Source organism: Ochotona curzoniae, unplaced genomic scaffold, assembly GCF_017591425.1.
Source record: "Ochotona curzoniae isolate NIBS_2020 unplaced genomic scaffold, NIBS_Ocur_1.0 scaffold_1852, whole genome shotgun sequence".
Lineage (NCBI taxonomy): Eukaryota > Metazoa > Chordata > Mammalia > Lagomorpha > Ochotonidae > Ochotona > Ochotona curzoniae.
In genome coordinates, this window is record NW_024467087.1 from 52,447,044 (window position 1) to 52,519,132 (window position 72,089).

The following is a 72,089-nucleotide window of genomic DNA, read 5'->3' on the forward strand; positions in this document are numbered from 1 at the left end:
GCCCAGAAAATGGCTCAAATACGGGCCTCTACAACCCAGGTGGGAGGCCAGGGTGGAGTTTTGGGCTTCTGGCTTCAACCTGGAACAAGTAGATGGAAAATCTTGTTTTTTCTCTCTCTCTCTTTCTGTTTTTTTCTTCCTCTTTCTGGTGCTCTATTTTTAAAATATTTATTTTAAAAGAAACAGCAGACTTGTAACTAAACCCAGGGATAAGGATGCTCTAGTGGCATTTGAGCTGTAGTGCCTCACCTTTTAAATTTTTATATAAGTGACATGCTCATTGCAGAAAAATGTTGACATTAAGAAAACAATTTATGAAAATAAAGGTCAAATCTTTCTACTTAAAGATAACCATTTTGATGTATGGCATTTTCTTTCATGTATTTAATTGCCTTTATAGATTTTATACTACATTTCACCTCATATTAGGTCATAAATATTTTCCCTTGTTAGTAGTAATTATTCACTACTTGTTAGTAGTAATTATTAGTGGTAATTAGGACTCTGCCATTTGCCTTGGATACCTCATTTGCAACCTATTGCAAGATTTCCTCAGCCCCATCTAGCCCGTAAGTGAGGTTCTTTCTTCCATGACATAGGTGGGAAGAATTCAATGATGTGGACACAAGCTTTGTCTGCCCTGTACTGTATCCAGCATGACTACTTTGCTTTATTTTCCTTATATTTAGAGGAAAAAGCTCTGCTTTCTTATTATTCCTGCTAAGGTTTATTAATTTTACTTGAAGGTCAGAATTACAGAGGGCTAAACAAGAGCGAGAGAGGCAGAGACAGAGAGAAAGAAATCTCTGCACTTGATTCACTCTCCAAATCCCTGCAACAGCCAGGGCTGGGCTGGTTCAAAGCTGGGATCCAGGAACTTCTTTCAGGTCTCCTGCATGGATGCAGGGTCCCAAAAACTTGGGCCATTCTCAACTGCTCTCCCAGGCCATTAGTAGGGATCTGGATCAGAAGTGGAGCAACTGGAACATGATCCCATATGGGAAGCTGGTGCTACATGTGGAGTATTCACTGGATATGCCATCATGCTGGCCCAATTCTTCTCATTATTTGTAAAGATTTCTTTATTTTTTCTGAAATGAGAACTATATTGGGGGCTGTGCATCCACAGATACAATCCACTAATTGGTTGCTTCATAGATTTGTTTATTTTTTAACTTTGAAGAGAACAATGCAGTCAGTATATTAAGCCATTTTCCTGAATGTCTTAGAAACTTCACATTTATGTGGTGGATTTGTTGGTAGTATATTATTTGCTTTCTGAAGTGAATGCTTAATAAACATCTGTTATGTGTTCAAGTCTTTATTGGATGCTATGCGTCTAAGACAGAGGCAGCTTTCCCTCCAGGAGCTCTTTTAAAAAAATGACACAGGGACAAAAAATGAATTGAAAATTAAACTGTGAAGCAACTCAGAATAATAATATTAGTATCATAAGATACTTTATTATAGGAAGATATTCAGTTGAAAAGAATTGAATCTATTATTCATAATTTATGTGAGTTTATGAACCACTAATTTGTTTCCAGCGAGATTCTGAAGCCTGCAGTCTAAAGGTTGAGTTGGGTAGTGAAGAAAAGAGCTTCACGGGAGAGGGAATTTTCCTCAGTCCATCTTCAGTTTTAGCTGGTTTATTAGTTTTGTATTTGCTCCATGTTCTTCAGGTTAAGAAACACCAATATACCCTTAGCATCTATTAACAACCTTGAGGAGTAAATAGAAGAAATGCTATCATTTGCATTTTAAATACCTTTGATCTTCCCTATTTTTTCCTCCTTATTGCTATTCACAACTTTTTGTTTGGGATTACGTGTTGCCTGTGCTTCTGGGTTACTATGATCATTTCAGGAAACAGATTTAGGAAAACAAATCCAGAACACAGGTGAGAACTCACAGTAAGCAAGATGGAAATTCAGTGCTCACAGGTGGATGCCACTTACATGAGGCACTACAAAATGTCTGTAAAAAATATAATTAAAAATTTCATTTTCAAGCAAGAAATTTTGAAAATTTTGAATCTTTTAAAAACAAAACTCATCTATTTGTTGTGTAGAAGAAACACCTTTCACCAACAAAAATCAGTGGAAACCATATTGCATGGGTTTTGATGTTTTCTGTTAGTTTCGTCTCTTTAAAACACTTTCTTCTGGTTAAATTCTTCAGTGACTCATAGATCATACAGTAACATCATTTTCTTAAAAAAGGTTCTTGATTTTCATTTCTTCAGCTACACGTTAGTCATTTAATAGCATGTTATTTAACTTCTTGATGTTGTTAATTTCTATTTTCTTTCTGATGTTGATCTTGTTTTGTGGCTTTTCATTTAAGGGGATGTACAGTAGCTGTGAAATGGAGACTAACATATCCAGATGTGAGGATACAATGTAGTATGCATCTCTATTTCCAGACAAAGATGTACTCCCAATGAAACTGTTTACTATATCTTGACAATAGGATGCTGGACTGTACCATTGTTCATGCCTGCAATGATGGATATATGACTGTGTATGAAGAACTATACTTTAGTAATGATATAGAGGAACTAGGTGGGGTAGGGGAATTGGGGCTGGGATAAGGGAAATACCAGGAGCCTATGGAACTGTATCATAAAAAATAAATAAATAATTCCTGGCTAAAAAAAAAAAAGGAATTTGATCACTTATTGAAAGCTGGAATTCTTTCTAAGCTAACAGAATTTGTACTGAAACAGGACTATTTAGGCCAAGCAAACAGTAACTTCTAGTCAAGTATAGAGTAGATGACCCAGTCCTTGCTGTTGCAGCCATTTGATCAGTGAGTCCAGCTCCTAGCCTATGACCTTGGAAAAGCTGCAGAAGATGACCCACATATTTGGGCACTTGACATCAATATGAGAGATCTGGATGGAGTTCCTGATTCCAGATTTCATCTAGTAGATCAAAGTCTAGTAATGAAGGAGTTATGTTCCAACCCCAATGGGGGTGCAGATGACCACAGTTCAGTCAAGTAGAGAGTCTTTGTGAAAGTCACAGGCAAAGCTTAAGAAACAGTCAACAGCTATTTTTCCCCCATGTCTATTAGCCCGTTCTATGGCCTCTGTTTTGATATCTGTTGTCTCCTACTTTGAAGATTAAGTGAACTATCGAGTGCGCATTCATGTTTTAGTATCTGAAGGTGAGGTCTAAGGTTTGCAGAAGACTGGATTACAGATTCTGCCTGTTCTTGCTGTGAGGTTTTTTTTTTTTTTTCTTGACATGAATATAAAGAATGGCTGATATTTGTCTTACTCTGCCTGAAATGTCATCCTGAGTTGTGAGCTCAGTTGATAGCCATAAGTACTCACAGGCTTGATCTGTCAAACAGGAAAGTCACCTCAGCAGAGGACTTGAGGTTTAATGAGCTGTCATCATCATTCTGTCAATATTAGGACAATATAGCTCATCTTCCCACAAAAAGCAAGGAAGTGCAAAGACTGAATTTTAACATGACTCATGACCAATTAATGTGAACTACAAGCAATAATGGCAGCCTTAATCTCCAATTTAGGCCTGCCCTTCATGCAGGCAGAATCAGTTCAAAGCACAGGATCAATTGAAAGGCTGCTAAAAGTAACAATGTAGGGCAGGGGTAGATGAAGTTCAACATTATTCCCTCCATCCTGTGGTCTGGGTGGGGTGTTTGTTAACTATATCATTGTGTCAGAAAGTTTTGAACTGACACTGAGGGTATACAGCAGAAGTGTTGTCATTTGGGTTGGATAGAGACATAAGTGAGCCAATTGTGTGTGATCAGAAAAAAAAAAAAAAGCAGGTCTGTTTTGCTTGCTTTTACCTGTATCCAGGTTGTATATATGCAAAATGCTGAAGTCAGAGACTCAGGAACAGCAGGGTCCCACACTTCATGAGAATATCTTAATGAACTGTGATGTCTCTTCCACAATGTATTTCATTACATGTGCGTGGAGACAGGTGATTGCTAGAATCGCCAGAGTAAATCAAGTTGTGATTAGAAGTCTCTCTGGAATTTTACAACTTTTAAATTTTTTTGTATTATTTCAGCCATCCAATATCAACAATGGCAATGCACCCGGTTAAGATCAGGAGCTCTAAAGGAACATTAATAAACACAGAGCTTTTTAAATGATAGGTTTCTTTAAAAGGCTTTAATTTTCAAAATGTTCTTAACCAATACTAGAGCTACAAGTGTCAAATAGTACTAGATCACCAAGAAATTGGGGCTCAGGTCAGTCATTCTGTACCTCTGTGCTCTGACCTTGTCACTTTCTAATTCTGAATTTAAAGTCTGTTTGCCCTATAAATGTGTGGATAGTCATACTTCCTAATCGGCTAGGCATGGAAAATAAAGCCAAATAATAAGTACAACTTACTTCAAGTATAATAAACACTCAGTAAATGTTTTGCCCTCTCTAGTTCCTTTTCCTTGTTTGCCTGTTCTCAAAGAAAAGTCAGCATATTTCTTTTCATAAGCTTTGAGGTCAATGAACATCATTACACAGATAATCCTCAGTCTTCAATGAATGCTAGTGTTTTCATTTTATTCTGTGCAGCACATTATACTTTTCACCCAATTTTTCATGTATCAAGTAAAGGGTCAAGTAAAGCACTTGGGGAGAAAATTTTAAGGCTATGCTCATCTTTAGGAACAAGATGCCTTGCTTCACTCACACTAATCCTGGCCCTGATAGTCACTAAATTGTAAAATCAAATTAAATTAATCACTTTTCAATTTCGCTAGCTATGCTACATTGTCCAGTCCTCAGCAGATAATGAATTGACTTAAATGAGTGATTCAATAAATGAACAGATTCTCGTTGCAATCCTGTGGCCTTGGTAGGAAAGGAGCTTGTGAGAAATTGTAAGTATTCCTCTTTATTGCCAAGGCCTCGTAGTGGGCAGGGTGTGTTTCCCTACTGCTTTGATTTCCTGTTCACCCACAGGACCTGCTTTGCCAGTGAGGTTAGCAACACGATGCAAGCAAAGTTTATGTCGCATGGTTGTATTTGACTTCTACTACTGCCACAAAAATAATATCCCTGGCTTAACCCCTTGTTTTAGGGAGAATCAGAGTCACATGAAGTAGATCTAGACTTTGTCTAGTGCTTGAAGTTGAATTCAGCAAGCCCAACACCATCAATCAGGTAATCTGTATGCATGAATGACAAATAAATGACTGTTGCTTTATAAGCCACTGAATTTGGGGATGATTTGTAGGGCAACGTTACTGTGGAAAAAGCTGGCTGATACAGAAAAGTAACGAGATTAAAATGATATAACTGATGTTGTGGAACAGGCGGTAAGACTACCACCTGTGATCCTGGCATCATATATGGGCACTGGTTCGAGTCTAGTCTGCCTCATTCCGAGTGCAGCTCCTAGTCTATGACCTTGGAAAAGTTGCAGAAGATTACCCACGTATTTGGACACTTGACATCAATATGAGAGATCTGGACGGAGCTCCTGATTCCAGGTTTCATCTGACCCAGTCCTGGCTGTTGCAGCCATTTGATCAGTGAACCAGCAATTGGAAAACCTCTCTCTTCTCTCTCTTCTTTCTTTGTGTTTCTTTCTACCTCTACAAAGCTATTATTTACAAATGAATAAATAAGCTTTAACAATAAAGATTTTGGGGGAGAATCAAGATAGTGCAATAGGGTAAAGACATGTTTAAACATACAGAGAAACCTTAGCCAGTGTGAAGCAGAGAGGGAACATACCAGGAAATAGGAGAGGGCAGAACGACAGCAGAGGGGCACCTGGAGACTGAAAGACATGGGAAAGCAGCAGACACAAAGCTGTGGTGTTGCAGTGACCGATGCCCCAGCAGTATTCAGTGAGCGGTGATCTGAATTCAACAATCAGAACTCCACCAGCAAGCAGGTGGGGAATAGACTTTCACTGGGAGCTCAGAAGGTGAATCCAGACAAAGGACTGCCTGTCATTCTGGTCTGTTTGATTTGACCAGGAGCAGAGACAGAGCATCATATCCCAGACAGGCAGTAGGGGAACAGGGTGGATTTCACAACCCAGTTCACCCCCTAGAGCCATATCAGGTGCCATTTTGTTTAAGGAGGCAAAGGCTATGGGACAGGACTATGCACGCACTGCACTTGAGTGAATTCATTTCTGGCTCAGTCAACTGTGGCAACATGGCATCCTACAAGTTCCATTCAAAATAGGTCTGGATAGGACTCAAACCTTATGTCCAGCAGATCAAGAACTATAGTACTGGCATATCAGGTGCCAATCTGTTCAGTATGGCAAAGGCTTTAAAACTGCCGTGACCAATGAACCAACATTTGGAAACTCTCTTTTTCTCTCTCTCTCTCTCCTCTCTTTCTCTGTGCTTCTTTCTTCCTCCACAGGGCTATAGACCACAGGGAGATGCACATGTGCTAATCTGGGAGCAAACTCACTGAGTTCAGTGTATTGCACTGGTCCTACAGGAAAATAATACCAACTTTGGTATCGTATGAGTTAAAATAAGTCTGTGTGGTCCTCAGACCTGATGGTCAGCAGGTTCCAGGAAGATCAGCACCACCAACAATTTAGCTATATAGGACACCTGGTGTCTCCCTAATTCTGGGACCTATTCCAATCAAAAGTGGGAGAAAAGTTGTACAGACAACAGTGCAGACTCAGCAAATTATCCCAGGAGGTGGAGATTGGTGAGCCAGGAGTTGGGGGTAGAGAGACTGTTGTGGAAGTCCAACATAAGAACCCAGACCTGGAATTGCTGGAGGGAGTGGCACAAGTGACTTCAAACACAGAGCCATGTACCAACTGCAATAAGTAAAATCGCATTGTAGACCTGTGGGTGACAGAGCTTAGAAACCTGCCCCAAGGAGAAGAATCTGATAACCAGAAGTACAATGACCAAGAGTAAAAGAAACAAAGGCACAATGAATATTATTGAAGACTCCCCTGCAAAAGAGAGTTAACTGAGGCATATTCTGATAAATGTGGGATATAAAATTCAAAACACTTGTTATAAAGCTTTTTATCCACAAGAGAAACATGTAATACAGGAGTTCTAGGAATTTAAGGAATATGTCACACAGAAGATGAATCAAATGAGAGGTGATATATCAGAAATAAAGAATACAGTGGAGCAAATTAAAATTATAGTGGAGAGTCTCCAAAACAGAATGAAGGAGGAAGAAGAATAAATCTGAGAGTTGGAAGAAATTTCCTGTCACCAGGGAGAAACAAACAAAAAGCTGGAAGGAGAGCTGGACCAAGCTAAAAAAAGTATTCATGAATTGAAAGACACTATTAAAAGGCCAAATATAAGAGTTATGGGAGTTCCGGATGGTGCGGAAAGAGAAGCTGTGTTTAAAAATGTATTTAATAGGGGCCAGCGCAATAGCATAGCAGTTAAATCCTTGCGTTGAGTGTGCTGGGATCCCTTATGGGCACTGGTTCGTACTCCGGCAGCCCCACTTCCCATCCAGCTCCCTGCTTGTGGCCTGGCAATGCAGTTGAGGATGGCCCAAAGCTTTCAAACCTTGCATCCATGTGGGAGACCTGGAAGAGGCTCCTGGCTCCTGGCTTCGGATCGGCTCAGCTCCAGCCATTGTAATCACTTGGGGAGTGAACCATTGGACAGAAGATCTGCTCTGTCTCTGCTCCTCTCTGTATATCTGCCTTTCCAATAAAAATAAGTAAATCTTTAAAAATGTGTTTTCTGTGATGGACTATGTCAGTCAGTGGATTCTTCAATGACCTCATCGTGTTTGGAGTGGCAAGATTGACAGCAATTCATAACTGTTGAACTATCAAAACCACTTGAGCAAAACCTTCAGAGCATCCCCCACATCAGGGACCTGGGGTGGGGTGGGATACTGGGTGGGGCTTCTCCCTTAAATTTCCCTTTACCTCAGGTACATGAAGGAAACAATAGGGAAATAATAGTCTTACCCACTTTCCTGTAGCCCCTTGTACATTTTTACCCTAATTAACTATGTAAAGATTGTCAAAAATATAATTAAAAATGGAAAAAATGTATTTAATGAAAATAATAAGGGAAATTCCCCTAATCTAGAGAAAGAATTGGGAAACAAGTCCAGGAGCGGCACAGAACTCCCAACAGGGTTGATTAAAAATGATCTTCACCACAACACAGGATCATTAAGCTCTCTTCAATTGAACATAAGGAAAAGATCCTGAAATGTGCACAGGAAAAAAATCAATTGACATATAAAGGAATGCCAATTAAATTCACAGGAGATCTTCTCATAGAAAACTCTACAGTGAGAAGAGAATGGAGTGACATATTCCAGATTCCAAAAGAACAAAAAAATTGTTGGCCTAGAATAATGTACCTCGCAAAGCTTTCTTTCATCTTTGAAAAGGAAATAAAATTCTTCCACAGTAAAGAGAAGTTAAAAGAACTTGCCTCTTCCAAACCTGCCCTACAAATGATACTTCAAGATGTTCTCTTAGCAGAGAAGAAGAATAGCACCCAACAAAACCAAAGGCAAATGTGAAGAACATCCCAGTAAAATGACAACAGAAGACTAAATCAATGAACAACCCATCAGTAAGTAACAAGACCAAATTGTCACATATTTATATTAACCCTGAATGTAAATAGCTTAAACTCATCATCAAATGCCATAGATTAGTAGACTGGATTAAAAAAAACCCCAAACCATCTATTTGTTGCCTACAGGAGATGTATTTTACTAACAAATATCGGCATTCATGGATTTGTCATTTCTTTTTTCCTTCCTGTTGTTGATTTTGTTTCGTGGCTTTTCATTTAAGGGGGTGTACAGTAACTATGTAATGGAGACTAGCACATCCAGATGTGAGGATACAATGCAATATGCATCTCTATTTCCAGACAAAGATGTACTCCCAATGAAACTGTTTACTGTATCTTGACAATAGGATTCTGGATTCTCTGCCATTGTATATGCCTGCAATGATGGCCATATGACTATTCATGAAGAACTATACTATAGTAATGATATAGGGAAACTCAGTGAGGAGGGGTTTGGGGAGTGCATAAGGGAAATCCCAGGGCCTATGGAACTGTATCATAGAATGATAATAATAGCAAAAAAGAAGTTAAAACATTTTTTTTCAACTAATTCATTACAAAATTAAGAGTACAGTTTGAACTTGTGACATCTGACATAGTACTCTTCTACCACAGCACCATAAATAATACATTCTTTCACTTTTCTACCTCTCCTCCTGATCGATAGGAATTTGATTTCTGAATCCTTCCTTACCAGAGATACACTCTCTGAATCCCCTACATTATTTTATTTCTCATTGGAAAAGGTATAAGAATTCCCATGAGCATTCTTTTATTCTGTGATGTTCCGGTAGTCACATCCATTTTTATTACAGTTCTTTGTTCATGTACAACTATTGACTATTACATTTTTATATCTAAAATCATTTTCTTATGGAATAATCTTTTTCAATTTTATTTTTAATATTGTTTACACAGCTGAGAAGGATGTGCCCATGTGGGCCTCCAATTAGGGTGAGGAAGATGGAGGCATGGAGGAAGGTGGGTAGGACAAATGCTTCATTTTTTTTCCTCCTCTGTCTGTACAAGAGGAGGGTGAGAAGGCCACTCCTTACTGCAATGCGCTTCAGCTGACATGTCTTGCTTCCAGACCCATCACTTGCCATCTAGTGATGTGGCCTAGCCTGGCTGACACACCCATTCAGGCTGTCATGTGCTCCAGCATGTATTGGTAGTGTAGCACAGCCTAGTCCATCCCCAGACTGGCCCAATTCCTGTCCCATCTCTCATGCTCTTCTTTGAGAGCAGTGGCCAGGCAAGGGAGTCCCCAAAGTTCCCCTACTAGACTTGCTCCCAGCCCTGGCTCATGGGTATGCACGCAGACACTGCGGCTCAGTCTCAGATGGCCTGCTCCAAGTCTAGGCATTTGGCAGCAAGTGCTACAGCCTGGCTCATCTTAGCCCACCCTAGTCCCAGTTTTCACTGATGGGTCCAGCAGTCTAGACCAGACTGGTCCACCCCCAGCCCTCATGTGAACTGGTGGGTGTTGTGATCCAATCCGACCTGTTGTACACCTGTGCTGGCTCTCACTCATGCCAGTGTGTTGTGGACTGATCCTGCCAGACCTGCCCCCAAACCGATTCATGCATATGCCCACAGGTGTTACAGCTCAGCTTGGTCTATCCTGCTCCTAGACCCAGCAGGAGATGTGCCTAGCAGGGTAATTCCTCAAGTTCCCCTACCAGGCCTGCTCTTAGCCCTGAGTCCTATATGTGCTCTTGGGTGCTGCTGTTCAGACTGACATGGCTGGCACCCATTCCTGGCACTCACTGGCAAGTACTGCAGCCTATCCTGACTAGCTGGCATTCATTCTCATTTTCACCAATGGGTGCAACAGCCTAGCCAAGTCTGGCCCATGCCCAGATCCACACAATTTGGTAAGTGCTGGGGTCTTTCATAGCCTTTCCCACAATTATTCTGTTTTTTGTGATTGCCAGCTGGTGCTGAAGCCCAGCCCAGTTTAGCCCACTCCCAGACTCTAGGTGTGGGCTGCTGCATGCCACTAGGTCCTGCAGTCTTGCCCAGCCTGGTCTGCCCACATTCCAACCTCTTGCACTTGTAAGTGGGAGCTACAGCCCAGCAAGGGAGTGTCAAGAATTTTCCTACCAGACCCTATATCTTGTGCATGCTTGCAGGTGCTTTGGCCCAGCCTGGAATGGTCCACCTGCAGTCTCAGCTCTTGCTGGTGGGTGTTACAGTCTATTTCAGCTGGGCGCAACCCACACCCTGCCCTGGGTCTCATGCATGCTAGTGGATGTTAAGGGCTGGCTGAGCTTGGCCTGTCCCCAGACCCAGCACACACAATTGACCCAGCTACAGAATTGCTTGGCTTGGCCTGCTCTAAGCCCTGGTTCTTGTCCTCTCAGAGGGAGCTGTAGACTCAAGTTTCCCTACAAACTCTGCTTTCAGCCCCGGATCTCATGTGTGCAAGCAGGGACATTAGCCCCCTGCTTATCACAGTCTGCCTCAGTCACGGCCCTTCAATGTGCTCATGGGTGCTGCAGTTTGTCCCTTAAAGCTTTCTCACAAAACCCAGATTTTATTCCTATCAGTTGAGTTCCACAGTCCAGCCTGGCTCAGCCTGTCACCATCCTAGCTCTCTGAGTAAACCAGTGAGTGTTGCAGTTCCAGAGGTCAGCCGAAAATTACTCTACAGAATCTGCCCCCAGATATGTTTCTCCTGTGTTCTGATGGGTGTTGAAGCCCAGGTTTACATGGCCCAACTTCTGCTCTGACTCTTGTGTGTGGGTATTTTGGTGTAGTACAGCCAGGTACATGCCCCATAGCTCAAGGTTTTGCATGTGCCAGTGGGTGGCAGGTAATGCTACTTAACTAAGTCTAGGTCTCCTACATGTTCAGGCACCTTGGTTAAACCAAGACGTGCCCTCTGGTTTTTCCCCTCCAAACCACTGTGTCTCAGCTACCTTACCCACCTGAGAGTGCAATGGCCAGTTCTGTGGAAGACCCAAGAAATAATTCCTTCCTTGTCAAAATATGCACTCAGATGCTCCCACTTCAGCATGTCCCCAGACTCCCTCTCTGTTAATCTGCAGCCCCCTCCTCCACCTCTGGGCTGGAGTTCCCTGCCTTACATACTTGTCTTTAAAAAAAGAAAAAGAGGGCCCCGGGTGGTGGCCTAGTGGCTAAAGTCCTTGCCTTGAACGCCATATGGGCGCCAGTTCTAATCCCAGCAGCTCCACTTCCCATCCAGCTCCCTGCTTGTGGCCTGGGAAAGCAGTTGAGGACGGCCCAAAGCTTTAGGAGCCTGCACTATTGTGGGAGACCTGGAAGAGGTTCCTGGTCCCTGGCTTTGGATTGGCACAGCACCAGCTGTTGCGGTCACTTGGGGAGTGAATCATCGGTCGGAAGATCTTCCTCTCTGTCTCTCCTCCTCTCTGTATATCTGACTTTGAATAAAAATAAATAAATCTTTAAAAAAAAAGAATAAGAATAAGCAACTGTGCTGGCATGCTGGTATAGTTAACAATAATTTGGCACTAAATAGGCTCAAAATGTCCAACAAATTTTGGTTGCTTTTTCCTAATAGTGTAACACTTGTCTAGGTACAAAGCAACCCAGGAAATTGCTTGCTTACAGCTGGAGTGATTGATCTTTAAATAACATTCATTTTCTTTTATCTAAGTCTCAGAATCTCCCTTAATGATATAATTTTAATGCAGCAACTTGACCCAGTTTCTGAAGTGCAAGAAAATGCTACACACCCTAAGAAGGATAACTGCATATTACTTTCTCAGTGGAGAAAATGAATACAGTGCCTATCAACCCTGGCAACAGCAGGAAGCACTATGGAATCATGTGATGTTATCCTAATCTACATTGTCTAATATAGTTGCAGAATGATCTAAGTTAACCTCATCATATTACAGATGAGTAGAGTGACAATAAATTTTAGCGCCAAAATCAGGACACTCCTGAAAAGTGAAAGGAGGAAATATTAATAATTGCCCCACTATAATAGATGAAGAGCAGAAAATTTCCCGAACAAACTGCAATTTGAGTCACCTTATAGATGAGTGAACTGAAACAAAATGTGTGCTTATGTATGTATGAGAGAGAGAGAGAGAGAGAGAGAGAGAGAGAGAGAGAGAGAGAGACAGAGAGATTTTTTTTGAAATTCATGTCTTTTGATTCATAGTCTCCATGGTGTTTCCACTGAACTATCAGGAGAGATTCTTGTTATTCAGGAGAGATGAATGGACCACTGGAGCCATAGCATAGCAAGTCAATCCTCCACCTGTCTTGCTGGCATCTCATATGGGTGCTCCTCCACTTCCAATCCTGCTCCTTGCATGTGGCCTGGGAATTCAGCAGAGGATGGATCAAATCCTTGGAGGAAACTCCTTGCTTCTGGCTTTGGATTGGCCAAGCTCTATTCATTGTGGCCATTTAGGGAGTGAACCAGTGGATAGGAGACATATTTGTTTGTCTATTTCTCTTTCTCTGCCGCTCATTCTCTAACCTGCCTTTTAAATAGAAATGAACAAATATTTTCAAAAGAGAAAAGAAACCCAAACATCTTAGAAAAAAAATCAAGAGACTGTTTTCTCCTGTAGCTTCCTAGAGTACATGAAAACTATATTCTTGGTCGTAGAACAATCAAAATGTCACCTATGTTCTATTTTGGGTGAAGGGTGGCTTTTTAATCTCTTAATATCTTCTTTCCATCTTTCATAAGGAAGTTTTTTGTGTCTAGAAACACTCCAGGAGGTGATGGTGCTACAGTGAGCTCCATAAATAAAGTCTCCAGGCCAGCCTCTGGGAAAGCCCGAGAGCCAGCTGGCCTTTACTGACTCTGGTGCCAGCTCCATTCAAATGGTCCCAGGTAATTCCAAATCCCTATTTACCCCTTGGAGACTCAGGCTGAAGGAAAGTCTACCAAGTCAGCCCCCGTGGACCAAGATTTCAAGGAGCCTCTGTGGATAATTGCTTCAGAATTATCCTGCTGTATACAGGATCCAGATCAATCCCTGAAGATTCAGCTTGTAGTTCTACTGCATGGTATCCAGGTTTCAGGCAAAATCCTGCAGACCCAGGCAACAGGCCCAATTATTTATTCACACAGACACTGGTTTAACCTCCCCAAGAACTCAAGCAACAAATCTGACTTCAGGTCATTTCAGACGACCTGCCCAGATTCTCTGGACAGGCTGCTGCTTGAAAAAGGACTTTCTAAGACAAATCCATTCTGCAGACTGGAATATTTCTTTGTATAAAAATCAGTGCCAGGCTGCAAGAAAAGTGAAAAGTCAGAGACTCTGAAATGAAAGAGGTCATCATAATGATAAAAGATGCAATTCATGGGAAATATAATAGTTATAAATCTGTATCCACTCAATATTAGGGCACTTAAATATATAAATTATATTAGGAGATTTGAAAATAGAGATAATAATAAAACAATAGTAGGGAACTTCAATGATCAACTTTCAGCAATAGGGAGATTATTCAATCAATAAGGAAACTCTCATCTTGAATTGTGCTTCAGAAAAAATGAACCTGAAACACATACACAGAACTTTCCATCCTGTAACAACATAATAAGCATTCTTTACAAGTGCACACAGAACATTGTTCAGGATGGATTATATGTAAGTGCACAAAACAAAACCTAAGAGGTCTTAAGAGGATTTAAACCTTATTGCATCTGCATTTTAAAAATTTTGTTTCTATTGCAAAATACTTAAGACAGCCTACTTTTAAAGAGAAAAGATTTGGCTTATTGTTTTTGCAAGTTCATAATACAGAATTGGGCAGGCATGCTTGGTTTAGCTTCTGGTAATGATATACCTGGCAATAATATATTTTTCTAGTAGAATGCCCATGTGGCCAAGACATTGCATTGCAAGATTTAGGGAGAACAGGTGTCTACTTAAGAATTTCCTCACAAAAGCCACCATGATTCAATTATAGATCCACCACAAAGATCTAAACCAATCTAATCACTTCCCCCAAACCCTACCTCTTAAAAAAGTGAAAGTTCAATTAAAATTCAGTTCTCTTAGCACCAGTGATGTAAGATTTTGCTGGCTGAATTGCATGATATTGGGTGCCAAATCATATCCAGATCATAGCATATTTCTTATTATAATGCTGTAAAACCAGCAATCACCATCAGGAAGAACTTTAGAAAGTTCAAAAATATATGAAAATTCTACAAAGTGTTGCAAGCAACAAAGGGAATCAATGAAGATATAAAAGCCAGACATAAACAAATGAAGATAGAAAGACAGTACCAAAACTTATTTGGATGTACCAAAAGCAAACGAAAAAGCGGGAAGTTTATATCCAATAAGCTTTAACAAAGCAAAGAAACGATCCAAAACCCCTCGCCAAGGCATATTATAATCAAGTTGTCATTTTTAAGGTCAAGGAGAGAATTCTAAAGACAGTAAAAGGAAGAATGTCAAACTACACATAAAAAATTTTTAATTAGAGTGACAACTGACTTTTGAGCAGAAACCATACAGGTCAAAAGAAAGTGGATTGTGGTTGGCACAGTGGTGTAGCATGCTAATACTTTGCCTGCAGCTGCAGCTGCAGCATCCCTGATACTAGTTCACATCACGGTTGTTCCATTTCCTATCCAGCACCCTGTTTGTGGCCTGGGAAAGCAGTTGAGGGTGGCCCAAAGCCTTGGAGCCCTGCACCCACACGGGAGAACTGAAAGAAGCTTCTGGCTTCGGATTGGCTCACCTCTAGCTATTGTAGCTACTTGGGGAATAAATCAGCAACAGAAGATCTTTCTCCCTGTACTTCCTTATTTTTGTAAATCTGCCTTTCCAATAAAAATAAAATCTTTTTTTTTAAGAGAGAGAATATATTCAAGGCTTTGAAAAAAAAAAACACCTTCTAAGCGAGAATATTATATCTATCAGTTACTAGAAGGCAGCATCATTTTTGTTTCCAAAAGCAAAGACACTGCACAAATAGAAAATTACAGACCAATATCTTTGATGAACATAGATGCAAAAATCCTCAAAAATATTAGCAAAGCAATGCAGCGCTATCTCTAAAAGATGTCCATTGCACCATGCCTATAACACTTTTCATAATAGTCAAAGCTTGGAATTTAACAATGTGACATATGTACACAATGAGGTATTATCCAAGTTCAAGAAAAAAAAAAAGAATGCAGTTTTGTCATTTGCAATAAAATGTATTAAGTGGAGAACGTCATGTTGAGAGAAATAAGTCGACACAGAGATACATATTGAATATATACCTTTTTAAAAAAGATCTATTGGAAAGGCAGAACTATAAAGAGAGACAAAGATCTTTCACTTGCTAGTTTACTCCCAAAGTAGCCACAATGGCCAGAGCTAAGACAATCTGAAGCCCATATGGGTGCAGGGCTCCAATGCTTTGGCCCATTCTCTACTGCTTTCCCAGGCCACAAACAGGGTGTTGGACAGGAAATGGACTTGGCTGGGACTCGAACCAGAACCCATATGGGTTCCAGGTGCTTGAAAGGGAAGGATTAGCCAACTGAGCCCTTGTGCCAGGCCCACATGTTCACCCTTTATATGTGGGACACCAAACTTAAAAAAAATTGTCTGACTATAAAAGGTTGGTTACTAGAGGCTTGGAGGAGTCGAAAGGACAAAAGGAGTTTGGATAATAAAGAAAGCTGGATGTGGTACAGTGAATGTGACAAAGATACTAATGTGAGTTGCTACAATAGGAAATGTGCTAAGAGGTATGTAATACGGGAACTCATATTACTACCTCACTATTTTTATTTTATAAATTTAAAATTAATAACAAAATGTAAAATCCCGGGCACAACACGGTAGTCTTGGGATCCTGCACCTGTGTGGGAGACCTGGAAGAGGCTTGAGGCTTCTGGCTTTGGCTTGGCTCAGCTCTGAACGTTGTGGCCACCTGGGGAGTGAACCAGCAGATGGAAGATCTTCCTCTCTGTCTCTCCTCTTCTCTGTATATCTGACTTTCCAATAAAAATCAAATAAATCTTTAAACAAAGTGGAAAATCCCAAGACTTGATAGTTTAATTGCTAAATTCTATCAAAAACATCTTAAGAACTAAATAAAACACTCAAGAAACAGGAGTACTACATTTTTATCAACCCATCCTTTTCAGTTGCAAGGTTCTCTTTACCTGGGAAGTTATTGCTACAGAGGTACAGAGGAATTCAGTCACCACAGACCAGCCACTCAGTAAACAGAGTCTCTTGAAAAACTCCTAATGGATTTGCTGCAGAAAAAGAACTCATCCTCTTCAGGTTCAAACTTCACTGCCCACACTGCTGCACTGTGACTCCGTTTTGAGAAAGGAGTCACTCACTGTTGCAATTGATACTGAGTTTATAGACAGAGGACCTTGTATATCTCCTTCCTAGTTGCCCCATGAACATTTTTTGCATTCTAGCTAAGAAGACTGAGCGTTGCCGGTTCAACTGGCCCAACAGAATAAGGGTATTGCCAGAACCCATGCCCACTTGGTGTGAGAAGAGATCAACTGGAACATCAAATTCCTAGTATTGTAGAAGTAGGGTTGATTGCCTTTTCAGACTTGGAGATCATTATCCTCTTTCCCAACACCTGCCCACCCACTACCATTTAAAATTTAACACTTGCTGCTGCTGGATCCTGTGCACCAGGACTCATATATTCCTGTGGCACTCCCTGTCTTTACTCTTGAGGTTCAGAGTTTCCTGCACACTAGGGATGGTTCCGGCAGTAGAATCTGAGCATGCAATATAGAGTGTGTTCATGCTTTGGACAGTGGGTTCATTTGGGGCCATGGGCCTTCTCATGTCACTGGGTTTGTTCTCAATTGTACAGAGTTCAGTGTTAACACCAGCATAGGAAGGGAGATGTAGATTGGGTTTTATACTGCTTGCTCCAGTCCCTCCAATTGACAGTAGCTAGGTTTATGCATCCTGCCCATCATTGCAACAGTTTTGTAATGTTTATGTTGGTTAGCTTGATTTAACCATTCTACATGTTGTGCATGATACATAGTTTTTGTCATAAATGAGTGAATGAATAATATATAAGTGGACACGATGATTTTTTTGTTAATATCTATGTAACAAAAGATGCAAAACATCCAAAATAAATTTATGAAGTGTGTATACTTTTATATGAAACAACAAAGCGACACATGGTATTGATGTTGGAATAAACAGCTCTGTACATCTCAGAACCAGAAATGGCACTCCAATGTATCTAGAATTTGATATATAACAAAATTAATTCATTGGTGACTGAAAAGGAGAGGGAAAATAAAGCAAACAAAGGAAAAAAGAGCAGAAAACAAAAAGGGGTACTTAAAATGGAGGGGTGGAATGAGCGCATATTATATGATCCTGTTTATGTAAAATTTAAAGTAAGAAGAAAATAACAAAAACATTGTCGTTCAGAGGATTGCTGTAATTTTGTAGTGCCATGCGATGCTCAATAACTTTGCTTTGGCCAGGAACAAAGTATTTTATATATATATAAACACACACATATTTATGTATGTGTGTGTGTGTGTGTGTGTGTGTGTCTGTGTGGCTAGTTCATAGATGAGAGTAAACCTGTAATGGTCCAGAACCTCAGGGTCAGAATGGAATAATAGTTTTGTAATGGTAACCTCCTTTTGAGAAACTTTTGGTCTTTATAAACTTTCTCCAAATATATTAGTCATGGTTCTCCAGAAAAACAAAATAATAGAATATATATATGTATGTATGTATATATGTATATACACACAAAATTCATAGAAAATTGAATTAAACACAAGTTTATTTTGGTGCAGAGCATTTTGAAGTAAATGCATAGCTTTTTCACAATAAGGGATTCCGTGAGCTTTTGAAGACTTGTCATATATGCACACGCACATGAACATGTATGCATATATATCCTCACTATGTTTAGACATGTGTACTTGTTAATGCACAATGCTACTTCAAAAAGTTCATGGAAATTGATATTAAAAGATAAATTACTTTTGGCAAGAAAAAATATGATCCTGGAATAAACATTAGGCTTAGTGATTAAGACTCTTGTTAGGACATCTGTGCCCCACATTGGGGTGCCTAGGTTCAACACCCAGCTCGTTTCCCTGACTTAAGCTTTTTGCTGATATGGCTGACTCCCAGGAGTCAATGGTGATGGTTCAAGCGCTAGTCATGTGGGAGATCTGAATGAACTTCCTGGCTCACAACTTCAGTCCCTTTGCTGTTACAGACATTTGGAGGAAGGTGTGATATATATATATATATATATATATATATATATATATATATATATACTTCAACTTCATTCAACTTCATTATGTATCTATCTATATATATATAGAGAGAGAAGTTCAAGATGTGTGTATATATGTATGTTGGATACACATATTGAACTGTCTTTAGGGGCTTATTGCAGTTTAACAGGTAAAGCTGCTGCATCCCATACGGGTGCTGGTTTGAGTCCTAGCTCCCATCCAGCTCCTTTCTAATGTCATGGCAAAAGCAGCAGCAATGCCTCAGATGTCTGTATCACTGCCATCCATGTGGGAGATCTGAGTGACTCTCCTGGCTCCTAGGTTAGGCCTGGCTCAGCACCGGCTGTTGCAGACATCTAGAGAGTGACCCAGTGGATGGAAGATCTTTCGCTCTCATTTAAATCTGACTTTAAAAATAGACATACCTTAAAAAACAGAATTCATGAAAAATTTATATGAAAATTATGCATAAACTTATTTTCGCACCAAAAAAGCCTATTTAATTTCACTTCCCACGAACTTTTAGCTTGTTTTTAATTTATACTTTAGAGCACATCATTTTTGATTACCAATAATTATACATATTATGGAGTACAGAATGGTATTCAAATACATTCATATATGTGCATTAATAAATAATCAGAACAGCAAACGTTCTCCTCTTTGTGATTACTTTATGACTGGAGGCTTAGAGCTCCTCCTCTCTTGCCTTTGCTCAGATAACGGGTTATTGTGGGCTATAGTCATCCCACTGTGCTGTGCACGCCTAGGAGCTTATTTTTTCTATCTAGTTCTGATTTGTTACCTGTTATCCAATCTCCCTATAACTCTGCAAGGGGAAGCTTAACTAGCTACTACACAATACTGACTCCTTGTTGAGAATTTGTAACAGAATGTTTGTTTCAGGATCCTATTCTTGTTGGAGGGAACACAGATTCTAATTTTTTTTTTTCAATTTTTACTGTCAGTGGCATTTCTGTTAGTAGCATCTCCACCCTTAAATCTTTTGATTTCATCCCTACCAGGCTTGCTTAGCTTATTCATTAATTAACAAGGAATGAATTGAAAAAAGTATTCAGTGCCTATTCTGTCTAAATCATCACTGTTTTCTACTGGTGAACAAATAGTTGTGTGCTGGAGTGTTCTGGTATCCCAAGAAGTACTCCTGAGGCATATACACATAAGTTCTTCCAGCACCACAAGCGGAGGATTAACCTACCTACTGAGCCAGCCCCAATATTTTTCTACTTTACTAGGGAGGGAAATGGTGGGCTCCTCCCTCTTGGGTTACCACTCCCATGGGAGGGCACAAAATAACTAGGATGGTGGCTGGGGTGGCTAGACAGAGAGGCACTCAACAACATCCATGAGGGCTGGATAGTTGAGCTGGTTAGATGGAACTAAGCTTCAATACCCTTCGACATTTACAAGAGCCAAATGGGATATGGAATAGACTGGACTAGTCTGCTACACATACTGGCAAACCAGGGTAGGGGGCAGGCCTGGTGGGGGTTATTGTGGGTCTTTGACTAGGCTGCAGCTCCCACTGGTTTATGTGAGGGCTGAGTATGTGATGGGCAGAGCCAGGCTGGATTGCACCATCCATTGGTTCCAGTGGAAGTCGGGGCTGAAAACAGAACCAACCTAGCAGTTGCAACCACCAGCTGATCGAGTTGATAGACTGTGCCGGGTCCTGTACTTGCTAGTACATATAGGAATCTGGTCTGGGAACATCTCAAAGTTTCTTTGGGGATCCCCCCAATCAAAATGGCAGACTCAGAACCCTAACCAAGAAAAGATGGAAGATAGAACAGGTCAATCAACCACCTCAGCTGTATGTTGGCAGCGAAATACTGGACAAATGGAGACAAATGGAGCATCCTCCACATCCTCCACATCCAGGACCTGGGGTGGGTGGGAGACTGTTGAGGCTTCTCCCTCAATATTCCCTTTACCTCATTTATATGAAAGAAAAAATAGGGAAATAGTGGTCTTACCCACTTTCCTATAGCCCTTGAACCTTGTTACCCTAATTAACAATGTAAAGATTGCCAAATATATAATAATAATAATAAAGAAGGCTGTCAGTGAAGAAGGAAAAGTAAAGAAATGGTTTTTGTTCCAATAGGTACATGTCAGCATGAGTGAAGATAGGCCACGTGATAGAAAATGGAAGAAAGGAAGCTGTGGCAACGGATTACAGGTTCCTGCAGTGAAAACAAATTCTAACAGAAATGTTCACAGATAAAATGGTATCAGTGGGTTGAGAATTTTTTAACCTGTCTGTGAAAGGGTTAAGGCTGAATAGTGTGAAAATCATGTGGCAGCATTTTGATCTAGAGAATCAAGGATTAGTTGCGGTGGGAGGTCAAACTGAATGAAATGTAAGGTTACGATTCTATGATACTGAAGAAATTATTATGTTTTAAACATTAAGTTTTATTTATTGTAAAGGCAGAACAGATTTACAAAGAGAATAGATAGATTTTCCATCCACTGATTTACTCCTGCAACAGCCAGAGCTGAGCTGATCCGAAACCAGGAGTCAGGAACTTCCTCTGGGTCTGCCACATGGTTGCAGGGTCCCAAGGCCTCGATCCATCCTCTACTGCTTTCGCAGACCACAAGCAGGGAGCTGGGTGGGAAGAGGAACAGCCGGGACATGAACCAGTATCCATATGGGATCCCAGTGCTTGTTGGGCAAGGATTCAGCTATTGAGCTATTGTGACAGGCTCAAGGAAATTATTACACAGGATAGTTAGAAGTGGTTGTAGAATTAGAAAGCATGTCATTGTGACTGTGGGTGATGGTAAAATGCAGCTCTTTATTAGGTTTCAGAAATGCTTGTGATAAAAAGTTGGCCTTTTAAGCAATGTAATCTAAATAAACATATCCTTTAGTGACTAGGAATAGCAAGTATGAAATAACAGAAGCCATGTTGTCAGAATGACTATAATGTAGGTGTTGGCTTAAACAGGTGGGACCAGCACAAAGCCATCTCATGGAACTGAAATACAGATTTCTTACACAGTAGCTTTTTCACATTCCATGATTTACTGAACACTTACCACTGATGTACATAATCAAACTTAACCCTTATTACTGTTCTCTGAAGAAGGGATTTATAGTAGAAACTCTCTTATTTGACATTGTTGGATTAAAAATGCCCATTATTTTAAAAAAGACAAGAAGTAACAAGTTTTCAGTGAAATAAACCAGTCTCCAAAATGTCATCTTTCCTCTGACCTGTGGTACCTAAAAGATTGTATGCAAGTGTCCTATATGAGCAAAGTCAACACTTTGAGAATTGATTATTGTTTATATTGTTTGTTTATATTTTTATTGTTAGCTCTTGAGGAACATTGTCTTTTTTTTCTATTCTCCATTTGTTAAATTCTTTACCTAAAAGAAAATTACACCTGTGATTTTTAAAATAAAATTTATTTTGTATTTGAAAGGCAGATTTTACAGACAGAGAAGGACAGATAGTACTGGTTTACTTCCCAAAAGTCAGCAATGGCCAGAACCGAGCTGATCTTAAGCTTGAAGCTGGGATCCCCATCCAGGTTAAGGCCATATACAATAAGCAGTGTAGCTGTGTTCCAATCAAGATTTATTTACTTGGAGCAACAATTCTATTTATGTAATTTCATATGTCATGAAATATTCCTTTTCATTTTGATTATTTTTCCTGCCTTGCATTCTTAGCTTGAGGTCCATGCCCAGCAGGCAGCTGGCACGTTTGGTTTGTGAGTCTTGGTTTAATGACCCTAGGTCTAAGATTTCAATTAGGGTTTCTGAGGAAAGAATTTTACAAATACTCAAGGCATCCTGAACTCAATGAAGCACTACCCCACTACTGAACTGTTTATAGCTCTCTCATGCACATCTAACCTGACAACACATACAAAAGTGCATTTCCAAGAGAAGATGGCCGACGTAGGAGGAAGGCTGTGAGGGAGTCTCCAGTGAAAGAGGGATAGAAAGTCACAGAAGCAGCAAAGAGGAACAGCAGGGAATCGCAGGGAGAGGTCCGTGAGGCTCCCTGGGACAGTGTGGAGCCAAAAAGATCCACACAACTCGGAAGAACAGCGAGAACGGAGCAGGGCAAAGGTAGAGAAACCGACATCCCACTCCAGACCTGCTGAGTCACTTTTGAAAACGGCCTGACGGGAGACGCGGACAGCCCGGAGGCGGGGAGATCGGGCGGATCGTCGCCGGCGGGAGGCCTTCGGCAGCGGTGGAGGCAGACTGCAGCGGCCGAACGTTTGGTGAGCCGGGGGGTTGACGTGGCAGCCTCCGCATTCCTAGACCCCTGCCGAGGTTTTAGCCTCTGAGAACGCGGGGCAGACGGACTGAAACTGTTGGGTTTGTGCCTTGGGAACTGCGTGCAGTGGTGTTGGTGGCTGAGGGGGCCCCGGGGGGGCGCCTCGGGTGTTCCTACACTGGGGGGGCCAGTGCGTCTCGGTGCGCAGAGGCTGCTGGCGAGGATCTGGAGTCCTCCACATCCTGCCTGGTGGAAGTGAGATAACATCAGGAAGACCCTGGTCGCCGCGCCGAGCGGCTGCGCCGAGCGGACTAGGCGGCCCCGCCTGCAGCAGCCGCCTCCACAGCGCAGGTGTCAGGTGTCAGAAGAGCTCTGCCCAGCTTTGGGAAGTGTAGTGCTGTGTGTCCCCGACACGCAGGTACCACTCCCATAGGGTGAACTGCTCACCTCTCGCCTCCCACCCTGCAGTTCTGAGCGTGGGCGACCCACCAGGAGAGCACTGAAAACTCCTGCATCACACTGACACGGTGCGAACCTGCCGTGAAATTATAACAGGGCGCCTGGGCCACTCCTCCGCTAAGGGCCGGTGTGAGAGAGCCACACAGGAACAGGGGCTCTGAACATCCACACACCACGAGTGGTGGATTCACTGCACAAGAGCCACGCCTGGAAAGTGCCTCACCCACAGTCCCGTGTGTGGGAGACGCACCAGGTGGGCTCTGAAAAACCTTGCAGTCCCTGACACGGAGAACGCAAGGAGAAAGCACATAAAACCTTCTAAGTCCTGCGGATTCCCGTGCAGGGGGCACACCCAGAGAGCGCCTCCATCCCTCCACGCCCTGGGGTGTCACACCTGTAGAAGAGGTGCCCAGAGTGTGCCTGGAATCCACTGGGCCCCCAAGGTGGTGCTCTACAGCCCCGGGCCCTGAGAACGCACCAACGGTGCCTTGAAAATTACCACGCTCGACAACACCACGTCTGCAGGCTCCAATCTCTACAGGAAAGCATCTGACAGCCCCTCAACACACGGGTTCATTTGCCCCACCAGAATTCACCAACGCAATGGGAAAAACCACCAGAAAGAGCTGTGCTCCAGATGAAAGAGCCAGCACCCCACCAAACATGGGCCAAAAGCCATTATCAATATCGGCGATGCGAGATGAAGACATGGACGTGTTACCAGCAAAGGAATTGATGAAAATAATGCTAAAATTTCTCAGAGACGTGGACACAAAGCTGGAAGACTACCAGAACCGCATAATCACCGAAATACAACAAATCAAAACCAAACTGGATGCCCAAGAGAATAAAATTGAAAGCCTCATCAACAGAATAAATGCGGCAGAGGAAAGGATCTCTGAAACAGAAGACACACAAAATGAAAGTGCCCAGCGAATTAAACAGCTGGAGACAAACCTCAGCAAAACTAATAAAATGATGCAAGAGATGAAGGATTACCTTAGAAAACTGAATATTCGGATCATCGGCCTCCCTGAGGGAGTAGAAAGAGAATCTGGGATGCAAGCAGTGCTTGATGAAATTATACAGGAAAACTTCCAAAACACTTGGAACACGAATCCACCCCGCATACAGGATGGACAGAGAACTCCCAACAGACATGACCCAAAGAGATCTTCACCCAGACACACGGTGCTCAGGTTCTACTCCAATGAAGACAAAGAAGGAATCCTGAGACAAGTACGAAGTAGAGAAAAGATCACATACAGGGGAAAACCCATCAGAATCACTGCTGACTTCTCCGAAGAGACCCTACAAGCAAGGAGAGAATGGACAAAGATCTTCCAAGTCCTGAAACAAAACAACTGTCAACCAAAAATAATCTACCCAGCAAAGATCTCATTTGTATATGAGAACGAAATCAGATACTTCAATAGCAAAGAAAAACTAGAAGAATATGTCTACACAAAACCAGCTCTGCAAAGTCTCCTTAGAAATGCGCTAGTCCCGGACAAAAAGGAGGCAAATCACAAACAAAGATGGCAAATAAGAAGGTCTCCAAACTAAAAGCTGCACAAACAAGACAACTACATAGGCAACAACACACACACAACACAATCACATGGCAAGGCAAAATTGCAAACTCTCAATTTTAACTCTCAACACAAATGGTCTAAATTCACCAATCAAAAGACAGAGATTAATAGAATGGATCATCAAACAAGACCCAACCATCTGTTGCCTACAAGAAACGCATCTAACCAGAAAGGATGCAAAGAAACTGAAAGTGAAGGGATGGAAAAAGATATTTCACGCTAATGGACAAGGAAAAAAAGCTGGGGTAGCTATCCTAATTTCAGACGAGATAGATTTCATTCTAACTAACATCAAAAGAGACAGGGAAGGCCATTTTATACTGGTGAAGGGAATGATCCATCAAGAAGCAATCACCATCATTAATGTTTATGCACCGAATCTTAATGCACCTAGTTACGTAAAGCAATTACTTACAGACTTAAGGGAAGACATAGACACCCGGACAATTCTTGTGGGCGATCTCAACACACCTCTAACAACAATGGACCGGTCTACGAAACAAAAACTCAACAAAGAAACAACAGAGCTCACACAAACAATAGAACAACTGGACTTAGTAGACATATATAGAACTTTTTATCCTAAGGCCACAGACTATACATTCTTCTCAGCGGTACATGGCACCTTCTCCAGAATCGACCACATGATAGGACATAAAGCGAATCTAAACAACTTCCAAAACATTAGTATCATACCATGTACCCTCTCAGACCACCATGGGATGAAACTGGAAATCAACAACTCAAAACTCCCCAGGAAGTATAGGCACTCTTGGAAATTGAACAATATGCTATTAAACGAACATTGGGTCAGAGAAGAAATCAAAGATGAGATCAAAAAATTTATGGAAACCAATGAAAACTCTGATACAACACTCCAAAACTTGTGGGACACCGCCAAAGCAGTGCTACGAGGTAGATTCATCGCAATCGGAGCACATGTCAAGGCCCAAGAAAGACGCCAAATACAGGAACTAACCTCACACCTCCAGGATCTGGAAAAACAGCAGCAGAAGAGTCCCACGCACAATAGGAAACAAGAAATCATCAAAACAAGGGAGGAGATAAACCAAATAGAAATCAAAAAAACTATACATAAAATCAACAAATCAAAAAGTTGGTTTTTTGAGAAAATAAACAAAATAGACACTCCACTGGCCCGATTGACCAAAAAAAAACAAGAGAAAGTGAGAATCAATAGCATTAAAGATGAAAAAGGCAACATAACAACAGACACTGCAATCATTAAGAAAATAATTAGAAATTACTACAAAGAACTGTACTCCCACAAATTTGAGGACCACCAAGAAATAGAAAAGTTCTTGGACTCCCACCACTTACCAAAACTCAGTCCGGAGGCAACTGCAGAATTAAATAAACCCATAACCGAGGTAGAGATTGAAACAGTCATCAAGGATCTCCCAACGAAAAAAAGCCCAGGCCCAGACGGCTTCACTACAGAATTCTACAAAACATTCCGAACAGAACTAACCCCAATCCTCTACAAGCTCTTCAAAACAATAGAGGAGGAAGCAACCCTCCCAAACTCATTCTATGAAGCCAACATCACCTTAATCCCAAAACCGGACAGAGAACCATCAGAGAAGGAAAACTACAGACCTATCTCTCTGATGAACATTGATGCTAAAATTCTCAACAAAATCCTAGCCAATAGAATTCAAAAAATCATCAGACAGATCATTCATCCGGATCAAGTAGGATTCATCCCTGGAATGCAGGGATGGTTCAACATTCGGAAATCCATAAATGTTATAAACCATATCCAAAAACTGCAAAACAAGAACCACATAATAGTTTCAATAGATGCAGAAAAAGCTTTCGACAAAATCCAACACCTCTTCATGCTAAAAACTCTAGCCAAAGTAGGCATAGATGGGAAAATCCACAACATAATTAAAGCAATTTATGAAAAACCCAACGCCAGTATCATACTGAATGGAGAAAAGCTAGAACCCTTCCCACTGAGATCTGGAACAAGACAAGGGTGCCCGCTATCACCACTGCTATTCAACATAGTCCTAGAGGTACTTGCAGAGGCCATAAGACAAGAAAAAGAAATCAAAGGCATACGTATAGGAAACGAAGAAGTCAAGCTTTCACTATATGCAGATGACATAATCCTATACATAGAAAAACCAGGAGACTCAATACAGAAACTGCTAGAACTTATACGAGAGTTTGGCAGAGTGGCAGGGTACAAAATTAACGAACGAAAATCAACAGCCATAGTGTACGCAAATAACACCAAGATGGAAGAAGATCTAACCAACAGGATACCATTCAAAACAACAGAGAGAAGTATGAAGTATTTGGGAATAAATCTAACCAAAAGCGTAGGAGACCTATTCGAAGAAAACTACAAACTATTTAAAAAGGAAATTGAACAAAACCTCAAAAGATGGAATAACATCCCGTGCTCCTGGATAGGCAAAATCAATATCATTAAAATGTCTATACTACCACAAGCAATATACATTTTCAACGCAATTCCAATCAAATTGCCCAAAACATTCTTCACGGAACTGGATACAATGATTCAAAAGTTCATCTGGAAACACAAAAAACCACGAATAGCTAGAACCATCCTGAAAAATAAGAGGTTAGCAGGGGGAATCACAATCCCGGACCTCTGGACATATTATAGAGCAGTGGCTATCAAAACAGCCTGGTACTGGCACAAAGACAGAAAGGAAGATCAATGGAATAGAATAGAAGCACCAAAAGGGAACCCACACAAATACAGCCAATTAATCTTTGACAAAAAGACCAATGATAGCTCAAGCAAGTGGGAAGGCCTCTTTAGTAAATGTTGTTGGGACAACTGGCTGATAGCCTGTAGAAACAAAAGGATAGACCCACATCTATCACCATACACTAAGATCCAATCTACATGGATAAAAGACCTAAATCTACATCCAGAAACCTTCAAACTCTTACAAGAAAATGTAGGAAATACACTGCAAGACCTAGGAGTAGGTTCCGACTTTCTAAGAAGGACACCAAAAGCAATAGCAGTTGAGAACAGAATAAACAAATGGGACCTCATCAAACTAAGAAGCTTCTGTACAGCAAGGGAAACAATCAACAAAGTAAAAAAGCAACCCACAGAGTGGGAGAAGATCTTTGCACACGATATAGGCGATAGGGGGCTAATTTCCAGGATATACAAAGAACTTCAAAACAACCAAAAAACCAAAACAAACAAGCCACTCAAGAAATGGGCAAGGGAAATGGGCAAACATTTCACAAAGGAACAAGTCCAAATGGCAAACAAACATATGAAAAAATGTTCCAGCTCCCTAGCAATAAGGGAAATCCAAATTAAAACATCGATGAGGTACCACCTAACACCAGTAAGATTGGCCCACATAAACAAGAACACCAACGACGCTTGCTGGCGAGGATGCGGGGAAAAGGGAACCCTACTCCACTGCTGGTGGAGCTGCAAATTGGTACAGCCTTTATGGAAATCAGTCTGGAGAACACTCAAACAACTCGGAATCTGCATGCCATATGACCCAGCAATAGCACTCCTAGGAATATATCCAAAACACCTGTTTTACGACAAACCAACATGCATCCCTATGTTCATTGCAGCACAATCAGTAATTGCAAAAACATGGAAGCAACCGAAATGCCCATCAGCAGAAGATTGGATAAGAAAGCTTTGGTTCATCTACTCCATGGAATACTACTCAGCTATTAAAAAAAACAAATTGCAGTTCTTTGTGGCTAAATGGGCACAACTGGAAACTATAATGCTAAGGGAAATGAGTGAATCCCAAAAGATTAGATACCACATGTTTGCCTTGATTTAACCTGTAATTTTTTGTTTGGTTGTTTGTTATTTTTTGAACCTGTCATTGATACTGTCTCAACCCAGATGTTTCGAAGAATGGAACTCGCATTATTCTTAACATATTGTTTACCCATTACTATGTCAATTAATTCCATAATGTTGTATATTGATACTGAGGCCTTGTTGGGGCTTTTAACTGACCGGATCTTTACTCTGTTAGACCTATCTTCAGACCATAGAAGGTCTCCCCAAGAGGCCACTGAACTTATCTGGACAATAAGACGCTGAACTTTATGCTAGGCATGTGTTTTCAAGCAATGAATCTCAACTGAACTTGAACTATGGTTATGCAACAAGGTGGAGGAATCCACCATGGGGGGAGGGGTATGGGGAGGGGTGGGGGGAATCCCCAGCGCCTATAAAACTGTACTACATAATACAGTGTAAGCAACAATAAAAAAAAAAATGAAAATAAAAAAAAAAAAAAAAAAAAAAGTGCATTTCCTTTATTGAATCTTTCTACAGAATTTAACTTTATTTTCATAGGAGTTCCAAATCTGTTGTCATGCTCATGTTTCATGGAACATAATGACATTACAAAATTATAACAACAAGGACACTGGTGTAAACAGAATTGAGGTTCAAGATTAGCAAACAACTGAGCAGGTGGCTGCAGAGTTTCACAGATATATTAGCAAGCAGTACCATTAGTATGCTGTGGGAATCAGTTGGTATATTTTCAGAGTGAGAATGAAGAATACTGTCCCACAGGTAAGTTTTTTAAGTGGAGGCCTATTTTTAGGGCATTTCTCTTGGGCTAATTTTCCTGTTTTGAGTTGAACGTTGAGATTCATAGAAAATAAATTACTGTGAAAAGTTGCAATAATGGATAGCAGAGTGGGAATGAGAACTCTAATAATCTGACTTGAGAATTGTAGCTCTCATTTACCACAGTATACTATATCCCCAAACTTTGTGGATCCATTGCTCTTCTTCTTTGAGTCACTGCATTTTTCCTTATAGATAATTTTATTATGGAAAACTTAAAAGAATATGCCTTTTCCAAACCTGCCCTACAAATGATAAAGATGTTCTCTTGACAGGGAAGAGAAATAACACCCCTGGAAACCAAAAGAAATGTGAAGAATATTCCAGTAAAATAACAACAGAAGTCTAAATCAATGAACAACCCATTGCTAAATGACAGGACCAAGTTACCATGTTTTCGTATTAACCCTGAATGTAAATGGATTAAACTAATCAATCAAATGTCATAGATTAGTAGACTGGATTGAAAAAAAAACCTTCTATTTGTTGCCTATAGGAGATAAATCGAAACAAGAAAGATGAGCAGAAACTACATCTCATGGATTTTGATGTTTTTGTTTTTAGTGTCAACTCTTCAGAGCACTTTCTTTCTCATTAAATTCTTCATTGACCCATAGATCATACAGTAGCATCATTTGCTTCAAGAAAGTTCTTGACTTTCTTTTTTATTTCTTCAGTGACACATTAGTCATTCAGTAGCATGTTATTTAACTTCATGGCATTGTAAATTTCTTTTTTCTTCCTGTTATTGATTTTGTTTTGTGGCTTTTTGTTTAAGGGGTTGTATAGTTACTGTATAATGTAGACTATCATATCGAGTGGCATGTTGTTTAACTTCATGGCATTGTACATTTCTTTTTTTCTTGCTGTTGTTTTTGTTTTGTGGCTTTTCACATGGGGGATTTATAGTGACTGTAGTGGAGACTGACATGGTGCAGTGTGCATATCTACTTCTGGACTGAGGATGGACTCCCAGGAAACTGTTGGATATATCTTGACAATGGGATGCTGGACTCTCTGCCAATGTCCATGCTTGCAATGATGGATTTATGACTGTTTATGAGGAACTATGCTGTTGTAATGATATGGGGGAATTCAGTGGGGGAGGGGACTTGGGAAGCGGATAGGAGAAATCACAGGGCTGATGGAACTATCATAAAATGATAATAATAAGAAGAAAATGAAAAAATAAAACAAATGAAAAATACTTTCCAGTTGATATGTGAATAATAAAAATGTGGTATAGAATGGAATACTGCTCATCCATTAAAGGGACTAATGTTTGGATGGATCAAGAGGTCTTTATTTTAAGTGAAATAAACCAAACACATGCCTTCTCAAATGAGTGCTAACTGATCTTATTTATTAGTCAATAGGTTTGTTAACTACTTTTTCTCTTAAAAAATAAGCCTATGGTGCAAATATTGTGGCTTATGTTGTGGTTAAGCTATAACATAAGATATCTGTCACATATGGGTGCTTATTCAAGTCCTGGCAGCTTCACATCTAAATCTAACTTCTGCTAATATCCCTGAGAAGCAGCAGAAGATGGTCCAGTGTTTGGGCCAGTGCCACTCAAGTGGGAGAACCAGATGAAGTTTCAGGCTCCTGGCTTTTGTCTAATCCCATCCAGTCTCAGTCCCAGCTATTGTGGCCAGCAGATGGAAGATTCTCTTTCTTTCTTTGGAACTCTGCCTTTCAAATAAATACTTTCTCTTTCTTAAAAGATAGAAAGTAAACTTATGAAAGTATAAGGAAAAGGAAAATATTTATAAGTGACATAAATAAATATTCAAAATTAATACACTACAAAGTTGTGTGTGGGCTCATTTTCATCTTTCTAGTCTTGCCTTTGGGCTTTGATTACTCACCATTTCAGTTAAAGTTGTTAATAACACCTAAAACCTGGCAACCTCAAGGCTGGCAACGTGCCAAAATATTGCTAGGAAGGAAACCCAGAAATATTGTTTTATTTTAAACAATTGGGACTCCATCTAGGGAAAGGTATCATGATTTGTCTAGTTTCTGGTGGGGAGATTTTCAAATGCATCAGGGAAAATTTCAAGGTGAGTCAAGGTTCAGTTCAATAGGATGACTCACAAAGCCAAATGGTGAAAAAGAAAGAACTTTAGTTGAGGCCAGAGCAGGCATGGCTCTTGGAGACTAATTGAATCCATTTGCTTCATTCTGCACATTGGAAAGCTGACTGTTGTTGCATGGTGTAAGCAAGAGCCCACCAGACAAATCTAGGGTTTATTAAGGAATCTTTATTAACCAAGCTTAGTGATAACAGGACCCACTAGAAACTAACAAATGACAAGTCCATATGGCAATCCAGTCAATCGAGGCCCCAAGTGGAACAAATGGTCATTACCCAGAAGTCTATCCATTAAACTGAAGAGCTATTTCCCAGCTTTCCCAGCAATATATGCTATCGTAAGAGACATACAACAAACAACCTAGGCACACTTACAAAGCTCCAGACATTCACCTTTCCCTGGCTTCTCTGCCCACATTTCAGTACTGCTAGGCCTCACCTCTCCTGGAACTCTTGAATGTGCACAAATTAGAAATACAAAGCATCTCAGCATTAACATCTTCACTGTCACACTGAAGCAGTGAACAAAGGGTGCAGAATACAGACATTCAGGGGCCATAATCAGGGGATACCTGTCCTCAGTCTGTCCTTGGGAAGCCAAAGATCAAGCAGGTACTTGGGGAGGCCAAGAGTCAGAGTGCCAGACCAACAGAAACATGTGACCAAGAGCGAGCAAGCCTCTCCCTATCATGGGGATTTATGGGGGATTACAAGGTGAGTGGTTACACAACAATGCAGTATTACCCCCTTTCAAGTCCCAGGTGATGATATGTGAGCATCACAGGTGGGCAGGAGGGAACACCTAGGTGGTGGAGGGGAGTGGCTTCCAAGCTTGTGACCCTGAACTAGCTGCCTACCTTACAACACTGGGAAGAAGAGAAATCGTTGGACTCAGTACATTTACCAAGTCAGCGGAAGAATTAGAATTCCAGTCTCCCACATTTCACAAATTTTTAAGATAATCATGTATCATATTACTCTATCCAAGAATGTTAGTTTTAAAACTGGAACTCAGGTACCAGAAGGGAAATATGTTTGGGAAATGCAGAGTATCTGCATCATAGGTAGTATTGAACAGGGAAACAATGTGTGCTGAGCAGCACCAGCAGATGCTACTGAAAAGATGGGAAAGGACCAGACTGTAGACTTTTGGCTGCCAGTTATATGCAGCCTTGTTTTATATGCAATAGGAATAAAATTTTATTAATTTCTCCTTTAAAACATTTATTTATTTGAAAGACAGAGTTTCAGAGATAAAAGGGAGGAAGGAAGGGAGGGAGGAAGGGAGAAAGAGAGAATCTTGCATCACTTACTCTTGATCACATGTTTCTGTTGGTCTGGCACTATGACTCTTGGCTTACAAATTTCCAGTTGGAGGTGCAAGATCAGAACTGGCCTCATCAGTGAATTTGTCTTATATACTCCCAATCACTGCTGACTCCAGAGTTCCCAAAGTGGCAATAATGCTGGGTGGAGACATCAATTTCCATGGATGCTCTGTGAAAGAATGGCTGGATCCACAACAATGGCTTTGGCACTGATACAGCATAAAACCCAGTCCTACAACACTGTCAACTAAGTGCTTGCTAAACTGGTTGGTACATAGGAACCCAGGGCCAGAGTTGCAAGTCAGCAGCAGTGTACTAGTTTTGGAGTAGCATAGAAAACGATGGCTTTCACAGGCAGGCTGGAGTCTTGAGGCCCGTGCTGAGTCTAGCATGGAACCCAGCCAGAGACCTTGGCAAGGGCATAATTTACTGAAATGGATGGGGCACTGAAATCCCATGGCAAAATCCCTGAGTGAATACCTGTATGTTGTTAAGTGAGGCAAGGAAAACCCAGGTCAAAGCCCCAGGGACAAGATGCTGCTGCTGGGATATGCGGGACATGGAAAACGTGAGCAAAAGCTCTGAGCAAAGTGCACTGTGTTCTGTACTACAGAAGGTATGGGAAACCTATAGCCAAGCTTCCAGCAAGATGTTGGGCTGGGTCAGGGAGCTTGAGAAGCTAACTGTAGGAAGGGCAAGAGAGTGATGCCTCAGCTCAGTGTGTTGCAAAAATGCTGACTACCATCAATTGGAGGGACACAAGCCCAATGATGTAGTGCTGAGTCCACAGGCCCTTCTTTATATTGGTGTTGGGAGCAAGCCAGCTCAATGCTCAGAGTCTGCAAATGGCATCAGGCACCCTCTCAGGCTTTTTCATTGTTCAGAGCATGGCCACTCTCTCTATTGAGTGTTGAGATGCCACTGGAGCTACTGTCCCTAGCATGCAGGGACCTCTAAACCGTTTTAGGTAGGGTGAGTGGGGACACATGAGCCCTGACAGTGTCTTGGTGTTCCTGAAACAATCAGGAGGCAGTAGGGGGGGGGGGGAGGATCCTTAAGCAAGAGGGCAGATTCCACTACTTTTAGAGTTCTGGGGTTTGGCCATCTCAGCTCCATACTCCCACTGTTCACTGAGTGCACAGAGCTCTGCGGACTAAAGTACTGTGATTTTCCTTTCTGACTCTGTTGTGTCTAGTTGGAGCTGTGGAGATCAATCTTGCTTGTGAGAAAGCAGCCATTGTCTGTGGCAGATCTGAGAAGGAAATGTGCAAAGGCCTCTGTTTCTTAGTGCAGTGTGACTTCTGACAATTACTATTTTCTCTCTCAACACTGTGCCTGTGCTCTGAGGAAGCTCCTTCCCTGAAGCAAAGAAGCCATTTTTTCCAGGGAGTTCTCTTTATTGAGCTGATGTGTGGTGATTAAATTACTCTCTAGTGAGGCTTGCCTGCATAATGTACTCCTGCACACGTACTTCCATTATACTCTCTGGCTCACTCTTTCTCTTACAGCAGGAAATTTCCCTGATGTGGGGCTGGGGATTCAGTTACCTCCAGTTGATTTTGATCCTCTCTCTATGCTGTTATGCCTCCTTTTGGTGTCCCGTGTTTCACTGTTCTGCTGTATTCAGATGTTCTTCCTTGGGTACTTACCACAAGGTGGTATGGATTTGGTCTTTTTTTCATTTAGAAGGTGAAATTGAGAACTTTTCTATTCATCCATCTTGTATATTTTTCTAAATCATATTATTAACCTAACTGACTGTTTCATGAGGCCAGCAGCCAGTAAGCAAGGTCAGTTTCTTGTTTGTGAGACACTAAGGCAATAGACTAGACCAGCTTTGTCTTTTAGTCTGTTGTCTTAACAATGTCTTTTGAAAAGCAAGATAATATTTCATTAATTCATATTTCACCCATTGGTTTTCTTTTGTGCTTCATGCTTTTTGTTTTCCAGGCACTGTCTAAAGAACACCATCTTTCTCTGCTGTATTCTCCTCAAGAAAATACTGTTATAACTATTAAGTTTAGGTATATAACACATTTTGAATCAATTTCTGTATTTGATACACATTTAACAGTCAATTCTCATTTATTTCCATTTGAATATTACTTTGCCCAGTGCTATTGTTGAAAAATCTTTCCCTTCTCTGTTGGATTTCTTATGCACTAGTTACAAAATCAATCAGCTGTCTAAGTGCTGGTCTATTTCTATATTCAAAAGTTCTTTTATTATGATGCATATCTATCTTCATTCCACTAGCACTGGCCTGCTTACTGTTGCTTTATGAGTCTGATGATAGCTCATTTAGGATTCATCTTTTTTCTTTGCTTTTAAGATTGGTTTGGAGATTCTCTTTCATTTACAGAGCTTGTCAATTTTAACAAAAAGCCTTCAGAAACTTTAACTCAAGTGTCATGGCATTGAATTGCTACATCATCTGAGAAGCACGGACACTAAGTGATACTCAGTGTTCCAATTAATGATCATGGACTATAACTCCAGCTTCTGTTTTTTTCAATGAAACTTTTCTTGAGAGATAATTTAAAAACATAGAATTGTATTTTCAATTGTAAAATTTAGTGTATTTTAGTGAATTTTTTGGTTATATAAACCATCACAATTATCTAACTTCACAAAAATTTCAACACTTCCAAAGAAACCTTGTCCTCATTAGCAGTCGCTCCCACTCCTACCCCTACTGTTCATGGACTCTACTAAGCTTTCTATTTTCGTGATTTTACTGGTTATTTCATGTAGATGTAATGATATGATATAGTTCTTTTTAATTGGCTTCTTTCATTTAGTTATATTTTAACTGGAAACCATAAGTGCTAAATCTATTTTTATGACCAAACAATATTCTTCTTTTTATATAGCATATATTTGTTTATCCTTTTGTCTATCAATAAGTACTTTCTTCTAGTTTCTCTGCTATTATAAATAGTATCTCTTCAACCTTCATGTACAAGATTTGTGTGAATGCATATTTTTATTTTTCTTAAGTATATGTCTATATTAAATTGTTACGAACCAATGCCCATAGTCTACATTAAGATTGCTTCCTTCTTTTGAACTTTTTTTAAAGATTTATTTGTTTTTATTGAAAAGTAAGATATATATAGAGAGGAAGATCTTCCATCACTCCCCAAGTGGCCGCAATGGCCAGACCTGAGCCAATCTGAAGCCAGGAGCCCAGAACCTCTTCCGGGTCTCTCACACTGGTGCAGGATCCCAAGGCTTTGTGCCATCCTTGTCTGCTTTCCCAGACACAAGGATGGGAAGCGGGGCCACCAGGATTAAAACCGGCACCCATATGGGATCCCTGTATGTGCAAGGTGACATAATTTATGACACCTCCATAGCTATGCTGCTTAATGGGGCATTTACTTACATCACGGAATATAATTATCTTTATTTGAAAATAAATAGTTTATTTATTTAATTTTTATGGTTTTTATTTATTTTATTTCATAATAGTTGTGCAGTAGTATGTTATTGTTGTTTTAATTTGCATTTACCTAATGACATTTGATGTGGAAAATCTTTTCATATGAGTGTTTTTCATCTGTTTATGTCATTTTATGAGATATTTGTTAAGCTTTTGCTCATTTCTAAAAAGATTTATTTATTTTGTTTATTTTTAATTTATTTATTGGAAAGTCAGATTCACAGAGAAAAGGCAAGGCAGAGAGGAAGATCTTCCATCCACTAGTTCACTCCACAAGTGTCCACAATGGCCGGAGCTGAGCTGACCTGAAACCAAGAGCCAGGAGCTTCTTCTGGGTCCTTGACACAGGTGCAGGGTCCCTAGGCTTTGGGCCTTCCTCTATTGCTTTCCTGAGGCCACAAGGAGAGCTAGAAGGGAAGTGAAGCAGCTGGAATAAGAACCAGCTCCCAGTGTTATCCTGGCCACTGAGCTACCGCGTCAGGGCCAATTTTGTGCATTTTTAATTGGATTGTTCATTTTACTATTGTTGAGTTTTGACAATCTATTTATGTTTATTTTTCTTTGTTTGAAAGGAGAGAGTGACAAAGAGGTGAAGAGAGAGACAGAGAAAAAGGGATCTTTCATCCATGACACCCAAAGCCCCAGGGCTTAGCCAGGCTGAAGCCAGGACCCAGGCATGCAATCTGAGTCCATGCTGTGGCTGGTACTGATGCAAAGGCTTCCACCTACTGTCTCCTAGGGTGTACCTTCACAGGAAGCTGGAACGAGGAGTACAGAGCACACAGAGCACAGAGCACACAAATCTAGGCCCTTCAATATGAGGCATGGCAATAAAAGAGACTCAGTTTTCTTTCTGATATAGGATGCCAGCATCGCAAGTGGTGATTTGAAACAACATGTCACAAGGCCAAGTCTCCTTGCTTTTATTCTTGTTCAGCCAGATTAGAGATAATAAATTTTTTGATCTTTCAAAAATAACCATTTGGGATAATTTCTTTTTTGGAAATTATTTTTTCCATCTTCAGTTTCACCAATTTATACCTATTTTTATTATTACTTTTCTATTCTTTGGGGGTTTATTCATTCTAAGTGTAAGACTAGAGATTTGAGGTTTCTCTTCTTCACTAATGCATGGATATAGTGGTATAAATTTCCCTCTAACCTTCGCTTTTACTGAGAATTTTGGTAGACTGTGTTTTCACCTTCATTTAATTTACAATATTTTAACAGCCCTGTTGAGATTTTTCTTTAAGTCATATGTTCAAAATTTGAGGAAACTTTTCGATTTGATATTAATTTTGGTTCAATTCCAGTCAGTACTGAATTAATATACCTTTGTACAATGTCTATTATTTTAAGTTTGTAAAGGATATTTTATGATCCTTACTATGGTCCATCTTGCTCAATGTTCCAAGCAGGTATTCTAGAAATCTATATAAGATTCAATTGATTGCTAGTGCTGCTCAGTTCAACTATATTTTTCCAGATTTCCTGGTTCATGGATTTTTCAATTCCTGTAGATGTATGCAAAGGTTTCCAACTGTAAGAGTGGATTAATCTCTTTCTTTTTGCAATTCTATTGGGTTTTGCAAGGCCTGTTAGCTCGTGCAAATTAAGGATTGTTACATGTTCTTTCAGAATTAGCCCATTTATCATTTCATAATACTTCTGTTTATAACTGACAATTTTCTTTACTCAGCGGTCTGCTTTACCTGAAATTAATAAAGCTACCTTTTAATATAATTTTAAATATTTAATATAATTTAAAATATTTATTTTTATTTGAGAAACAGACTTTTTTTCTTTTAAAGAGAGAGAAGGAGAGGTAGCGAAGCTCTTCCATCCACTGGTTCATTCCACAAATGGTCCCTGTGGCCAGAGCTGAGTTGATCTGAAGCCGGTAGCCAGGAGCTTCCTCCTGGCTTCCCACACTGGTGCAGGAGCAAAAAGACCTGGAACATTCTCCTCTGCTTTCCTAGCTTGTAAGCAAGGGAGTTTAAGTGGATCAGGTGGGATAGGAATCAGTGCCCATATGAAATGCTGGTGCTTGCATGCTTAGGATTAGCCTGTCATGCCACTGCAATGGCTCCTCAGTTTTATACAGTGCTGGTATTTAAACCTTTCTCTAATTTCAAGCTATCTTCATCTTTATATTTAAAGTGAATTTCAAAAAATAGCAAAATGAATTTTGAAGAGACAATATATATTTTGCTAATGTTTTTATTCACCCTGAAAATAGTTAATTCTTTTAAAGATTTGTTTATTTATTTGAAAAGCAGAGTATCAGATACAGGAGCAGGGAAAGAAAGAGAGAGAGGTTGGGGGCGGGGGAGAGAGAGAGAGAGAGAGAGAATGAATATGAATCTTCCATTTTGTTAGTTTACTTCCTAAATGGCCACAACAGCCAGGAATAAGTCAGGCTGAAGCTAGGAGTCAGGAGCTTCTTCCAGGTCTCCCATGTGTGTGCAGGGTTCCAACGCTTTGGGTCATCCTCTACTGCTGTCCTTGGACACCAGCAGGGAGCTGGATGGGAAGTGGAGCAGCTGGGATTAGAACCAGTGCACATATAGGATTGCTGTGCATGCAGGTGAGAACTTAGGCACTAGGCGACCGTGTCAGACCCTCAGGTATTTCTTGTGTGGTTGTGATACGATATGATGTATCTACTAAAAATTTAGGTTAGCTGAATCTTATGTACTTCAAAAAGTGATGTTATCTCTTTAGCATAAGTTTATTTCACTCATCTTTCCATGATGCATCTGTTATATTTGACATCTGAGCATATGCCAGACCCTACCTGGTTGGGAACAAAGTATGAACTATCTATCTATCCATCTATCTATCTAACTATCTATCTATATCTATCTAGATGCAAGGAGGGAAAGAGCACATTTACCACAGTAGATCCATCTCAGTTGGACCTGCATGCTTCTTACTAAAAAGTACTCTTATTGTTTTTCTCTAATTTATATGCAACTCTTTGGCCTACTCATGAAGCAGTATCTCATTGTGTGTGACAGCCCCCCACACATGTGGATGTGTATTAATTCCTCCAGTGTTAAACAGATTTCGTTCTGTTTCTATCTCTGAGGAAGGCAGGAACCACAATTGGGAATTAATATATTCATGGAGCATATTTGTTTCTGAAGAAGAGTTAGTATCATTCTCATAGTTTTTCTTTGTAAATTAGACTACCCTCACCCTCAGTATCTTCCAAAACTTTATCTTTTCTTTGAGTAAAAATGTATTTGTTTATTTGACAGGCAGAGAAACATAAAACAGGGGAAGGAAAAGAGAGAGACAAATCTTCCATTTCCTGTTTTACTCTGCAAATGGTTGCACTGACCAGGTCATGTTTAGGCCCAAACCAAGAACTTGGAAATCCATTCGGGTCTCCCACATGGAGTTAGGGTCCTAGGCTCCTGAGTCACCATCTTTCTCCTTCCCAGAGGTAGTAGGGGGGAGTTGGATTAGATGGCAGCTGGAACTTGAACCAGGGCTCTAACATGAGATGGCAGGGTCTTAATCAGTGGCCTATCCATCCATACCACAATACTGCTCTCTCTCTCTCTCTCTCTCTCTCTCTCTCTCTCTCGTAAGTTTGAGTTTGATATGCCTGAGTGTAGACTTTTTGATATTTATCCTAGTTGGTGTTCTCCAAACTCTCTGGTTCTGTTTTTGTTTTTTCCTTTAATATGTATTTAAAAGAACACACGTATTTACTTATTTTAGAATTACACGGGGAGAGAAGGGTGGGTGGATAGGGGGAGAGGATGGTGGAGAGTGATTCAGCTTCCATGCACTAGTTCAGCACCAGCTGGCTGTGATGGTTGGAGCTGGGTCAGGCTGAAGCCAGGAGCTTCTTCCAGGTCTCTCATGTGGGTGCAGGGGCCCAAACACATGCAGCAAGTCCCGCTGTTTTCCCAGGTAATGAACAGAAGCTGGAGAGAAAGTAGAGCAGCTATGATAGGAACTGACACACAGATCAAGTGCTGATGTTACGGGCAACAACTTTATCTTCCATGCAAGAAACCTCGCCTCCTTGCTTTCTTATCTGTAGTTAATTCCAGAAAATTCAAGGCCAGTTGTTACTTAAATGACTTCCTCTCTTTCTAATATTACTGTTGTGTTTGTTATAGCATTTGTAGCTTTTATTCCCCATATTCTTTTTGTTTTTTCTGTTTCTTTCTTTTCTTGCTTTTCAATTTTGAAAATTTATATTGACAACTGGCTTTGTTTAGTCTACTGATGTGATGGCCAAAGATATTTTCATTTCTACTGCAGTGTATTTAATTTCTACAATTAGTCTTGGATTGTTTCTTCTCTCTGCTTATATTACCCATTTGTTGCATACTTCCATCGGACCCCTAGAATATTAATCATGTGACTGTTTTAATTCTTTCATTATTTCCAACTTTCTGTCATACCAATTTGGTTTTTTTTTTTTTTTTTTTTTTTTTTAATAATCTTAGTTTATTAGGGTACAAAGGGTCACGGGCTACAGGGTGAAGGTGGGTAATATCATTGTTTCCACACTAATATAATCATTTTGCCATGTATCTAGGGTTAGGGGAGTAACAAAGGGGAAAGCCCCACCCTACCTCCCACCCATCCCCGATCCCCAACATGAGGCGCGCTCCAAGGGTCCTGCTCATACAGTTTTGATAGTTCATCAGTTCTGGATTGCTGCCAATCTCTCCGTCCCAACCGTAATGAAACCTATTCAGAGTCTACTGGCTGACAGTCTCTTGATGGTTGGGGTTCCAAGATCAGCAGTTCAGTTCGAGAAATATCCAAAGAAACTTCATCTGAGTTGATCCCAGATCTGATTCTTGAGTGAGTTTGCTAGTACAGACTCCAACACTGTTGTCACACCAATCAGCTTATGCATATGCTGGTCGTTGCGATTGCTGGGTCCGTTCGGCTTCCAGCCCTGTCTTCCTTGTGAACCAATGGGTGTTGTAGTCCAGCTCGATTCTACCCACTTCATACTCGGTCTTCATGCAAACCAGTTGGAGCTACAGCCTAGTTGGGGCGACTCCCCAAAACCCCTACCAGTTCTGCCCCCTACCCTGGTTCCCATGCTTGCCAGTATGCACTGCAGGCTTGTCCAGTCTGTCCCACATCCCAATTAGCTCTCGCACACGTCAATGGACATTGAAGCCTGGTTCAACCCAACCAACCTATTATCCAGCCCATACACCCACTGGCAGGTGCCTTTCTGTCAAGCCACCCCTGCTCCTAGCCTGGGTTTCATGCTGTCCAGTGAGGGTGGTAACCCTGAGGGAGGTGCCCACTATTTCCCTACTAGGCCACACCCACTCCCAGAGTATGCAGTCTCCAGGTAGTTTTGGCATTTGACTTGTCAGAATTGGCTCCTAGTACCAGCCTCTGCCAGTTAACGCTGTGGCTAAGCCCAAACACCCCTCAACCCACTCTAATTTTAACTTGCACCAGTCAGAACAGTCAGCTCACCGTGAGGCCCACAGGTGCTATAGCCCTGCCTAGTCTGAACTGCCCCCATCCGCATTCACACTTTCCAATGGAAGTAGTTATCCAGCAGGGGTGCCCACGTTCCCCTGTTGGCTTTGCCTCCTCCCTGATTGTCACATGTGCTGTTTGTGTGCTGCAGCCACATCTGGTACGGCTCATCTCACCTTGGCATTACTTGTTGTGTACTGGTATGTGTTGCAACCGAACCTGGCTCGGCCCACACTCTGTTCTGGTGCTCGGATTCACCAGAAGGTAATGTGAACAGATTCAGGCTGGTCTGCCCCCAACCCATGCCATGTGTATGCCAGTGGGATAATTTTCATTGCCTGTTCTGGGTTGTTCCCTATTGTGCTTCTTGCGCTTACCTGCATGGGACTGTGTCCTGCCAGAGAAGTTGCCCAGGCTCCTCCACCAGAACCTCTCCCAATGCCAGTTTTCGCGCATACCAGTGGGTCCATGAGCCGGCACTACTCAGTTCGCCTGCTATCCTAGGAGGAACAGTGGCTTTTCCTGCCTGGCCTCCGACCCAAGCTGGTTCTTGTTGTTGGATATTTCAACCCATCCATGGCTCTTCCATACCCCTACCCAGCTCACACATGGTTCAGTAAGGGCTGAGACCTAACCTAGTCTGTCACACAACCCTCCCTGGTCCTCCAGAGCACCAGATGGTGTTGGAATTTGGCCTGGCTTGGTGCTTCCCATCCCAGTCCACAATTGTGCCAAGTGAGATTACGATCGTATCCTGATCAGAATGTAGCCTCAGTTCCAGCCCATGCGCTCCTTGGTGGGAAACTCAACCCAGCTAGGGTGTCCCGTTATTTCCCCAACCGGGCCTCTGCCCTGCCATAGAGCAGGTGTAGGCCGGTGGTTGTTCTGTCTCCGCTTGGCAGAGCCCCTCACTTGTCGCTGGCCCCTTGGATGCTGTGGCTTAGTGCCTCTGCCTCACACAGATCAGTATGTGCAAGGACCTACCTGGCATGAGCTGTGCTCCAACCTGATTTCTGTTGTTACTTGTGAGTTAAGGTTTGTTCAGCCCTGCCCATTCTGCCCCCTTCCAGTGGCAGCCCGGCCCACCCCACATCTTGTTTAAAGATGCACATTTGGGTGCTGCTGCCTTGACCTACCCTGACTGTTGTGGATTCCTTTACCCATGAGTGATGGCAGATGGCGTGGTCACACCTAGCTTAGACCATTGCAACCCCAGCTTGGGAACTAACCCGGGGGACTTGTATTCCAAAGGGTTGGGCCCACACAACCCCACAGAGCCTACCCCCAGCCCAAGTTCTCTTGTGTGCTGGAGAGTGTCTTGATCCTGCCAAATGTGACCACTCCACACCTCCAACACTCAGTCGGGCAATGGTACCCAACACTGCCAAAGAGGCCCCCATCCATAGCTTCGGTGTGGGCTAGTATGTGGTGATCAGTGATGTTCTATACTAATATCCCATCTCTGTATTCATAATTGAGCTGTTGCATCTGTCTTACTAAAATTATCTTCTGGACACTTCCCCCAAACCATTAGGTCTTGGTCCCCTTGCCTGCTTAAATCTTTCATGACCCTGTCACTGAGAATACCCGAAAATTCACTTTGCACCTACACTCAACCTAGTCTTAGTCATGAGTGACCCCAGGCAGCAACTACATATCTTGAAAACCCCAGAGTTTGCCCTTCCGGGCGGCCAGCAGGCAATGCCTGGCACCATGTGGTGCACTGGCCGCCCTGGGGGAGGCCGAGGACTCGTTCACTGCCTTGTGGCAGTGTCTTTGGCGTGAGTCCCCCGCATTGGGTCCGACCCGGCAGGGGCACCCCCCACAGTAGCCACACTGCAAGGAGCGTCAGTTGCCCCAGAGCCCAAGGACCGAACTCCTCCCAAACTCCCCCAGCCGCATGGTCTTAGCAGCTGGGCGGAGCTAGGAATTTCCACCCAGTTCCCAAGTTCCCTCATGGCGGACTTACCCTGAGGGAAGAGCTCTCTTGGGTCCTGGGGGAGGCCGAGGACTCGTTCACTGCCTTGTGGCAGTGTCTTTGGCGTGAGTCCCCCGCATTGGGTCCGACCCGGCAGGGGCACCCCCCACAGTAGCCACACTGCAAGGAGCGTCAGTTGCCCCAGAGCCCAAGGACCGAACTCCTCCCAAACTCCCCCAGCCGCATGGTCTTAGCAGCTGGGCGGAGCTAGGAATTTCCACCCAGTTCCCAAGTTCCCTCATGGCGGACTTACCCTGAGGGAAGAGCTCTCTTGGGTCCTGGGGGAGGCCGAGGACTCGTTCACTGCCTTGTGGCAGTGTCTTTGGCGTGAGTCCCCCGCATTGGGTCCGACCCGGCAGGGGCACCCCCCACAGTAGCCACACTGCAAGGAGCGTCAGTTGCCCCAGAGCCCAAGGACCGAACTCCTCCCAAACTCCCCCAGCCGCATGGTCTTAGCAGCTGGGCGGAGCTAGGAATTTCCACCCAGTTCCCAAGTTCCCTCATGGCGGACTTACCCTGAGGGAAGAGCTCTCTTGGGTCCTGGGGGAGGCCGAGGACTCGTTCACTGCCTTGTGGCAGTGTCTTTGGCGTGAGTCCCCCGCATTGGGTCCGATCCGGCAGGGGCACCCCCCACAGTCGCCACACTGCAAGGAGCGTCAGTTGCCCCAGAGCCCAAGGACCGAACTCCTCCCAAACTCCCCCAGCCGCATGGTCTTAGCAGCTGGGCGGAGCTAGGAATTTCCACCCAGTTCCCAAGTTCCCTCATGGCGGACTTACCCTGAGGGAAGAGCTCTCTTGGGTCCTGGGGGAGGCCGAGGACTCGTTCACTGCCTTGTGGCAGTGTCTTTGGCGTGAGTCCCCCGCATTGGGTCCGACCCGGCAGGGGCACCCCCCACAGTAGCCACACTGCAAGGAGCGTCAGTTGCCCCAGAGCCCAAGGACCGAACTCCTCCCAAACTCCCCCAGCCGCATGGTCTTAGCAGCTGGGCGGAGCTAGGAATTTCCACCCAGTTCCCAAGTTCCCTCATGGCGGACTTACCCTGAGGGAAGAGCTCTCTTGGGTCCTGGGGGAGGCCGAGGACTCGTTCACTGCCTTGTGGCAGTGTCTTTGGCGTGAGTCCCCCGCATTGGGTCCGACCCGGCAGGGGCACCCCCCACAGTAGCCACACTGCAAGGAGCGTCAGTTGCCCCAGAGCCCAAGGACCGAACTCCTCCCAAACTCCCCCAGCCGCATGGTCTTAGCAGCTGGGCGGAGCTAGGAATTTCCACCCAGTTCCCAAGTTCCCTCATGGCGGACTTACCCTGAGGGAAGAGCTCTCTTGGGTCCTGGGGGAGGCCGAGGACTCGTTCACTGCCTTGTGGCAGTGTCTTTGGCGTGAGTCCCCCGCATTGGGTCCGACCCGGCAGGGGCACCCCCCACAGTCGCCACACTGCAAGGAGCGTCAGTTGCCCCAGAGCCCAAGGACCGAACTCCTCACCAATTTGGTTTTGATGATGTCTTTTTTTCTTCCAACTGCATTTTTTTCTTTTTAGAGTGCATTCTGTTTTTGTTGTTGTTGCTGCTGAAATCCATATATTTAAATCCATGATTTACTAGACAAAAGGAATGTGTGCCTGTAGTGTGAGAGATTATCTTTTCTTATTAACTCAAAATTTTATTATTATTGTTATTATCATTTTATGATACAGTTCCACAGGCCCTGGGGTTTTCCTTACCCCCTTCCCAAATCCTTTCCCTCTCACTGAGTTCCCCTACATTATTACTATAGTATAGTTCTTCATACACAGTCGTATGTCCATCATTGCAGGCATGGACAATGGCAGAGTCCAGCACGGTATTGTCAAGATATAGTAAACAGTTTCTTTGAGAGTCCATTTTTGGTCTGGAAGTAGAGATGCACACTGCATTGTATCTACATATCCAGATGTGAGAGTTTGTCTGAGTAGGAGTTAAGCTTGTGTTTACTGTTTGCTATAGCTGTGATGTCAGAAGCCAGAATTCCTTGAATTGTCCTTGGTTTTATCTCCCATCCTGCATTCTCTTGAGTTTTCCAAGAGTCTCCTTAAATAGAATCTGAGGGTTGCAATTCTTTAAATTGTTTTTCCATGCTATAATATAAAAGTTCTGTTAGTGTTGTGGTCACGTTTGTAGGGGTGGGAGGAAAAACCTCCATAGTCTTAACGATGAAGTCTCCTTCATTTACTGAGCTTGTGCTGGTATTTCCTTCCTGAGGTTGCAGCTGGAGACTTTGCCACAGGCCAGTTAGGCTTTGATGGAAAGTGCTTTTTAGTTATTTCTATCTACTCTAGGATTAGTTTGCTTTTCTTTGTCTAACTTCTTATGCTGGAAATATAAATCACTGACTTTAAGCCATTTCGTTTCTATTACAGATACTTAGCATTATGAATTGTCCTTTATGCAATTCTTTAACTGCATGCACCAATTTTGATAAGCTACCTTCAGATAAAAAATATTTTTGATTTTGCTTTTAAATATTTCCCTATGTCCTTGGTTATTTAAAGATTTATTTTTATTTTTATTGGAAAGGCGGATATACAGAGAGGAGAGAAGAGAGGAAGATCTTCCGTCCGATGATTCACTCCCCAAATGACCTCAATGGCTGGAGATAAGCCAATCTGGAGCCAGGAACCTCCTCTGGGTCTCCCACATGGGTGCAGGGTCCCAAAGCTTTGGGCCGTCCTCGACTGCTTTCCCGGGCCACAGGCAGGGAGCTGGATGGGAAGTGGGGCTGCCGGGATTAGAACCGGCGCCCATATGGGATCCCGGGTGTGCAAGGCGAGGACCTTAACCACTGCGCCATCGCACCGGGCTGTCCTTGGTTATTTAGAATGTGGTTTAATTTTAAATAATTTAAGGTTTGTCTAGATATGTGATTGTTACTGACTGCTATTCAATTAAATTTTGGCAAACCAGTATATTCTATAATTTTTGATTGGTATTACTTATTGAGACTTTTTATAGCATAGACTATGAGTTATTTCGGTAAATGTATGTGTGTAGTATTCTGACGTTTATACATGTGGAACTCTATAAATGTCAATTAGGCTAAACTGATTGATAATTTCTTTAAATCTATGCCTTTACTGATTCTTACCTAGCTTACAACTAATCAGGCAATTACGTTTTAATTACAGTTGCGGAACTTTTTCTCATTATCTCTTCCAATTTTTACATCATGGCTTGTAGCTCTGCTACTAGATTATACATTTGTGATTGCTATGTTGTCTTGAAAGATTAACTCTCTCATTGTAATGAAATGGCCCTAATCTACTTCTGGCAGTACTCCTTGTTTTAAAGTAGATTTGTGTGATTTCAAAGTAATTACTCTAGATTTCTTATGCTTGATGTTTCATGATATGTGTTTTTATCTTTTTTTTTTTAACCTCCAGTCCATCTATATTTGTTGGATTTTTCAATTTAGTTTAGATTTACCTCTCTGATTTCAGGAACATATGCTCAATAACTACATTTCCTTCACTGAGATATCATTTATTTGTAGGATCTCTCTGGCTAGGTATAACTTCTTGTCATCATGATGAAGAAGGGTAATGCTGAACAAGGCCAGTGAACTCCCAGAAGTTCATTCCCACCCTAGGATTTTATGACTTGACCCAATGGGTACTCTCACAGAAAAATGCTATGTTATAGTTCCATGAAACATTTCCCCCTGATAACTGCCTATTTTATGGTCCCCTATGGAAAGCTCATATGTCATTCTTGTTTGTCATAGTTTCTGGTTTTTTCTCAGATACCTGTTTACCACTTGAAGCAGTATATTCTCATCTGGTCTTGTGTTGTTTATGATGGTTACTATCATGCAGGCTTTTTAAGTGAGCAGCTCTTTAGTTACTTCTGGTGTTTTTCTATATCTTCCCTAAGTTTTCTTAGTTCTGGTATTTATATTAAAGGCAAGGCTAGGTAGTTTATTCAGATCATATCAGTGAATCTTCATTAAAAAATCAGTTTCTATTTTCAAAGTAAGAGTAAGTTCAAATATCTAATTAAGGATTGTTAAAAACATAAATATCAACACAATATTGTAATGTAATCATAAAGATATATTAGAAAATACGTTATGTGAAAATTAGTATAAGTTAAATGTTAGTGTTATTTTGCCCTGTAGTCTCATGCTGTGACAAATGAGCAAAGGCAGCAGTATCAACTTGGTTATAAGTATGAATTTGATCAGTTTCTTAATCCACCCAATACAGCTTATACAGAAAATTTTTGCAATGCCAGCATTTCAGATGGGGTTTCTTTCCTCTGAATATGTCCATGATGATTGTGAGGCATTTACTGAGCCTTTTCTAGTAACAGGACATACTTTCACAACAAAAAATTGCCAAGTGCTTTGAAGTTGGATCATTCTCAATTTCAGGAAAAAAGTAATGATTGGAAGACTTAACAGTTTGCAACAATATGGATGCAATAGAGCCATGGAATTCTGAACCGGGCATTTGATTTCTATTCTAATTGGCATTTCCTTCTTTATTTTGCCATAATCCAGGTTATGAGTAGCTAATGCTTAGCTGCTATAAATTTGATTGTCTTCTTATCAACGACGTTTTAGCATTTGGAACTCTTTGGAACTCTGCAAATGTATCTGCAAACATATTTCTTGGCATATGACAGCAAATAAATGAGTCAAAAAATAGAGCTATGGACTGTATTTCTACAGGAAATAGCCATTTCATCTTTTATATTTGGGGAAACATGGCTTAGAAGGAAAAGGAGATTTTCGCAAGGTTACACATTGATTTAACAGCAGAGCTATTATTGAAACCTGGGGTTTCCAATCTTCAGTATTGCATTCTTTCCATAACATTTTGTTGCTTATTTTTTAGTTTCATGTGTACCTTGAGAAAATAGAATTTCTCTAAAATTCAATTAGAGACAAAAATAGCATATGTAACCAGGTTATACTTGTAGACATAGAATATTTTGTAAAAGTATGAGACAATTTCTAGTCATTTGTATATGTTCTATCTTTGTGGAACAGTATCATTTATCAGAGCTTGGAGATAGGCTACTTCAGACGTTTTAGTATCATTTTTAATGATTATTTAAATGTAGTAGGTTAAGGCAACACCAGCATCCTCTGTGAGTGATGGTTCAAATTCAGAATGCTCCACTTCCTATCCAGCACCCTGCTAATGCTTCTGGGAAAGAGATGATGATATTCAAGTATTAGGGTCCGTGAACCTGTGTGGGAGACCTGAATGAAGCTCCTGGCTTGCACTTGGTTCATCCTTGGTCATTGAGGTCACCTGGGGAGTAAATCAACCAGTGGATAGAAGATTGTTTTTTCCTTGCTTGCTCTCCCTCTCTTCTCTGTTTTTGCTCCCATCCACCCCACCCACCCCTTCTGTAACTTGTTTTAAAAAAAGTGGGTCTGGGCCCGGCGCGGTGGCGCAAGTGGTTAAGTCCTCGCCTTGCACGCCCGGGATCCCATATGGGCGCCGGTTCTAATCCCGGCAGCCCCGCTTCCCTTCCAGCTCCCTGCCTGTGGCCTGGGAAAGCAGTTGAGGACGGCCCAAAGCTTTGGGACCCTGCACCCGCGTGGGAGACCCGGAAGAGGCTCCTGGCTTCGGATCGGCATAGTATCGGCCCGTTGCGGCTCACTTGGGGAGTGAATCATCGGATGGAAGATCTTCCTCTCTGTCTCTCCTCTCTGTATATCCGCCTTTCCAATAAAAAATAATAAAAATAAATCTTTAAAAAAAAAAAAAGTGGGTCTGAGGTATAACAAAATCTGGAATCAAATTAGGCCAGCAAACAACGTTTCTGGGAGCGTGGTAACTTGGAGTGATCATACTATTAATCTCTTAGCACTTTACATATAACCTGAAAGATATATTCTCATCAAGATTTTATATCAGTCCTATGTTGTAGAAAGACTAGATATTATTACTCACATCTATAGATGAATTTGGAAAAAAGTTCAAAGTTAGTAGTGATATAAACAATGTAACATTACTAGATAATTATATGGGTAAAATTTGAATTTAGGCCTTTTTATTTATACAATTATTTCACTTATTTGTTTAAATATTTGTTTATTAATTACTGTGCTGCTAGAGAATATGATTATCCTGACCTATCATTCCAGAGTCACAGAGAAAATATAATGTTGTTCACATCACCAAGTTAACTTCAGTTGCAATAAGCATTCCTATGTCATTGACTCAAATATGCATCTCTGGGTAGTAGTCAAGCCAATAGTTACAATGGAGTATACTATATTTATGTCAGTTTTTTTTCAATCTTGTTTAAATTTTAAGCCAACTACACACTGTATAATCTAGCAAAGCTCCTCAAAGCATTTTTTTTTTTTTTTCGGGAAAGCAAACCTAGTGTCAAGGTGCAAAGTGTTTAGTAATGAATTGGCTGGGCAACTACTTATCCCTCACCTGGACTGTGAAGAGTCAATTGGAAGGCTTCCTACATTTACTCACTGCAGTAAGGGCACAACAATAAGAGAAATCAATGTTTTTGGCACTGAAACTAGAAATAAATTGATTTCCTTGGCTAAAAGGGGAAAAAATGTAAACAAAATGATGTTTTGTGATCCTCCAAGGCAAAGGGGACTTGTTAGCACCTATATAGTGATGTGGGGTAATGCTCCCTTAGTGGTTACATATTATTTTTAAACAGAATTCCACATTCATTGTCAGAAAGTATCAGGCAGCAGTAAAATTATATTCATTTATTTCCACAAATTCTCTGGGCAAATCCTTATCTTTGTGCAGCATCTACAGACACTGAATATTAACATTGAGTCAGGCGATTCTCATTATGATTTTGCCAGTCCTCTTCATTGAGACATAATAGGAAATGAGTCAGAAGTGGCCTGTATTTAAGAATAAGTGCTGTGTTTGTACATTCATCATTTATATTAAATCTATCAAAAATTTGGGTGAGGTGCAGAATGGTTAGCAATTTTGTAATATTGTCTCCTATATTCTAGACACTTGTGTGTAAGCTTAGGCTCCCCTCTTCGAGGGAGCCATGCCTAGGATTGCAGAGTAGGGGAAAGAATCAGTTAACTTCCCAAACAGCAGATAAAGAACTAAGAAGCGATGCAAATCACTGAACAAATTCAGCACTATTTTTGACATGTGTCAGGCACAGATTTAGTTTCTTCAGAGACATGATTGAATAAAACGGGGGCTTATGATTTGAACGTATCCTCTCCAAAATCGAGCTTTTGCCTTAAAAAGGTGGTTAGTTCGTAAGAGCTCAGGCCTGGTGTGGTAGCCTAGCAGCTCACATTGCATGCAGTGGGATCCCATGTGGGTGCCGGTTCCTACCCTGGCTGCTCCATTTCCCTTCCAGCTTTTTGTTTGTGGCCTAGGAAAGTAATGGAGGATGGCACAAAATCTTGGGACCCTACACCTGCATAGGAGACCTGAAACAAGCTCCTGGCTCCTGGCTTCGGATCAGCTCAGCTCTGGCTGATGAGGCTACTTGGGGAGTGAACCAGCAGATGGAAAATCTTGCCTTTTTGTCTCTCCTCTGTAAATCTGACTTTCCCATAAAATAAAATAAATTTTTTAAAAAAGATGGTTAGTCTGTAAGAGCTTGTCTTTCATATAATGGATTAAGGCTATTTGTAAAAGAGGCTTAACAGTGTTAATTAGGTTGGCCGAGTTAGTCCTGTTGTGATACATTACAAGATTTTCCCGGTTAGTTACCTCTTTCTGAATCCTTCCTTGTTTCCATATGCATTAGAAGTTTCTACTGAGATAGAATGATTGCCTTTGTATATGTTGTGCTCAGGCAAAGAGGTTTTTTTGGTATGTGTGAAGTCAGCACAAGTTTGAAGTGTCCTTGTAAGTTTCCCTCTTGTGCTGTTGTCATTAACTTGAGAAACTTCTGCCTATCTCACTGGTTCATTGTTAACAGAAGATATGTGGAACAGATCTATGCTGAGCTTAGAACCATTTTTATTTTTTTTCTTCTTCTTCTTTTTTTTTTTTTTTTGACTGACAATTGCTTTAAGTGGGATTGGCTATTTCTTCATCCATTATTTTGTTTGTCTTTCTGATGCATAGTTTCTGTTAATCTTCCAGCTCACGAGTTTATTCTTATACCATTCAAAACTGTAGCTAACCTCTCCTAGTGAATTTTTACCTCCAGAATTTCCATTTGTTTCTGTCCATCTTTTATCATTTTTATCTGTATATTGATATTGATTCTTTGATACCATTATAGTTTCCTATATTATTTAGATAATTTTCTCGTTAGTTTTTGTGAACTTTAAAAAAAGATTTATTTTGTTTTTATCGGAAAGTCAGATATACAGAGAGAGGAGACAGAGAGGAAGATCTTCCGTCTGTTGATTCACTCCTCAAGCAGCCACAATGGCCGGAGCAGTGCTGATCCGAAGCCAGGAGCCAGGATCCTCTTCCAGGTCTCTCACGATAATGCAGGGTCCCAAAGGTTTGGGCTGTCCCTGACTGCTTTCCTAGGTCACAAGCAGGGAGCTGAATGGGAAGCAGGGCTACCAGGATTAGAATTGGCACCCATATGGGATCCCTGCGCATTCATGGCAAGGACTTTTGTCACGAGACTACAACACCGAACCCAGTTTTTGTGAATATTTTAATAAGGACTGCTTTGCCTTTGCCTAAGGACATCCTTGCCTTTCAAATTTTCTCCTACATGTTTATTTCCATTGCATCTATTTTTGTGTGTGAGCATTATGATTTTTTGAAAACTGGATTTTTAGGTTATATAGTGGATAAATGTAATATACTCAAAAATCTAAGAATTCTAAGGTTTCTGTTTCTCTTCTCTGAGGCTTATTTCTATTATTATTATTTATTGTTTCTTTGATGTATCTAGAATATTTTTCTTAAGTCAACTGTCCATGCAATAAACACTCCTTTTTGTTGTTTTTCAAGGAACATAACTTAGAACATCCATTCAGTCACCAAGAGCTGTCATTAATTTTAATCATGTTTCTCTTTGTATCTTTCTCTTATGTGTCTGGCAAGCAATCTGCTTCATTTAATATTACATCCAGGTGTTAGTTTCCACATACTTCAACATCCGGGATCTACATTTTAAATTTTATTTTTATTCTTTAGGACAAATATGTTTTTATTTTTTGAAAAGCTTAACATACATTAATTTTATGTATTTATGGAATACCATGTGATGCTTTAGCACATATATACACTGAACAATGCTAATTCAGGGTAAATGTCTCTTCAAACATTTAACATTTGTTTATAATGAAAATATCCAAAATTCTATGTTCTATTTCTTTTTCAAAAAAATATATAGGACACTATCATGAAATATAATTGCCTAAATATGCAACACAATCCCAGATTTTCTTACTCTCGCCTAGCTGTAAACTGGTACTCAACAATCTTCCCTTTTCCTTGTCCCTTGCCTCTTGAGCTTCTGGTATGCACCATTGCACTTTCAGTTGTAGGAGATCACTTTTGCGACTCCATATACAATGCCTGTATTTAAGATACATAACATTGTGTTTTGATGTACATAAACATGATGAAGTGATTGTTACAGCAAAAATTAGTATATCATGGCCTGGCACGATGGCTCAGTGCTCGGATCCATATGAGGCTTGGTTCGTATCCTGGCTGCTTCATTTCTCATTCAGTTCCCTGACTGGCCTGGGAAAGAAGAGAATGGCCCAAAGACTGCAATCCTGTACCCATGTGGGAGACCTGGAAGAAGTTCCTGCTTTGGATTGGCTCAATTCCAGCCGTTGTGGCCATTTGGAAAGTGAGCCAGCAAGTAGAAGATCTTTGTCTCTTCTTTTCTCTGTAAGATCTGTCTTTCCAATAAAATAATAAATCTTTAAAAAAGTAATATACTCATTGTCTACATAGTTACCTTTTTTGTTGTAAAATGCCAAAAACCCATTCTCTCAGTAACTTTTTACTATGCAATGCAATATTATTTGCCATAATCATTATGTTGTACTTTGAATTCTTCAGACTTTTTCATAATATTAAATTGAAGTTCTTTGCTTTTTGACTTGTATATCCTCATCAACAATTCCCTGGTGTATAATTTCCTTTGCAGTTGAATTCATTCAATTTGAGTAGGATGCTATGAATGCTACGTTTCATATATCATAGTCCTAATCTATGTTATGGTATTTGGGGTCAGGGACTTTAGTAGTAATTAAGTCGTGAGAGCAGAGCTCACATGCGTGGGAATTAGTGCTGTTACAACAAGAGGCACACGAGGAATGGTCTCTCTCTCTCTTTTTCAACTATATGAGGATAAATCAGAAGATAGCTAGCTGCAAACCAGGAAGAACTCTTAAGAGGCAATGAAGCTCCAAGTGCCCTGATGCTGTATTTTTCAGCCTTAATAACTATGAGAAATGTGATTTTATGTTTAAACATTCTGCTTATGGGACATTGTTACCATAACCTGAACCTAGGCCAGTTTATTTTTTAGATTTGGTATGACTCCAGGCTGATTTTTCTTAGCTGTCTCTACCCATGAATATTTACAGAAAACAAGCTGTTTTTTTATTCTTTGTTTGTTTAGTTTGTTGTTGTTCATTAATACTTGCTACAAGCCAATCTGTTCTTTAACCAATAAAATATCCAGTGTATTTTAGTGCATTTTAAAACTTCAAGTTCTAGGCTTGGCGCAGCAGCCTAGTGGCTTAAGTCCTTGACGTGCATGCACCAGGATCCCATATGGGTGCTGGTTCTAATCCCAGCAGCCCTGCTTCCCATCCAGCTCCCTGCTTGTGGACTAGAAATGCAGTTGAGGATGGCGCAAAGCCTTGGGACCCTACACCAGGGTGGGAGACCTGGAAGAAGCTCCAGAATCCGGCATTCGGATCGGCGCAGCACTGGCTAATGTGGCTGCTTGGGGAGTGAATCACCGGATGGAAGATCTTCCTTTCTGTCTTCCCTCCTTTCTGTGTATCTGATTTTCCAATAAAAATAAAATAAATCTTAAAAAAAGCAAGCAACAAATGAGTTACTTAAAAAACCCAAAAAACAAAACAAAACAAACAAAAAAAAACACACGTCAAGTTCTAATGCCATGTTGCAAACACAGCGAATAAATTTGGGAAAGAACTTAGACTTTTGCTTTGTTATGGGCAGCCTCTATTACCCATGGACAATTCTTTTACTATTATGGGTAGCTGTTTGGGGCATCATCTTCTGCACTTCTTGGCTTAACTCTGTTTATTTGTAATGCCATCCTATGAGTCAGTTGTAAGGATGAACAAGTCTCTAGAATTCTACGGCACCTGAGGTAAAATTTTTACTTTATGAATAAATGATAAACAGAAGAGAATATAAAATTCTTTTCTTAAAGATTTATTTATTTTTTCATTGCAAAGTTGGATATACAGAGAGAAGACAAGGAGGAAGATCTTCTGTCCAATGATTCACTCCCCAAGTGACCACAACAGCTGGTGCTGTGCTGATTCAAAGCCAGGAGCCCGGAACTTCCTCCAGGTCCCCATGTGGGTGCAGGGTCCCAATGCATTGGGCCGTCCTCAATTGCTTTCCCAAGCCATAAGCAGGGAGCTGGATGGGAAGTGGAGCTGCCAGGATTAGAACTGGTGCCCATATGGCATCCTGGTGTGTTCAATGTGAGGACTTAGCTGCGATGCCACCGCGGTGGACCAAAAGTACAAAACTCTTAACAGGACTTATGGCAAACATGTCGTTTTAGAAGTAAAAAAATGAAAGACTGGGAAACTTGACCTTGTTGTGGGATTTCATGTCCTTGCTTAGACCTTGAGAGCAGTGAAAGTCTTGTCTCTTGACAACATTCACCTGAAGGTGGTGCCTCTGTTGATGGAAAGGGTGGAATCAGGATTAAGTATCACAGGCTTTCATTGCTCTTATCAAATCTTAGTAGATTATCTTGAGTAAATATTTATTTACTGCATGCACTCAGGAAAATAACCAGAGACATTGAATTGTTATTTATAGTTGTCAGTGGCTATACTTGTTCTATGAGGGCTAGAGTTCATTTAACTTCTGTGGCCATACAAGTAGTAGGACTTGTAGCAAATTATTTTGATATACATGTGGAAATAAATAAAACTTGGAGAACACTCTGTACCTAATATCAAAAATAATTATCAACAAACTTCAAAGGATTGTCTGATCACAATAGAGTTAAAATGAAAATTGTTACAGGAAGAAAATTGCGATATCTCAACATATTTATAAGTGAAGCAATACATTTCTGAACAGCCAATGAACTGAAGAAGAAATTACAATAGAAATTACAATTATATGGGATTGACTTTTTTCTGGAGAGAATCAAGATGGCAGAAGAGGGTAAGGACACTTTTAAACATATGGAAAAGTATTAGACAGTGTGAAAGAGAGGTCATATTCTAGGAAATAGAGGAGGACAGAACAACAGCAGAGGGGTACCCAGAGACTGATTGACACAGGAAAACAGTGGACACAATGGTGTGGTGTTGCAATGACTGAAACCCATAGCATGCAGCAAGTGGTGATCTGAATTCTTCCTGCAGCCAGAACTCCATCAGCAACAAGGTGGGAAGAGACATTTACCAGGAGCTCCGGAGGTGAACTGAGACAAAGAATTGCCCATCCTGCTGGGCTGTTTGATTTAACCAGGAGCAGAGACAGATGTCAGGTCCTAGAAGGGTGGTGTGGGAACAGGATGGATTTCATAGCCAGTTGGCCTTCTAAAAGCTGAATTAGGCACCATTTTGTTTAAGGAGACAAGGGCTATGGACAGTACTGTGCATATACTGAGCTGGGAGTGAAATAATTTCTGACTCAGTGAAATGCAACAATGTGGCTTCTTGCAGGTTCCACCCAGACAGGTCCAGGGAACCCTCAGACCTAATGGCCAGCAGATCAAGAACTCTAGTAGTAGCACATCAGGCACCATTTCTTGTGGTGTGGCAAAGAATTTAAGATTGCAGAGGACAACAGTGAGCTGCACATATGCTGAGCTCGGTGAAAACTCACTGAGTTCAGTGCATTGCACTGGTCCTACAGGAAAATAATACCAGCTGTGGCAGTGTAATTGGTCAAAATAGGTCAAGGTGGCACCCAGACCTAACGGCTAACATATTCTGGAAAGATCAGCACCACAACAACCTAGCTATATCGGACACCTGGTGTTTCCCTAATCCTGCAACTTACTCCAACCAGAAGTGGGAGAAAGGTTGTACAGACAACAGTGCAGACTCAGCATGGTATTCACAGGAAGTGGAGAGTTGTGAGGCAGGAGCTGGTGGCAAGAGCTATGGAGACCATGGTGGAAATCTAACATAAGAACCCAGATCTGCAATTGCTGGAGGGAGTAGCACAACTGATTGCAACCAAAGAGCCACGTACCAACTGCAATAAGTAAAATTGAACTGTAGACTTGTGGGTGACAGAGCTTAGAAACCTGCCCCAAGGAGAAGAATCTGATAACCAGACGTACAATGACCAAGAGCAAAAGAAGAGACAGAGACATGGTTAATATTACTGCAGATTCCCCTGTAAAGGAGCAAAAGCCTTTGCCAACCTCAGAGTTCACTGAGGAAGACATGGAGAAAATGGGGGACACAGAATTCAAAACACTTGCTATAAAACTTTTATCAACAATAAGAAGCATGTAAAGCAGGCATTCAAGAAATTTAAGGAATATTTCACCCAGGAAATGAATCAAATGAAAGCTGATGTATCAAAAATGAAGAATACAGTGGAGCAAATGAAAAATACAGTGGAGAGTCTCCAAAATAGAGTGAAACAAGCAGAAGAAACAATCTCCGAATTGGAAGATATTTTCTGTCGTCAGGGGGAAACAAACAAAAAGCTGGATGCAAAGCTGGATCAGACAAAAAAAAAAAAAGTATTCAAGAATTGAAAGACACTATTAAAAGGCCAAATATAAGAGTTACAAGAGTTGCAGAAGGTGCAGAAAGAGAAGTTGTGTTTAAAAATGTATTTAATGAAATAAAAGGGAAAATTTTCCTAATCTAGAGAAAGACTTGGGAAACAAGATCCACAAGGGGCACAGATCTCCCAAAAGGCTTGACCAAAAGCGATCTTCACCAAGACACATGATAATCAAGCTCCCTGTAGTCGATCACAAGGAAAAGATCCTTAAATGTGTACGTGAAAAAAAAAAAAAAATCAACTGACATATAAAGGAATGCCAGTTAAACTCACAGGAGATCTCTTACAGGAAACTCTACAGGACATAAGAGAATGGAGAGACATATTCCAGATTCTAAAAGCAGAAAATTGTCGGCCCAGAATAACATATCCAGCAAAACTTTCCTTTGTCTTTGAAAATGAAATAAAACTCTTTCACAGTGAAGAAAAGTTAAAAGAATATGCCTCTTCCAAGCCTGCCCTACAAATACCTAAAGATATTCTCTTGACAGAGAAAAGGAATAGCACTTACCAAAAGCAAAGGCAAATGTGAAAAACATCCCAGCAAAATAACAACAGAAGACTAAAACAACCCATTGCTAAAAGGACAGAACCAAATTACCACCTATTTATATTAACCCTGAATGTAAACTGCTTAAAATCAAGAAGCAAATGTCAGATTAGTAGACTGGACTAAAAAAACAAAACCTATTTGTTGCCTATAGGAGACACATTTCACCAACAAAAATCAGTGGAAACTGCATCATGGATTTTGATTTTTTGTGTGTTAGTTTAATCTCTTCAAAACACTTTCTTTTGATTAAATTCTTCAATGACTCATAGATCATACGGTAGCAGCATTTTCTTTAAGGAGGTCCTTGATATTCTTTTTCATTTCTTCAGCCACATATTAGTCACTCAGTAGCATGTTATTTAACTTCTTGGTGTTGTTAATGTCTTTTTTTCTTCCTGATGTAGATTTTATATTATGACTTTTCATTTCAGGGGATATACAGTAGCTGTGAAACAGAGACTAACATCCAGATGTGAGGATACAATGTAGTATGCATTTTTACTTCCAGACAAAGATGGACTTACAATGAAACTATTTACTGTATCTTGACAATAGGATGCTGGACTCTCTGCCATTGTCCATGTCCGCAATGAACTATAGTAATGATATAGGGGAACACAGTGAGGGTGGAGGTAACTAGGTAGGGTGTAAGGGAAATCTCAGGGCCTATGGAACAGTATCGTAAAATGATAATAATAATAAAAAGAAGTAAATTTAAAAAAAAAAAACAAACTACAAATATATAGGACTAAATGATGTTATATAAAAGAAGCATTTTGTAGCCAAAATGGAGAATTGGGAACTCCTTTTTTTATCTTATACTCCAAACTGTAAAACTAACAAAACAGATGAAACTGTAATTTTCAGACATTTGACAAGGTTCTGGAAGAGAAGTCCCTGAAACAAACAGGTTGAATTATGCCTTGACCATACACAGTGCTGAACAAAGTCCATTTTCTCAGCAGCTATAGTTAAGAAAAAAAGCAAGCAAAAACAAACCAAAATGCTACAAACAACCCCCACTATCTTAGTAATACTTGTGAGATCGGATAAAGCACTCAGAGGGGCAGAACATTTAGGTCCGGGCTAAAGGCTACTCTGACCCTGTACAAAAATCTTTTAAAGCAGTCTAATCAATTCTAGAACAAAGCTTTACAATGTTTCAGAATGATGTAAAGATATACCTAATTTAACAAAGTTAATAATATATGGCATCCAAAAGAATACAAGACATGAAAATTAAGAGGAAAATATAATTTATGGTATCAGTAGATTTAGGCAGATAATTTTAATTTTCATCCTGTAAGCTTGCATACTTAAAAATGCTTTAAGGTCATACAGAGTGTATAAATAATTCTGTAAACATAGTAAATAATCAAGTATATCAGTTGTAACTACATAGTTTCTGTTGGCCTATTCATAGATGCATTTATATCCAGCCATAAGAATTAATTTTCACTATTTTAGTGTTCCAACATTCATACATTTTCAAACTTGATTAAATGGAATGACATATACTCTCTTGATGAAAAGCATGCTATAACTGAGCCACTATACTAGTGGTTCACAATTGTGCCAGCATGTGTTAGATTGGGCAGAAAGCTTCTTAAAACCTTACACTGTTTAATATCTCTGACACTGTAGGTCTGAGTGGATATCCAATAATCTACCTTTCTTAGAAGTTAGAAGGTGATGAAACTTGGAGAATGGCTGCACTGTTCTAATGTGATACAAACCACTATGTGGCTTTAGAAGTTTACTTTTGTAAAATAGTTAAGACCTTAGATTTCTAAGTCAAATCAACAATACCCAGTTTTAGACATTGTCTTTCGTGTTGTAGTTGTCAGCTAATCCTACTTGTTGGTGATGTATACATTTCCTTGGATTACATCTGTGGAAAAAAAAAAAACCCATACACACACACACAAAACCCAAGCAAGAAACAAAACAAAACAAAACAAAAACCTGAATCCCAAATCAAACACAAAACAAAATTAAAAGTTCCTATTATTTGTTCCTCAATTTGTGTACTGCCTTCTAGTATTTGCTTTGTATAAAAAGGCAATTTTAAATACATTTTTATGGGCTACCTAACATTTTCTCCTAGTAAACAAGGATCTTAAAATGAGAAAGTGTTTACACATTAAATGAGAAACATAGAAGATATTAAAAAGCCTAAAATCAAATTTGTAGATGTGAATGCTTCGATGTTCGAGATGAAAAAAAAAATGTAATAATGGGAATAAAGTAGATTATACACAGCACAAGATAAGATCAATGAACTTGAAATTAAAACAAAAATACTCCAAAATTAAACCCAGAGAGAAAGATTTAAAATATTAACAGATCATCAGTCATTTGTGGGAAAATCTAAGACATCCAATATAAGTGGATACCACATTAGGAAGAGTAAAATGATTAAGGTAAGTAATACATTTATCTTTTTCACATTTTTGGAAAATTATTAATCTATCAATATAAAGACTCAATGAATCATCAGTACAATTATGTAAAGGAAAATATACACAATAACGTTTATTGTGTATATACAATAAAGCTTCTTACAATAAAGTTTATTAACTCAAGGGAACAAAGAGAAAATCTTAAAATCAATCATGAAGAGATAAAGTATGAACAGAATATCAAAGATAAGAATCAGATCACTTTATAACAACAATGTAATTCAGTGTTAGAGCCAAATTTTTACAGAATTAAAATCAACAAATTTTAAAGTGAGAATTCCATGCCTGGTAAAAACATTTTTTTTCAAATAAATATGTGAATCAGCTAGCTTTCCTGTACACAAAATATGAACACATTTTATAACTGGCAGATTCAGGAAATGTGACAAGATGTGAGTAAGGACAAGAAAAATAGTACCAGATGGAAATATAGACACATAATAAGAAATTCAGGCAACAATACATGTTAACAATCAGTCTTTTTCGAAAGACAGTGAATTATTTAAAAATTTTTTAAAATATTGGGTGCAGCTCCACGGTGTAGTAAGTTCAACCCCCCACCTGCAACAGCATCCATTTTGTGTCTGAGTTGCTTCATTTCCAATCCAGATCCCTGCTGGTGTGCCTGAGATAACAGTGGCAGATGGCCAAAGTGCTTGGACCCCTTGGGCCTTTTGGGAGACCCAGAGGACTCTCCTGGCTCCTGGCTTGAGACTGGCCCAGCTCTGGTTGTTGCAGTCATGTGAGGAGTAAACCAGCAAATGGAAGATCACTTTCTGTTTCTCCTCTCTTCATTAACTGTTTCAAATGAAAACAAAATAAATATTTAATAGATAAAAAAGGCAAGCCATTTTTAGAACCGTTTTAAGGTTCATAACAGAGTTAAAAAGCAACTACAGAGAGTTCCTGTATTCCTCCTCTCCATTTTCACGTACAACTCTCCCTACACTAACCTTCTACACCAATATTTGCACATGTTTATCATTCAAGACTATGGTTTGCATAACTTCACTCTTTTTCTTTTTTTTTTTTTTCTATTTTTAAATTTCATTTTATGACACAGTTTCACAGGCTCTGGGATTCCCCCGACCCCTCCCCAAGCCCTCCCCCCATAATGAATTCCTCCATATTGTTACATTAGTACAGATCATATCCAGTCATGATTCCATCATTGCGGGCATGGACCATTCATAATCCAGTATCTCATTGTCTAAATAAATTCAACAGTTTCATTGGGAGACCATCCTTGGTCTGAAAGTAGAGCATGACTTCATTCTTGGTGTTGTACAGTTCTATGAGTTTTGAAAAATGTATAATGACAAATGTCAACATACATCAATAAAGAACCATCTTGAAGCACAGAGCACCACAGGACATGCCCTCATCAGACACTGAATCTGCTGATATCTTAATCTAGGACTTCTCAAGTCTAGAAATTTGAGCAATAAATTCTTACTGTGTTGGCAATTATGCAGTTTCTATGATATGGCTATAGTTTGAGTGTGTTCCTAAAGGTTTCATGTATTGAAATTTAATTTCCATTGTGAGGAACTGAAGGGAAAGAAGCATAATGGCATTTATGGTGGGGGGTGGAGCTTTGGGAGGTGACTAGAATTAGCAAATTTCATTAGGATGGACTACCCATAATTCAATCTTAACAACTTTCTAAGAAGGAAAAAAAAGCCCACTGGCTTTAGATCTAGCCCAGTTCCAGCCATTCTGGCCATTTAGGGAGTGAACCAGTACATGGGAAGGTCTCTCTCTGTGTCTCTCCTTCTGTCTGCAAATTTGCCTTTCAAATTAAAAAAAGAAAAAAGAAAACAGTATGAAGAAGTCTACCATTTCCTTCCTCCTCAACTGAGAAAATCCAATCTATGTATTTCTAGAGGTGAATAGTAGCACCTGAAGTCACTAAGAAAGTAGTGGAACACAGTAGGACACTACCAGCAGTGTAGAAGCAAAGAAAGGAAAAAGAGAAACAAGACCAAAGTTACAGGGGAAAGATGAGCAGAAGAGCGTCAGTGCAGAACCATCTTAGGAAAACCTTCCCCAGGCAACCCTCCATAGAAAGGAATCCAACTACCAGCAACTCAGGAAGGAGAGCTCCCTGGAAAATTTTCTTTGCTTCAGAAAAGGAACAAGCATTGTTCTGTTCTCTTCCCCAACCTTCAGAGCAAGGACTGTGGTGATGTGGTGCTACCCTGAGAGAAGAGTTGCAATGATAATTCATACTAGACTAGAAAACAATAACTCATGTCAATTGCTTCCCAGGGACTATAAGGACATTCTTGCATTCCAGCAAGGTACATTGAACTCCACAGTTCCAACCTGGCCCAAGAGAGCAACAGTGACAGAACAATGGTGCACACAAAGCTTGCATCTCAGCTTGCAGTGGGAGCAGGGCACCTGGGAAAGCCAGATCGAGTGACTCTGGCAATAGGGGAGCCTACCCCCTTAGAAACAGGAATTATTTTCTTTCCCTCTACATCCTCCCAGCTAACCGCTTGAAATACGATAGGGTTCAGCTGGAACTCATTAATGGTTCCAGTGCACCCACCTGGAGTGACAATGGGTTCTCAGAGAAAGTTGCAACCTTCAAGAATTTGTATTAGGGTCTGAGAGAAAAATAAGCAGTGTGTTGGTGATATGGATATTGCTTACATTTGAGAGTGAAGATCATTAGGTCTGTAGACTTTTCTCTGAACAGTGACTCAGCCTGCTCCCATTGGCTGGGGATTAAACTCTACACCAGTCTGTTCTATTATGGGCAGGCGCAATCCTCTGATGGTAGCCAGAGGTGCTGCACTTATCTTGGGCATTACGCTGGACTCCTGCCCCTCCCAAAAACAGTGTAATCAGAACTCTGGCCCCACCCAGTGCATTTGGAGCTCTGACCTGTGCCTTAAGTGTCCTGGCTAGCTCAGCAACACCTTGATCAGTGGGAACTGAAGCTGAGCTTCTAAGTCCGTTTAACACAGCTACCATTTGCTGAGATCTCTGACAGAGCTTGTCCAGGCTCAGCATACAGCTCAGGGATTCAACCTCTCCCATGGAAGCTGCCAGATTTTGGACTCTGTGGTTCACCTGTTGCTTGGATCTAAGCTTTTGGCATTCAGCCCAGCCTAGAAATCACCCCATAGAGTGGCTATACTGGATTTGTCTTGCTGTCACAGAGCCAAAGTCACTCTAACATATGCAGTTGCCCTGTCAGCATTGGTGGGAACTGCCTGCTCCACTCAGCATCAGTGTGGCTATTGGAGTTTTGGATCTGTGAATTTAGAATAATTATCTCATCCTAGTGAATTATGCATTGTGTTATCATAGAATGACTCTATTAACCTCTTCTAATGTTTTTATGCTAAGCTTTATTTAAGTATAAAAGTTAAAAAGATAAAATGCTTACCTGGTGGAGTGAATTGAATTTGTAGACCTTGAATCCTTTGTAACTTTAGTGTTTTTTACTTTTTAATGAATGGCAAGAGCAAACAGGTGCTCTTGGCTTGCTGGAGGAAAATGGAAAAGGTTACACTGGAGGAAACTAAGGGCATATATTTTGACATTATGGAGCAGTAATAGAAAACTAATAGAGAACATTGAATTATGATAATTAATAAAACATCATTTGGTCACTGCGTGCCAAACAGTTTGTAGTAGGGAAATTTGAAGGTGGGAAGATCCATTGAGGAATGCTTGCAGATTTTATGCCAATATGTGGACGACACTTTTCTATCAGTTGCAGCTCTCTAAACGTGAGCTGTTTCTAAAAATATTGAGCCACCTGGTGGTAAATAGTTATCAATAATTTTGTCATGGATTTTTCATGTGAGGAATAAAATGTATATTTTTGTAAGTACACTTTGAAAGAATACATACAAAGCAGTAAATATGGTGTTCAGAGGAAGCAATTGGACAGAATTGGACAAATTCAGAGAGTGGTGGGAGTGAGATTTTTCATCATTTGACTTTCTACTTCTATACACAATTATACATATATATTATTTTAGCATTATATAGTCATTTTGCTCATGCAAAAATTTAAATAAAATAGATGGTGAACACTATTTTGCATTGGGTAGAGCTATGTTGGAAGCAAATTATATTAAACAATTGCAAAATTTGTTTTAAAAAAATTTTTTGGTGATGTTTACATAGTTGATCAGGGTGGGAAGACTCAAGGGTTGGAGAAAGTATGTGAGACCAGTATTTCCAAATTTTCTTTTTCTTCTTTCAGCATCTGGGGCAGTGGGGGAGATGGGGGGAGAGGCAGCACATAGCCTCCCCACCGCCTCAATACCCAGGGAAGGGGGAACGGCCACCCGATATCATCCTAGGGTTCCTGATGTGGAGCATGCTCCAAGGGTTCTGTTTAAGTGGATTTGACAGTTCTGAAATGCTGTTGATCTCACCAATCCCAGGATGAGGAAATCCTCCCAAGGACCATTGGCTGGGTAATTTGTCCAATTTGTTCTGCTCTCCTTTCTCTGCTATGGTACAAGATGTCCTCTGAAGGCCCCAAATGGACTGCCATATCCTCCATGTGCATCTGGGTATGCTGTCCACAGCTTCGTCTTATCCATTGACAAGGCCAAGTTCTGACATATGTACTCTATGGTCAGCCCACCAATTCTGCAATTCTCTCCATAGTTGGAATTCTGAATCCAGCAGTTCAATTCGGGGGATCCCCAAAGAAACCTTGTATGAAGTGATCCCAGACCTTACTCTTCTATGTGCTTGCTCATACAGGGTCCGGCTCCAGCTGTCACCATCATCCTATATTCACACAAGAAGTTGCAATTGCTGGGTCTGTTCTGTCTCTAGCCTTGTCTTTTATTTAAACTGATGGTTGGCTGAGGCCCAGCCCATCCCTGGCCACCACACACTCTGCCCTCACGTACACCATTAGGAGCTGCAGCCTAGTTGGAGCGATCCCAATAACTCCCACTAGGCCTGCCTCCGTCCCTGGTTTTTTTACCTGCCAGTATGTGCAATAGACTGGTCCAGTTTATCCCACATCCCATTCAGCTCTCATACAAGTCAATGGGTTCTGAAGCCTAGTTCAACCCAACCAGCCCCATTATCTAGCCCACGGTCATGCCAGCAGGTGCTACCACCTGTCCAGCCAGGCCTCCTCCAGTTCTGATTCTCATGCTCAGCAGTGGGAGCTGCAACTCAGCAGAGAGGTGCCCACAGTTTCCCTACTAGGCATACTCCAGTTGGTTCTGCAGTCTAACTTTACAGGATTTGTCCCCAGTCCCAGCATTTGCCAACTGATGCTGTGGCAAAGCACAACCAACCTGCACTTACTTTGGCTCATGCATGCACCAGTGGATATGGTTGATTAGCCCACCATGTTTCTCTCCCTAATCCAGTTCACAAGCATGCCAACATGTTTTGTAGCACTGCCCAGCCTGTCTGCCCTGAATCCCAGCTCTCATGCTTACTAGTAAGAGCAGTGGCTCAGGAATGGAGCCTGCTTTGCCCCCTACCAGACTTGCCCCCACCCCCGGTCTCATGTGTACTGGTGGGTGCTACAGCTCAGTCTGGCATGACCCACATCATCTTGGCATTTGCTGGCAGCATGGCCTGGCCAGTTCCAGCTCATGCTTATGGGTGCTGCAGCCTACCCCAGCCAAGCCAAACCCCAATCCTGGCCATAATGTGAACTGGCTGGTGTTGTAGCCTGAATTGGCCTGTCCTTCATTCTGTCCTGGTTATTACATCTGCCAGTGGCTGTTATGAACTGGCCTAGCCTTGCCAGCCCCACACATTTGTCAGTGGGTATTGTAACTTGGCCTGGTCTGCGCTGCTCCCTGCCTTGGTTCTTGTGCTCACCTGCAGGGACTACATCGTGACAGAGGAGTTCCCCAAGATCCTCTATCAGGTTTCCTCCCAGTGTCAGATCTCTCACACTGGTGGATCCTTGTTCCAGGCTGACTTACTCCATCTCCTCTCCTGGCAGGAACAGTGGCCTTGCCCAACCAGCCCATACCCAATCTGATACTTTGTACTGGGTGTTACAGTTCAGATACACCTGATCCATGCCCAGACACATGGTTCAGTGTGAGCTTGATCTAGCCCAGTCCATCCTACACCCATCCTGGCTCTCACGAGTCTAGCCCAGTCTGGTGCACTCCAGATGCAGTCCACACCCATGCCAAAGGACACTGCATCCTTGTCCAGCCCAGATTGCTGCCCCCATTCTAGTTCTTGAACTCACCAGTGGTAACCACAACCCAGCTGAATCACCTTAGCTCCCCTGCCAGGCCTGTTCCCAGCCACAGATCTTACCCATGCCAGTGGTTGCTCTGACGCAGCTTGGCATAGCCACTCCCCCATATTTGCTTTTGTCATCAGATGCTGTGACCAAGCCTGTTCTGACCTACCCCTAGTCCCATCTTTGGGTGGCAAGTGCTACAGCCTAGCTCTGCCCAGCCTGCTTCCATCCCTAGCTCATGCAAACTGGTAGGAGTCATAGCTTAAGCCAGCATGGTCCACACTCCAGCCTGGCTCTTGCACATGGCAATGTGCTAAGATTTGGCCAGACCCTGCTTGATCTGCCCCCCTCCAGGAACAAGCCACACAATTGCTGATGGGTGGAACTAACTTGTCCGGCCTGACCAATGCCGAGGCCTGAATCATATTTTCATCAGTGGGAGTTATGGCACATCAGGGGAGTTTTTCCATTTTCTCCACCAGACTCACTGCCAGATGCAGATCTCACATGTGCCAACAAGTGCTAGGCCCTTATCCAGCTTAATCTATTCCTTTCATCTAGGCCTATGTATGAGTTTTGTGCATGTTATGTCCTGGCTCTCCCCACAGCCTATTCTTGGATGTGCCTATGGGTGCTTCAGCCTGGACCAGCCCAGCCTGTTCCCCATCCCAGCACTCATTAATGTTGAAGGGCTCCATGGACCTACCTAGCTCAGCCTGTCATCACCCCCACCTCTTGAGCAAACTATTGAAAATTGCAGTTCCACAGGGACAGGCATACTTTCCCCCCACAGAATCTGCCCCCAAATCTGATTCTCTCATGTGCTAGTTAGTGTCATGGCCCAGTCCAATATTATCTGTCCCCTGTTCCAACTCTCTCTGGTGGATACTGTGATCTAGCCCTGCCAGGTCGGCACCCAGCCCTAGCTTTAGTGTGTACCAGTGAGTGGTAGTTGGCAGTGGTTGATGCTACCTAGCTCAGGTTGGGTCTTCCACATGGGCTGGTGCTTTGGTCTGACCCTTAAAGTCCTCAAGTTTCCCCCTCCAAACAGCTCATTCTCCTACCCTTTGCTTACCTGCAAGTACAGTGGCCTTGCCAATGGAAGTCCCTCAGTAGTCATTACTCCTCTGCAACATACTCCCTCAGCAGTTCTTCCCACACATTCCATTACCCACTTCCCTGGGCAATCTGCCCTCCATCTTCTGCTATGGTAGCAGATGTCCTCTGTAGGTCCTAGTGGACTCTCACATTCTCTATATGCAACTGGGTATGCCAGCCATTGTTCCATCTAAGTCACTGAGGAGGTTCAGTAGCCTTCTTAATACAAGTCCCTCAGAGGTCATTCCTCACCTGGCTATGAGTCCCCATATCCCTGCACGTATTCACCTGTGCCATGTCCCTGGCTATTTGCAAGCCCACAACCCCAAGCCCCACAAATACACCATTGGGTGTTCCATGAGCCTTTCCAGTGTCACTGGTGCCCTGGGCCACCTGACCAAGGACATGCCTGGGCCCCCTCTGGAGCTCACTGGATTGGCTCTCACCATGCACATGGGCCAGATGGCCCAGGAATATTTCATTTTACTGGAAAGAAAGATATACAATATACACACACTCATCCTCCCCCACCCCCCAGAGAGAGAGAGAGAGAGAGAGAGAGAGAGAGAGAGAGAGAGGGAGAATGAAAGTAAGCATGAGAGAGGAAGAGCAAGAGAGAATTTCATCATCTGAGGGTTCACTCCCCAAATGCCTGCAGGACTAAGCCAGATCAAAGCCATGGGCTAGCAAATCAGCCCAGGCTCCTAAGTGAATGACAGAAACCCAGTTGCCCGAAGCATTACTCTCTGTCCCCCAGGATGTGCATTTGTAGAAAGTTGAAATCAGGAGCAGAACAGGGATTTGAACTCAAACACACCTTTATAGGACATAGGTATTTCAAGTGGTGTCTTTAACTGCTATGTCAAAGATATGTCATAGCATCTCTTCTGATGAGAAGATTCCATGATTTTAATGTGGACATGGTTTGAAGACACAATAACTTTAGGAAAATGATTTCCTTTGTGAGAGAATAGAAGGTTTAGACATAGTAAATGAGCATAGCAAATGGCAAGGATGTAGTGTCAACTATTAAAATGACCTTGTAGCTGTAACAAAGGCATTTTTCCTTCCATTTTTGCATATTTTAATTGATAAAATCCAACTAATATTGTGAGTAATAATGCATTCCGAAAGATTTTAGAAGCCTACTTAAAGGAGATGACTTGGAATCACAGACCTTAGACCTAGTTATCGAAGAAACCTCCACACAACTAATGCTGAACTGCATTATCAAGAAACTTTCACCCTGGTTATGCCCTGGGTAGCTGGGATCCCCATCAGAATAAAGCCTGAAAAATGTATTGATTGGACTCATTGTACTAAAACTCCCACTGTAACTACTCTCTTCCCCCTAAATTTGTTCGTTATTTTTAGCTTGTTGGGCGCAAATAGCACATTTGTGCTCCAGTTCTGCACATTCTGCAAGGATGCTGGCTTTGTACAATAAATTCTTTCCTCTTAGCAATTCTCATCTATGCAGAATTGGCTGGCCAAGTGGTGGGCAGTTATAGGTTGGTAACTTATCCAATAGCATGGTTATCTCTGGAAGATATCACAGCCTGTCCTTTCAGTATAATGTCCAAAGGAAATACTCAATAGTTAGGTACCTGAAAAGGTGGGTGAGGACCTGAAGAGAGGAAAGGAATAATGGAAGTTGGACAAGGAGGGCAAAAAATATGAACTTATCTTCTTTTATTATTATTACGAGAATGGTAGACACTTGATGATGTGGCTTGGACACAGTTCCTCAAAATTTATACATGTGTGTTGAAAAGTAATTTTAAATATTATGTGGCACTATGAATAGGTGGAGTCTTTTTGATATGATAAATTTATGAGAGTGGAGCCTTCATGAGTGGAATTAATGCTCTTATAAAGCGAGTTCAAATGAGCTTCTTTGCTCCTTTCCACCAAATAAGAGCACAGGAGAACATAACATGTACAGGTCAGGAAATAGGTGCACACCAGACTCATACTATGTCAGCACCTTCATCTTGGGCTTCCTCTCCTTCCAAATTGTGGCAAATTATTGCTTATAAACTTCAAAATCTATAATGTTCTATTATAGTAGTCTGAATAGACTAAGACACTTAATAACCTGAATATACCTATCTTGGTAAAAGCTTTGTTAATGGGCACTGCTAAAAATTGCTGCAGTTTTTGAGTGGCTGGCTCGGGTATTTACTGTGAATTAGGCAGGAGCAGAACAGGTCGCACTGACAATTTCTATTGTTAAGGGCATTGCTATGAAATTCCCAGATTCAAGGAGTGGTGAATTAGGGAGGCAAGGACATTTCATATCAAGCAGTAAGGAAAAAAATAGAAAATACTTGATTTGAAGTAAATGTGTTAATTAGAGGCTGTTGAGGAGATGGGACAACTGCTGTCGTTCCAAAGGTGGTTGCTAATATTTTAACCCACACTTGGATGGATCATAAGGACTTAATTTCCTTGGCACATCTTTTAAAAAATCCATAGGAAGTCTTTTTTTTTTTTTTTTTGCAAATATTTGCTGTCACTTGGCAGCAGAACATTCTCATAATTGGAGCCTTAATGTTGTAAAGGATTTGCCCATTTACAAATGGACAAATTTACAATTCTGTACACTTTTCTTCCTAATGACAATAAAGAGTCTTGTTTTAGTCAGACCTTGTTAGAGATACAGAATTGCTATTAATTTATTCAGTGGTTTGGCTCAGATGATGGTGGCAGCTGAAAAGTCACACAACATGTTGTTGGCAGGGTGGAAAGCCTGGGGTGCTGGCAGTGTGACTCTTTCCATGCCAAGAGCCTCAGTACTAAAGAAACTGAGGACATGAGACCATCTGAGGCCAAGGAGTTCAAGTAATACCCTACATCAAGCAAATGTAATCATGTAGCCAAAAATTAGCAATTGCCATTTCATTTTAGTCTTTCGCCAATGATGATGTCTGCTCACATTGAAGCTAGGTCTTGCCACCTACTGTACTCAGATTCACAAGCTAATCTCATTTAGAAACTTGTCTAAAAACACATACAAAATAATGCCTTTCCAGGATTCTAGGCATCATTTGATCTAATCAAAATAGTTAAAATCAACCACCACAAGGTCCTAAAGTTCCTAAATTGTTATTTAGTTGATTTTTACTGAGATTGTTACTATGTGTGTACCAACACATCATTTGTCTTTTATTTTTTTTAAAGAAACATTCAATTTAGTGATGAACAGTGTGAATACCTGCCCACTGTTTGGGGTACCAACATGACAGAAATATGGTTTCTGCCATTGACTAGATTTGCCATTGAGGCAAATGTGAAAACTAGTAATGCACAATGTGACAAGTGCCAAGATATAGTCATTTAAAAGATACTATGGGGATGCTGGAAAGGACTATTTAGTTCAAATTGAAAGGTCCAGGGTATCTTTAAGAAGGAAGGTGACACAAGCTAAATTTTGAAAACGAATAGATGTCATCTAGAGAAGTAGAAGGGAGCCAGATACCATGAGAATGAAGCCAAACCTTTGGGTCTTTATGAGATAATAGAGATTTTATTTGCATCAAGAAATATAAACCCCAAACTAGGGCCAGTGTTGTGGTGCAATGGATTGAATAATCTTCTGTGATGCCATCATCACGTATGAGCTCCGGTTCATGTCTTGACTGCTCCACTTCATATCCAATTCCCTGCTAACGTGCCTGGGCAAGCAGCAGAACTAGGCCAGAAATCTGGATTCTTGTCAGTGATGTGGGAGACCTGGA